General features: G+C 43.6%; 2 protein-coding genes across 3 annotated transcripts in view; both read left to right on the forward strand.

The window, feature by feature from the left end:
* Window positions 1-6,310: 6,310 nt before the first annotated feature.
* LOC121004764 (protein-glutamine gamma-glutamyltransferase E-like) lies at window positions 6,311-29,930 on the forward strand. Its single transcript, XM_040437109.1, has 13 exons — window positions 6,311-6,467; window positions 8,537-8,710; window positions 15,146-15,388; window positions 17,346-17,464; window positions 18,510-18,638; window positions 18,728-18,902; window positions 19,445-19,583; window positions 20,507-20,610; window positions 21,144-21,386; window positions 22,671-23,003; window positions 25,536-25,693; window positions 27,245-27,378; window positions 28,880-29,930. The coding sequence occupies exons 1-13, from the start codon at window positions 6,461-6,463 to the stop codon at window positions 29,028-29,030; spliced, it is 2,109 nt and encodes a 702-aa protein (XP_040293043.1). The 5' UTR covers window positions 6,311-6,460; the 3' UTR covers window positions 29,031-29,930.
* A 24,779-nt stretch (window positions 29,931-54,709) lies between these two features.
* Window positions 54,710-72,089, forward strand: part of LOC121006025 (protein-glutamine gamma-glutamyltransferase 6-like) — an 80,635-nt gene continuing 63,255 nt past the window's right edge. Inside the window, exons 1-2 of one of the 2 annotated variants that reach the window (XM_040438909.1) lie at window positions 54,710-54,868; window positions 55,266-55,352. In XM_040438909.1, coding sequence (XP_040294843.1) covers window positions 54,847-54,868; window positions 55,266-55,352 — 109 coding nt within the window. In that variant the 5' untranslated portion in view covers window positions 54,710-54,846. The remainder of the gene's footprint in view (window positions 54,869-55,265; window positions 55,353-72,089) is intronic. The other variant, XM_040438910.1, reaches the window with a different exon arrangement.

A 72,089-nucleotide genomic window follows, 5' to 3' on the forward strand; every position in this document is an offset into this window, starting at 1 on the left:
TAAAACAAGTTAAAGAAGGTAACACTTTGCATTGTCTGGGCTTGTTAATTCTGTCTGTCACCATTGTGATTTCAAGACTTGTCAAGAATAGACATAACTTTTAGTGCCATACTACATAAAAAGCTTCCTTTATGATAATGAGATTATTATTCAAACCCAGTCCCATCTTTAGTAGTGAGGATATAAAACAAGTATCTCCATGAGATTTAGGGTTGAGCGAAGCGGAACTGTAGAGTTGGGGTTCGTAACGAACTTTAGGATTTTTGGACCCCGGACCTGAACATTTCAGTAAAAGTTCGGGTTCGTTTTCGGTGTTCGGCTATTTTATGGCGCTTTTTGAAAGGCTGCAGAGCAGCCAATCAACAAGCGTTTAACTCTGTGCCCTTAGAAGCCATCACAGCCATGCCTACTAATGGCATGGCTGTGATTGGCCAGTGCAGCATGTGAGCCAGCCTCTATATAAGCTGGAGTCATGTAGCGCTGCACGTCACTCTGCTGTTACTAGTGTAGGGATAGGATGCTGCTGCTGTGAGGGAGAGAATAGTAAAGAATCTATCTGATATCACATCACAACTTGTTGTTAACTCTGCGATCTACAGCGATTTTGTTTTGTGGGTGCAGGGCAACATTTTTTTACCCTGCCCTGAGCCCAGTGACACAGACAAATAACTTTTATCCGTCTGTTAGTTAGGTGGGCGTCAGCGGCCATTTTGTGCAAGTTCAGTCCACTAGCACTGCATATGTGCCAGGGACAATAATTTAACCCTGTTCTTTTAGTTCAGTGGGCAATATATAGCATTTTTTAAGTGCACCTGCACTGCATATGTGCCAGGGGAAGGCAAAATAATATAGGGAATCGGTCTGTGAGTTCAGGGACCCAGGGGGTGACATATTCCAATTTTTTTCTGTAAAGTACAATCCAAGTAAATCCATCTATTAGATTCTGTGGGGACAAATTATATATATTTTTTGCTAAAAAGTACATTTGCGCCCTGCACTGCATTTGTGACCGTCCAATACAAGCGTTAAATACTGCTGTTAAATTCTGGTTTTAAAAAAACACCCATTTTGTGCCGGATACTACATTTGTGGCCTTTGCTGCCTTTGTGACAGTCAAGTACAAGCGTTAAATGCTGCAGTTATATTCTGGTATTAATAAAACACCCATTTTGGGCAAGATACTAGATTTGCGGCCTTTGCTGCATTTGTGACAGTCTAATACAAGCTTTAAATACTGCAGTTATATTCTGGTTTTAAAAAAAACACCCTTTTTCCCTTAGATACTACATTTGGGGCCTTTGCTGCATTTGTGGCAGTCCAATACAAGCGTTAAATACTGCAGTTTTATATTCTGGTATTAAAAAAAACACCCATTTTGTGCAAGACATTACATTTGGGGCCTTTGCTGCATTTCTGAGAGTCCAATACAAGCTTTAAATAACGTTGTTATATTCTGGTTTTAAAAAAACACCCATTTTGAGCAAGATAATACATTTGGGGCCTTTGCTGCATTTCTGACAGTCCGATAAATGCGTTAAATACTGCTGTTATATTCTGGTATTAAAAAAACACCCATTTTGGGCAAGATACTAGATTTGCGGCCTTTGCTGCATTTGTGACAGTCCAATACAACCGTTAGATACTGCTGTTATATTATGGTTTAAAAAAAAACACCCATTTTGTGCAAGATAATATATTGGCGGCCTTTTCTGCATTTGTGACAGTCCAATACAAGCGTTAGTTACTGCTGTTATATTCTGGTATTAAAAAAACACCCATTTTGTGCAAGATAATACATTTGCGGCCTTTGCTGCCTTTGTGACAGTCCAATAGAAGCGTTAGATACTACTGTTATATTCTGGTATTAAAAAAACACCCATTTTGGGCAAGATAATACATTTGCGGCCTTTGCTGCATTTCTGACAGTCCAATACAACCAGTCAATACTGCTGTTACATTGTTGGTTGAAAAATAAAAATTGTGACCGTGCTGTCATTGTATAAAATTCGCCTGTCACACTGTTGTGTGACCTCAAGAAATTTTTCCTCTTTATGACACCGGCACTGCCTTACTGTCAGTGAACTTAATTGTTGACTATTGGCGGTTACATTGTCGCCTGACATAAAACATCTGTTAGTTTGGTTGGTGAATGCAAAGAATGAGGAGAGCGTCAAATAAGGGACATGGCCCCGGTCGTGGTTCTGCTGGTGGAGCTCCTGTTGCATGGAGAGGACGTGGTCGATCTGTGCCAGCTACACGCACAAGTGAAACACCTTCCTCAGGTGCGAGTAGGCGACAGAACCTGCAGCGGTATTTGGTCGGGCCGAATGCGGCTCTACGAATGGTGAGGCCAAAACAAGTACAGGCGATAGTAGATTGGGTGGCTGACAGTGCCTCCAGTTCCTTCACATTGGATTCCCAGTCCCCTGCTGAAAGATCAGAGTTGGCACCTGCAGCCCATGTCCATCAGTCTTTCACCTCACCCCCTTGCAAATCAGCCAAGCAGTCTGAGCCCCAAGTCATGCAGCAGTCTCTTCTGATTTTTGATGACTCTGCTGGTAGGGTTTCCCAGGGCCATCCACATAGCCCTGCCCCAGAAGTGGAAGAGAGTGCACCGATGCCCAACCACTTATGTTTCAAGATGAGTACATGGGAGGACCACCGCAGTACGTCTCGGATGATGACGAAACACAGGTGCCAACTTCTGTGGCTTTCTGCAGTGTGCCAACCGACAAGGAGGGCAGGGGTGAAGACTGGGTGGAAGATAATGTGGAGGACAATGAGCTCCTCGACTCCACATGAAATCAAGGTGATGCGAGTGACCTGTCTAGTTCGGAGGAAGAGGCGGTGGTCGCACAGAGGCACCAGCACAGCAAAAGAGGGAGCAGGGTGCAAAAGCGTCTGTTACATTCTTGGGTGACATTTTACTATTTTTGCCGTCAATAAGCCCCTGCTCTGCATAGGTGACAGGGAGCTAAATTGCAAAAAATCGTCTATTACATTATCAGGTGACATTTTACCATTTTTTGCCGTATACAAACCCCTGCTCTGCATAGGTGACAGGGACCTAATTTTTGTAAAATCCTCTGTTCAATTGGTGGGTGACATGAACCCAGTTTTGCCGTGAATAAACACCTGCTCTGCATAGTTGTCTGGGACTTAAATTTCTAAAATTCGTCTTTAATTGATGCGCGTGCCCTCCTTTCATTCGATTCTTCCGCTTTAATAACTTGTCCCACATTTCCGCTCGATCACATTTCAGCCATTGCCCTCCCTTGGATGTGGTATTCCTTTCTCACGCTACCTCTCCAGCGTGGAACCTTGATTCCCCGCTACCCGTGATCACTATGGTAGGCGCAGAAAAGAACATCAAAAGTTGATAGAGAAGATATCCAATTGGATCGTGGACATCACGGGGACGTGCGATCAGGTAGAAGTTATCTAGAGTCAACAAAGCGGCACCTTTTTCAAATTCAAAATACCCCAGTGACATTCCCTGTAATTTTTTATTAGTCTTTCCAATAACAGGGCCTCTTAAGAGTCCTGTATTGTTATTTATCATCACTACCTCCCCGAGTCGGGAGTGGGTAATTGCCACGCGCCCCCTCCTTTACTTTGATGCTTCTGCTTCAATATATTTTCCCACATTTCCTCTCGATCACATTTAATTTCATCCATTGACCTCCCTTGGATGTGGTATCTCTTTCTCAGGCTCCCTCTCCGGCATGGAACCCTGATTCCCCGTTACCCGTGATCACCATGGTAGGCGCATAAAAGAACATCGAAAGTTGATAGGGAAGATATCCAATTGGACCAAGGCCGTCACGAGAACGTGCGACATGGTTGAGCAGTATGTGTGCACACGCCTACACGTACTGACTGATTGGTCTGCCCCCTTTAACTTTTGGGTCTTCAAATTGGGCACATGGCCTGAGCTTGCCCTTTACGCCTTGGAGGTGCTGGCCTGCCCTGCAGCAAGTGTATTGTCTGAACGTTTGTTTAGCATGGTAGGAGGAGGTTATCAAAGAGAAGCGCAGCCGCCTGTCCACAGCCAATGACTTCTCCCAATGACTCCTTTTTCCACCTACCCTGTTCGCAATGCTTCTGACTCATAGACTTCTTCCCATAACCCCCTCTCTCACACAGATTGCACCCTATGGCCCCCTTCCACAGACTGCTCACCATCTCCCCCTTTCTTACATACTGCTCCCTATGCCCCCACAACACATAATGTTGGTCTTCTCCTAGTCTGTGATTTGCACAAATTTCACCAAAATTGCTATTTAACAGAAGCCCACTGTGTGACCAGGCCTCAAAGAATCTGCCCAGTGTGCATGAGGGATATTAATTCCCTTTCTCTCTCTGATGACAATGTGCAGTGTTCAGCTGGATCAGACGGTCACCATGGGTCTAATACTTTACCTGTGGTGTGTTGGGGAACAGAAGAAGTCAGTTCCCAGTTGATACGCTCTCTATATCACACTCTATCTGTAATAACTAGGGCACACTTGTTAAAGTCTACTATAGTCTGTGGGCCAAGGCGTGCTTACTAAGCATTATTCAAAGCAATACTAATAAATACTATGCACATTCGTTGTACATGAGAGTTACCAAGAACTAAGGCAATGAAACAAGTTAAAGAAGGTAACACTTTGCATTGTCTAGGCTTGTTAATTCTGTCTGTCACCATTGTGATTTCAAGACTTGTCAAGAATAGACATAACTTTTCGTGCCATACTACATAAAAAGCTTCCTTTATGATAATGAGATTATTATTCAGATCCAGTCCCATCTATAGTAGTGAGGATATAAAACAAGTATCTCCATGAGGTTATTTACCAGTTTGTGTCATATATTATTTCAGTTAATGGAATACTCGTCAATCTAATATATTTTTTTGGCTAAATTAGTTGTGTTATTTTTCTATGTGAACCATACTTTATGCACAATTTTAAAACAGCTGTCTCAGTTCCAAAAACGTTCCCACTCCCTAAATGCCTTCTAAGTCCTAATTCTAATACCGTCATGTTTCAGCCTCAGAAAAACTATTTTCTTAAAGTATAGGACCCCTTAATGGTAGTTCACCATTCTTAGATTGGCACAGTTAGTCAGTCATTGTTGCCATGCCTGCAGTTGCATATGCAATGCGACCCAAACTGGGTGCCATAACCTCAACTCTTCAAGCCCTCAATAGCAAAGTATCAATCTAGAGCAAAATAAAGTTAAAGAGGTAATCCTACTATAGATATTTAGATCCTGTCTGATGGATGCAGGGGTCCCACTATGGGACACACGCTTATGTCAAGAATGGAGGTCCCTCCAAACAATTGACCTTGCTGTGCTATTCTCTCTCTGTAACTCTTATTCACCTATTGATAATCCCAGCCAATTCTTCACTCGAATTAATCCTGGATGAGGTGGTCATCAGCTGCCTAGATGGGATTGGAGGACCTCTGTTCTCAAGATTGGTGTAGGTCAACAAGATTGTCTTCAGATGCACCCTTAAAGGGGTCATTCAGGTGTTTTATATTAATGGCCTATCCTCAAGTTGCTCCTATTAAAGTGACTACACTGTTGATGGAGCTGTGCAGTTTTGGTGCTAATTAAAAACAACTGATCTGCTGGGCTGCAGGGGTTTCGGACCCCCGCAAAGCAATTATTAGTGGCCTATCCTGAAGATAGGTCATCTATAAAAAAATCCTGGACAACACTTTTAAGAGTTACAAGTGTAAAAGTTTCACTACAAATCAAATTGCCAGACTAATCTCTGTTTACAGATATAGTCAGAAGATTTCAGCTCAACAGCCTCCAGAATTGCGAATGCAGCTCTAATCTGTATTACAGACTGTCATTTAGGATAAATAATTTCATATATTTTAAAAAGTGCTTAAGGTTTTACATAGATTAATTCTGTAATTTAGTTCAGTCCAAAGGTATTCTTTTCATATGTGACCATGCTCTTTAAGTACTTTAGTCCTCTATATGACTATAGCATTACATTGTGCAAGCAAAGCAGCGAAATAAGCCTTCTGCTGCCATGTACAGTGACATAAAAGCAAATGGGGCTAACAATATCCATTTTGCCATAAATGTACCCATCTACTACCGTAATAGCTTGAATAGTCCTTAATTTATGCCTGAAACTTATAGAACATAGTTATTATTGCAAATTTCTGCATACTTCTAATGGGCATGTCCCCAGACAGGCTCTGCTAATTGTCACTCATACAAGCTCCTGCACACACCCAGAGTCTTGAGCAACCCCAATACATTCTCATCACATGTTGCTAGCATTTAAATGATCAGGGGAAACCTCACCCATATGTTTTGCATATTTAAGTCATTGTCAGAAGGAAATATGAGTTTGGGATATAAAAGGTGGAAAGACATCCAGGACTGATCTTTCCTCAGCACAGCATCAGTAGAGCATTATTTGAGAAGAGCAAGAAATAGGACCAAGATGGCAAGTATGTGTATATCAATTTCCTATATGCTTTAATATAATCCCTTCAGATTAATATCCGATTTTTAATTCAATTATTCAAAAATGTTATTAGTATTATGACAATGTATTGCATTTACAATAAGTATAAGTATACAGTATGCTGAGCAGTGATATTACAAAAGCTAGCACTTTTCCAGCTAGAGTAGCATTATATTCCATGCTATGTAGTCAACTTCATCATTTCTTTGCATTGCCATACACATATTTGTGTATTAATCCGGCCACTGATGGTGGGATAGGTGTTGTTCCATTCATTTTATTCTATTACGTTATAGTCCCTGTCTAATGTAATCATTAGACAGATTACCTACATTTATTGAGATGTATATTTTTTGTCTAAAACGGTTCAAATTAAAACTAATTACAGTATTTTTTGAACTGGTTAATGTTAAAGGGGTAATCTGGTTTAGAAAACTTTTCTTACATCATATTAGGGAATTTCAGTCAACAGATGATGCTCCATCATTAGAGATTGGAAGTGGAAGATGTAGTTAATTCATGCCTTGCAGGGACAGCCAGATGGTTTCAGTGGGTACAGAACCATGCAATGCTTAATTTCCCCTCTGGTGGCACTGCAGAAAAATAGAACACTTTGTGGCATATGCTTGTGCAGATTTTAGTGGGTGTGGCGAGAGAACCCATCCAACAAATTGGCATTGTAAAAAGTGGACAAAACCTTTTCATGAGAACTTCTGGCAGATTAACATCTCCTCAGCCTACCCTACCTCCCTCACAGCATTGTAAAAAATGAACATATCTATCCAATGATTTCTACTCTAGCCCTCGTTACTGGTGGTTCCACTACCCTTGAAAACTGCAAGAGACAGAAATGTCAGGAAAACATCAACAATATACTCCATCGTAGTATAGAAGATCATTATATGACCTCCACAAGGCCATAGAGATCAAAAATGGTCACTGTGAGGTTGGATGCTCAATACTTATTATTAAATTATTAAATTATTTATTAGGAAGCCCTATTTTTCAACCACAGCTTTCCTGCAAAGAAAAACTATAAAAGACTAAAAAAAGATTCTCCAAAAGTGATTGATTGCTCTATTGTCCTTGGTTCGGTTATCGTATGTTTAGTCAGAAGTAAGATTCATAATCATTTTACTACAGTAACTTTTAAGTGGTTTGAGATGTGAAACTTTTGGTGATGGTACAAACAGAAAGGAGAATAATATCTCATTATCTCATTATGTCATTATGGTCACCTTTCTCCACCCAGAATTCAACAATTCTTTTTGTTAGGATAAAGCCCCCCCCCCCCCCCCAAAAAAAATGAATTGTTGAATTTTGGGTGGAGATGCCCTATAAGTCGACACTGTAATATAGACACCTGACAACAAGTTTACTCACTACCCAGCCTATAAAGACCACACCTTGCTTCTTTTTGGCTGCCAAATTTAATACATTAGTTATAATATTACTCAACAAGTCTTAATTATAGGGGTGCAGAAGTCTCACAAGAATTTTTTCCTGGACTGTATAATTTTATTTCATAAATCATGCATTTTGGATAGGTGTGGGTTTGTTAACACACATGTACAGTGAAAAATACCACAACAGTGACGTGTGTTGGTTCAAATCCTCATTTAACAGTACTGGTCATATTGCCAACTGTCTTCCTTATGACATTGGCACACACACTAGTACCTAAAGCTGGCAACAGTTTTAATGTACCAAGAAGTAATCACTAGTCCAATAGTTTTAGGGTTCAAGGTTTTCAAGCTTCACTTCTGTTCCTGTGGAGATCATACACAAATCCATACAGTGCAAACCCTAAGATCTCCATTTGGGAACCAAATCCAAAATAGCTAAGTTTAGCATTTCCATTGTTTCATTATCTTCTGTGTAGGTTGACTTGAGTTCCATGGAAAACTGAGTGACCATAGAAAGCTGTGCGACCAAAATGAATGCTAGTCTAATAATGTACAATAATGTGCTTTAGCAGACATTCAGTCCATAGTTTTTTGGGGACATTGTAATTTTTTTGAGGATTTGTAATATATGCATCTTGTTTTCCAGGCCTACAGCTGATCAACGTTAACTTTCAGCAGAGCATAAATGCTACAGCTCACAGAACCAAGGATTATGATACCACAGAACTGGTTGTCAGGAGAGGCCAGCCCATTTCATTAGTCTTCAACTTCAACAAACCTATTCAGTCTGGAGATAGCCTTACCATCACTGTCGAAATAGGTAAGTACTTCGTAGTACTACGTAGCATCTAATCATGTTTGGACTCTAAAGTCTAAATGGTTCAGTATTATGGAGCAGAAGGCTCTATGTGGGTGCTATGTTCTCCTTTAATAGCTATGAATCCAGTGGAAGAATACCCTCCTTAAAATGATGAATCACGACCCACTTTTCTCACCACATGGATTCCACATGAGTCTATAAGAAAGAAAAACTGTATATACCGGTAAGATCAGACGCAAACACTGATTTCTGACATAATAAAGTTGCTGCCCTCGCCACTTTTCCAAAAGGAAGCATGGCGAGGGCGGGGAGGGGGCATGGTCAACAGCAATGACAAATTTATCTACAGTTTTCTGGCAGAAATGAAGACAGAATTCTATGGCAGCTCCGAGCACAGACTGCCACAGGATGTGCCTAATACCGGTATATGCCAAGGTGTGCACCTCATATATTATTATATTCACCAGTAGCGCAGAAATCAACGGTCTTGATAAATCTCCCCCTATGGGTCCAAGTGGGTCTGTGAACATGGGCCCTAAGGCTACTCTCACACTTGCATTGTTGTTTTCCGGTATAGAGATCCAGCAGAGGATCTCAATATCGGGGGGAAAAAAAATTCTGTTTAGTCCTCATGCTTCTGAATGGAAAGAGATCCGTTCAGGAGCATCAGGATGTCTTCTGTTTGAGAAGCATTCCGTTTTGTGACCGGACACAATACTGCTGCAAGCTGCGGCTTTGTGTCCGGTCATAAAAATGGAAAAATAAGGATCCGGCACTGAAAACAATGTGAGTCAATGGTGACGGATCCGTTTTTTTAAGGAGCCTAAAAAACGGATCCGTCACCTATTGACTTTCAATGTATTTAGTGACAGATACGTTTTGATTTCACAAAAACGCATCTAACGGAACGGATGCATCCTGATGTGCAAAATCAAAACGGACCTGTTTAATGCCGGCATTGAGATCCTCTGCCGGATCTCAATACCGGAATTAACAACGCAAGTGTGAAAGTAGCCTAAGGATAGTCAAAAATACCAAGAGCACAGCATAGTATGTTTATTGATACATCTTATCAGGACCGTTGTGAACAAATGGCCAGGTTTGTAAAAATACAAAGAATTTAAAAGATATGGCAGGAGAATTTTACCTCCTTCATTTGGACTGCTTGTAATATATTACAGCGTCAAGAAAGAGTACATTAATAAAATATGTATGTGGTCTGGAACAATCTGTGTATTTATGTGCCGAATTACATATTAAGGGGCTACTCAGGTTTAAAAAAAAAACGGACCCCTTTGTTTATTGCAATACCACACACAACCAGAGGAAAGGTTTGGTGCTGTTTTTGGAAATAAGCAGACATTTTGTTTTTAAAGCTGTACAAAAAAAAAAAACACTCCAGCCCAGTCTTACAGGGGTCCTCCACTTACATTTGATATTCTAGAAAAATGTACTTGATAACACAACGCTAAGATGGGAAAAGATATTGCCCAAGCTGCTTTTTTTCTTCTCTGCTTTCACCGCCATGCAAATCCAGTTTCCATGTTACAAAGATGTGCAGGAATTTCCCTATCTGAATGGCTGTGTCTATGCATTGCAGTTTTGTTAAAGGGGGTCTCCATTTTTGTGTAAATGGTTTTAAGTAAGCAATTCTCACATGTACAGATTAAGGTCTATAAGCCTCATTTACCAAAACTGTCTCTTTGTTGCCCATAGCAACCAATCAGAGCTCAGCTTTTAATACATAAACTGGTCTGGTAAAATGAAAGCTGCGTGGTGATTGGTTGCTCTGGGCAACATAATGGGAAAAAATTATCATCTCCCTGAGCCACTGTTTGGTGTAAAAAAAAAAAAAAAAGTCGCAAACCATGGGACAGAATTCTAGCTTCAAAAAGTCACAAAATAGGGCTTTTAGGATTTTTTTTGCACTCGCTTGCACAAAAATTTTGCAACTTTTTGCAACTTTACACCGCTCACTCCAGTTTTGCAATGTGGGTGGGAAAGTGGGTGTGGTTAGCTATGGTAATGAGTTTCCATCCAGATTTATCATTGAAACTTTCTTTAAACAGTCGCAAAAACAGTCGCAATTAGGGATGAGCGAACTTCATGTCGGGTTTTCTGGCAATTCCGTTATGGATTTTGTTATCTCGAAACATAACGGAATTCTATGACGGAATGCACCACGGAAACCATTACATTCCATTTTGCATTCTGTCATAATAGTCTATGGGAAGCATAATGGATCCATCCGTTATGATGGAATGCAAAACGGAATGGCTATTAAAGGCTTCCGTTGTGCATGCCGTCATAGAATTCCATTATGGTCCGTAGTAACGGAATCTATAAAACCCGAACGCCGAACCTGACCTTCAAAACATGAAGCTCGCTCATCCTTAGTCGCAATCTTACTCCAGGGGGAGGGTGGAGTAGGAAAACTGGAGGAGCTTCTCAAAAAAGTGTTAGGTCTAAGGACAAGCCAAATTTATCAAACAACCTGTGACATTTGATAAATGTGGCATATAGTATTCCAAACCCAGACTCAAGCAAAATCGACTTCAGATATTCCACTTATGATAAATTCCCGCCCCATGTGTTTGAAACTTTTTAAACGCAAGTAGCTCTTTTACACAGCAGTCACCACTTTCCAGAGAAGGGGCGGAGGGGAAGGCACATTTATCATAGAGAGAAATCTATGGCAGATCGGAGGATTTCATTTAGGCTCAATGGATTACTGGAGGATTGCAGGTGTAAAACACCGGTCCTTCATAAATCTCCCCCAGAGAGTTCTTCTTTTAGGAAGTTTTGATAATACAGCCATTTTTTACATTTTGCTGCCTGCCTTTCACAATGGTGACAGATGCTCCTTAGCGGCAGTATACATATGGATTTCCTAATTTAATGGAATTGGTCCGGATGGTTCATTTTTAAAATATTATCATCTGGATTATGTTACAAAGGAGCTAAGCCATGCGGAGGCGTGAGCTTGAAAACAATGTTAAATCCCAAATACTAGACTGTTCTTTCCAGACGTGTCAAACTAGCATTTTTCCATAAGGTGAGACTGGGCCAAATTCCTCCGACACTTGTGTCACACATTAATGTCACCTGTCAGGGTTGTACTTTCATAGTTTCATGAATTCCACCTCACAAAAAGAAGGCAAATCCATGAGACTCTTCTCCACTTGGTGACCTCCTTTCCATCCCAGTTCCACAGCACATGAAAAGGTAGATACAGGAGGATACATATGGGGTCATTTATCAAAATGGTGTAAAGTAGAACTGGCTTAGCTGACCATAGAAACCAATCAGATTCCACCTTTCATTTTTGACAGCTCCTTTGGAAAATGAAAGGAGTTCTACTTTATACCAGGTTGATAAATGACCCCAATAGAGTTGATTATGCCAGCCTCACGCATTTGCAATTTTAGCACATATTTTGGATGGTGATATTGACAGTCACCTCATGAACTCTATACTTAAAAAATATTTGGAACAGGTTAACAACAATAGTTGGGTGTAGCTTTTGTGCCCTGGCTCTCAGAAGCAGGCATCATATTAGGTGTCCTAGTTTGGTCTTTAGTATGGGGGAACCTCTCTTCTACGTATGCCCCCGAGTCCAAGAGCTTAAAGCTAAATGTCTTCTGAAACTCACACACTAGCGTTTTAGTTTTACGGTATTGAGATCCATCATAGGGGCTCAATACTGGGAAAAAACGCTTCCGTTTTGTCCCCATTCATTGTCAATGAGGACAAAACTGAGCTGAACAGAACGGAGTGCTCCTAAACAGTGATGGCCAGTTCGCCGTGTTCGCCCACGAACACATGCGGGCTGCCATCTTAAATCACAAGTCCAGCGATGCAAAGGTAAGTCCTTACCTGTGCCTGCGCCGCGAGCCGGTCTGAAACAAAAGCGGTCACCGGGAGCAGGCAGTTTCAAGAACAGCCGCCGGGGACCTTCGTCGGGCTGTTCTCGGAACTGCCTGCTCCCGGTGACCGCATTTGTTTCAGACCGGCTCGCTGCACAGGCACAGGTAAGGACTTACCTGTGCATCGCCGGACTTGTGATTTAAGATGGCAGCCCGCATGTGTTCGCGGGCGAACACGGCGAACTGGCCATCACTGCTCCTAAATGCATTCCGTTCTGTTTAGTTGAGTACCTATACCGGGGAGCAAACCGCAACATGTTGTAGTTTGCTTCCTGTCCTGGGATGCGGAGCAAGACGGATCCAACGTGACCCCCAATGCAAGTCAATAGGGATGGATCTGTTTTCTCTGACACCATCTGCCACAATAGAAAACGGATCCGTCCTCTATTGACTTTCAATGGAGTTCATGATAGATCCGTCTTGGGTATGTTCATAACGGATGCAGATGGTTGTATTATCAGTAACGGAAGAGTTTTTGCTGAACCCTGCCGGGTCCAGCAAAAACGCTAGAGTGAAAGTGGCCTAACATGGTTCTTCGATCCAGTTGTAACAACCAGATCTGGAGAACTGGAGGGAACTGGCTAAATCCCATGCCTGCTTCTATCTCCCCAACACTGGAAGATCCTTGTATACTCCATGACCTTGTTTCATCTGATGATAACACTGATGGTTACATGGGAAACAATACTTTGTTTGCCCTGTTCCCAATGATACTTAGTTTTTTTTTTTCAATATGTATTATGTATATGTTTTACCCATAAAAAGTTATATATAGTAACATAATCATAAATAATTTTGAAGTGGTACAACTACATTTCTTCACACTCCATGTATTCTTTGATAAGATCTGCTGGGAGATAATTACCTGTTTTGCAGTAAGGTGTGTATCTAGTAGTTCACAGGCAACTCCTACATCCTAGCCTTAGGCCGAATGCACACGGCCGTGTTCCGCGGCCGAGAGCGGTCCGTGGTATGCCGGGCTGGATTCCTGCCGTGTGCATTCGGCCTTACTCTGATAAAAGATGTATAAGTAAGCAGAAATGCTGTACTGGCTATGCTCACAGTTAAAGAATCACCCTGGGATTTTTTTTTTGTACATATAGGAGGAGATTTATGAAGATTGGCGCTTTCAGATAACCCCCGAGCTGTCGGAGGATGCGCATGCCTCATCATAAATTAAGCCCATCCTCCGGCAGTCCACGTGCCTAAACAAGCTGCAGTAGATTTCTGGCTTCATTTGCACCAGAAAACTAGATTAAATTAACTGAATTTGTCACTGTGTCTACCCACGTCTCCTTCCTGCCATTGCCATGCCCCCTTTCTGAAAAGTGAGGAGGGCACCACAAGATTATTATTATTTTTTTAAGTTGCATGTAAAAACACACGTGTGTTTGTGACTTTTTACTGCCACTTTTCTGGCACAGGGAAATGATAAATCTCTCCCACAGTGCTGACTCACCAGCTATATTCTTGTCTCACTTGCATCCTAACATTTTGAACCCTTTCATAATGGGCACCGGAGTCATGTGATCCCATGCCGACCACCCGTTTAGAGCTAGGCTCTCATGTGTAGAGAACTTTCAGTGAATTACAGGATTATATCATCATCTATCAAATCCAAACTGACAGTTGTCAGAAGCCTCCCCTCTCATCTCCTACATCTATCCTCCTTGTTCCTATGTATGTTCCCCTATCAAGGAGTAGTGCTGAAGACATCATTTCTGCTCCTGTTTATAAGGACTGACAGGTGGAAACCTATCACAAGCAGGAGGCAGGGGAGACAGTGTGAGGCTGCATCACATAGAATACACTGCAGTGCGAGTTTGGGGACGGTAGTTCTATGTCACTGATCTATCATTGCTGCAGTATGATGAGATTCTACCTCATCATTCTCTGCAAAGGTATTGTGGAAAATGTAGGCTGCTTTAGGTGAACCATCTTAAAAACGGTAAGAAGGAGCTAAGATGGCAGACGATCCATAAAACAGGTTCACACAAGAGCCTCTACATTTTTTTTATAATAGCCGGTGCTGGACAATATAGCATTTTTTTAAAGGTATTTTTCGCGAGTACTTCTTTAACATCATGTTTATTTATTCCATGAAAATAGGAATATCAGGAATAACTATATCCATATTTTTTTTTTAGATTATATATGTTCTCATGTGCCATTAACTAACATTGTGGAAGGCCCAGGATCTATTACAGGTGGTACCTACCATGCTGTAGATCAAGGCAGCTGACCAGTGCAGGACCTTTTTGGCTCAGGCTGACATCTGCAATTGTTTTGGCCGCCTAGAAAATTATCTGATGCATTGGACATATATATTTAAAGAATTAGCCCCATCAGAATAGGGTTAGTGTGTTTAGCCATTTGAAACTGATCCCAGTAAAAGACGTCATTTTAAAGATAACAGTGTTTACAGTTTGGTGTATACTCCAGGTATGGTGTATAGAAAAACAGATGTACATCATTTTTTATTCAAACGCTTTGTAACTCTTATTGACAGGTCCCAGGCCATCTGAATCCAACAACACCAGGGCAGTGATGCCAGTTTCCAGTTCTGGTAGTAGAACGAGTTGGAGTGCGGTACGTGGAAACAGCAGTGGCAACTCTCTGCCTGTTACCCTCAACTCTCCAGTAACTGCACCAATTGGTCGTTACCGGGTAACTGTACAGACAACCAGTGGATCGCGCACCTCATCTTCTAATGTGGGAAACTTTGTCTTGCTGTTTAACTGCTGGAATTCAGGTACTGTACATATGGTGATGTTGAAACCAAGTCTTAGACATGTTTATGGGCATCACGAAGAGTGAAAGCTGTGCAAACAGTCTAAGGTCTCATGCACACGAATGCGTGCCGGCCGGGACTGTGCTGCGGACCGCAAACTGCGGTCTGCAATGCACAGGCACCGACCGTCGGGCCACCGCATGCAGATCGCGGACCCCATTCGACTGTCCGCACCACAAAAAAGTAGTGCATGCGCTACTTTTTTGGCGGTGCAGAAGCACGGACATAAAATCCACCGTAGCACTCCTTAGTGCTTCCGTGGGCTTCTGATCGGTGCCTCCGTTCTGCACCGCACCACATCTCCGGGATTGCGGACCCATTGCGGGCGGCAATACGGCTATGGTCGGGCAACGGCCGCGTGCATGAGCCTTAAAAGACATGAAGTCTGCAGGGAGAATAACAAACTTAATAATATATTGGAAATGACAAAATAGAGAGCAAGGAAATGGTTAAAATATTTATTGAAGCCTGCAGATTTATGAAACAGGGACTTTTCTGTTTTACAAAATTGCATCAGTGGACTTTGCGGCAGATAATACATGACGGGGAAGATTTATCAAACTGGTGTAAAGTAGAACTGGCTTAGTTGTCCCTAGCAACCAATCAGATTCCACCGTTCATTGTTCACAGCTCCTTGATCAGAACTGAAATCCTGCAGGTTTTTATATTACATTCTGTAGAGAAGACATTATAAAATCTCACCCACTTGCCTTTCACTGTAATCCACTATGGATGTTATCTGCATAAGGGCTCATGCACACATAAACTTCTAGCAGGAGTAACAGAGGAATAGCACAACATAAAGATGAGCGAATAATTGAAAAGTTCAATTTGGCTGATTCGCCCGAATTTTACAAAAAAATTTGCTTTGTGACGAATTACTTTGTCACGAAGCACATTTTTTGTAAGTAGTGGGTGCAATGATAGGGAGCTGCTATAGCGCCTCCCCCATCATTGTACCCCTCAGATGCCGCGTTCATACACGATCGCGGCATCTGAGTGTAAAAACAGTGCAAAATTAACCCCAAAATTTTTTTTTATCAAACTTACCGCCTTCATTTGCTCACGACGGGCCAGCCGTAGCCATCTTGCTTGAAGATCTGGAGCGAAATCTCGTGCAGCGCGAGATTACGTTATCACGCCGGGATTTTGGCCGAGATCATAAATCAATCCTGACAGGACTCAGAGTTAAGCCTCATTCACACGTCCGTGTCCGTGCTCAAATCTGTGAAAAGGTGGTCAGTGATGCTTCCGTGAAGATGTCCGTGATGGATCTGTGTTGGGTCCATGTGTCCGTTTTTTGTTGCCCGTGTGTCATACGTGTTTCACTTGACACTGCACAGCTGAAAAATTGTTTTCATAGCATCTCCTCCTAATAATCAGTGAAACACTGATGAAACCCGGTTGGCATCCGTGTTGCATCCGTGATTTTCACAGACCCCTAGACTATAATGGGTGTGATGGATCCGTGAACATGGACAAAATAAAACATACATCCGTGCTAAAAACATGGACCCACCGACTGTGGTAAAAAAAATGTGTGAAAACACACATTAAAATGAATGGGTATGTGTGCTGTCCGTGGAGAACATGTATGACGTGTGACTACGGCTTTAGTAAGAGTCCGGCTGACCCTGGCCACACACGGTTATTGACAACCTGGTGCGTACATACCGTGGTAAATCTGTTGTCATGGGGGTCAAAGGTCAAAATCTTTAGAACCAGGCCAGTTTGTTCAACAGGAGTGGAAGCTCACAAGCCACGTGGTAGCATATGTGAATAACAAATGATGGTCTATGGCCAATTCTCCTGGCTTTACTTTGAAATATCCTGGACATCATAAAACAACCTGTCCATCTTTAATTCCCAACATATTCTCTGATTTGGGGATCACGTTTTCTTTTTCTCTCCTTCTTAGGTGATGAAGTTTACTTGACCAGTGAGGCAGAAAGGGCAGAGTATGTGCTCAACGATGTTGGGTTTTACTGGTATGGAAATGCGGATAGCTTTTCCAGCAGAAGATGGATCTATGGCCAGGTAACTACAACATTACTGAATTGTTTTATTGCCACTTCAAATCTACTGCGAAGAGAGGACAACAGAAGGCTTGGTTTACTGTCATCCAAGCTCATGAAGATACCAAACTATAGACTGTTATAGGGGGCAACAGGCAATATGAGTGTCAGGATGCTACTTTCATTAGCAGAGCTGAGATTATCATTTGCCTCGACTAGTTATTATGAGATTAAGGACTATTTGTGGTTTTCAATCAAACTGCAAGTAATTCCAAAGTCATAGGCAGGGGTGGACTGGCCATAGACCCTACAGGGTATTTTCCCAGTGGGTTAATACCGCTGGCCGTATACATACTATTGGAGGAACTATAGGGGTCATTACTAGACGAAGTCCAGGCAACATGCAGAAGGTAGGGCTGGCTTGGTGTTGTGGCCCACATCTCACCTAAGCCCCCTGCCCCATGTCAATATTACAGACAATTGGACAGAAGGTGACATCTATTGATGGCCACCACAGAGGGACAACTTCGGGGGAGGTATTTTGTGCTGCACTGTGGTATTTGGTTCCTTGGGTTGGTATTCTGTGCTGCACTATGGTATTACTGACCCTGCCAAATTGTATTGGCTTCATCTACTTGTGTTGCCCAGACTTCTGTCAATTTGGACCCACCTACAACAATGGGACCACTTTTATTTGTATTTTTTCTAGGGCCACTATAAGTCCTCAATCTGCCCTTGGTAGAATTTTCTAGATCAAGGGCAAAAATTTAGGTCTCTGCAATAACCCTTTATTTAAATAGACACAGCGGCTTAGACTAGCTGGAACCATCCTCCATCCTGGCACCTAGCACTGTCGGCACATGCTCTGCACCACCAGCTACCTCCTTGCTACCTAGTCCTTTTTTCAATTAATATATTTAAAAAAATAAAGCAGTCTCTGAGAGTTTTTTTTTTAAATATTCAGCTCTGTTACATCTGTACTCTTGCACTTCTTTTCTTTTCATCTTCTGATTAATTATTTGCATTATTTTCTGAAGGTAATATTTTTATTGTTTTCGTTCCAACAGTTTGAAGAAGATATCTTGAACATCTGCCTTACCCTGTTGGACAGAAGCTCGGTCTACGCCTCAGATTCAGCTGCAGATGTCTCTCGCCGAAATGACCCTCTCCATGTGGGAAGAGTGATGAGTGCCATGGTAAGATGTGGAGTTTTACATTAGGATGAAGCCGCTCAATGATATTTCTAAATCAATCTAAAATCCAATTATTATTATTATTTTAAAAGGTGAACGCCAATGATGGGGACAATGGGATAATTGTGGGGAACTGGAGCGGGAACTACAGCGGAGGAGTGAGCCCTACACAGTGGAATGGAAGTGTTGCTGTCCTCCGCCAATGGATTCGGAGTGGGCCGGTCAAGTTTGGACAATGCTGGGTGTACGCAGGAGTACTCTGCACAGGTGTGTACCAGTATTAACAGTTTTTAGTTACAAGGTTTTTAGGGCAACCACAATTGTTGCTGTTTTAACCTCTCCGGGCCTATTTTGTGATTGTCCATATTGTCTCCTTTGGTTGCTTGATTCATTTTTCCATTGCATTATACACTACTTAAATTACAGGGCAGATATGAAATGGCTGGGACAGGAGCTGATGCGCATGCGTTCCTATGCGCGCTCCCACAGTCCCTCCTACCAGAGAGGCCAGTTCTTTTTCCTATAGTGTGCAAGCACAACCACCGCTGATGGATTGCAGGGTGGTCATAACCTCTGAAAACGAGCAGTGTAGAATGTGATGGAAAAATTTATCAAGCCAACAAAGGAGGCAATATGGGCAATCACATTACATTAGTAAGTGCCTGTCTATACGACTAATGCAATTTGCTGAAGGGAGACAACCCCTTTAATGGATCAATACAAATATTGCTATACTGTATGTTCCTTAGTATAAGAACCTCTAAACCAGGCAGATGACTTAATGAAATGATTTCTTGCTCTCCATCCAGTACTCCGATGTTTCGGGATTCCAGCTCGTCTGATCATTAATTTTGATTCTGCCCATGACGTTGATATGGATCTTATTGTTGATAACTATTATGATGCTAATGGAAAAAAGGACAATACAAGGACCAATGATAGTGTATGGTAAGTATAGAATACTGCATAATAGACAGATAAGTCTAGTCCACAAGGAGTGCTGTACAGGCATCCTAGGTTTAGCAACAAGGCTTGATCCCACGAAGAATTGGCCCTTAGAAGTTCATTAGAATAGTGGCTGCTGCTATGTCCCACCCTGATCCTTTACATTGCAGCTCAATTTATTCAGAATGGCTGCTGTTTAAAAGCATGAACCTATCATAAGTTCTTCAGGAAGAGAGGGCATAAAATGTTGATTATCACCATAGCAAGGATACATTCATTGTGAACTAAACGCAACTGAACCACCAGTGAGACAAAAAATATCATACAGGTGTAGCCAATGTTATCTTGACCGGCCTAATGCCCTAACGCAACAAAATCACGTTACAGTAATACCACAAATTGTGTTAACGTGACCATCCTGGCGTGTCTGAAGTCAAAATAACGTGCATATAATATACCGAAGCAAAGTAGCCTGGAAAACCACATTAATCATGTCCTAAGAGGACAGAAAAGCAGACAAATCTAAAGCAAACCCCTAGCTTTTGCAAGGGGTAAGACTTCCTAAAATTATCATTACTTATACAGTTTGCTACTTACAGCTAGGTCATATCTTAATGGTGATCAGGTCAAATTATGATAAAAACAGGTAAGGCTAGTTTCACACTAGTTTTCTTGCATAGCCGGAAACTGCCGGAGCACCGCCAGGCCCCATTGACTATACTGTTTTCGGCATTAGAGCGGAGATTCAGCCGGACAAATAGTACTGCAAGCAGCGTTTTAGTCCAACCGAATCCGGGCACTAATGCCAGAAAGGTAGCATCCAGCTATGCCGGAACAGCCTGCCATAAGATTTTAGCACTAGTGTGAAACTAGACTGAAAGTTGCAAGAGAGTGAAAAAACTTTGCCTTTTTCTATATCTTTTCAGGAATTTTCATGCATGGGATGAGATGTGGTGTGTTAGAAAGGATCTTGGAAATTTCTATAATGGATGGCAGATTCTAGATTCAACTCCTCAAGAACCAAGTGGAGGTATGGACCTCAGAGCACAAAAATATATATTAGGTATTGGATAGCTGGAATGCATGGCCACGTTGATTCAGTAGGGTGCAAGTTGCTCTGTGCAGCTGCTCTCCACCCTGGCTCATAGAAATGGGTCCAATCGAAGCCCCCTCATCATGTCTGTAATAGGGTTTAGGGAAAGGGATTGGGATAAAGATTTAAGACCCGCTGTGTTCTCAAGCTGTATAATCGGTTATGTCTGAAGGTTCACAGTGTATGCTCAATTTTAACATAATTAAAAAATGTGCATGTGGAATATAAAATGTTGATTACAATTATAAATGTGCAGCATTACTAATGATGAACTGCCGAATTGCGAATACAGCTCTGAAGTATAAAACAAGCAGTAAAAGAGAAGTGAATCAATATAGTTAGAAAGTCACTTAACTTCTAATGTAGATTATGATTGTGTCCAAAGATTGACATACCCTTCAAGTGGTTGATGAGATACTTACAACTTGGATCTGTATGTGAAATTACATATTTCCATTATTATCCACCAGGTGTGTACCGCTTGGGACCATGCGCTCAGAAAGCTGTAAAGGAAGGAGATGTGGACCTCAAGTTTGACACCCCATTTGTGTTTGGAGAGGTGAACGCTGACACAAACCACTGGGTGATAAATAGCGATGGATCAAGAAGGCTGATCTATTCAGAGCCTCAAGCAGTAGGACGGAACACCAGCACCAAGGCTGTTGGTTCTTTCTCACGTGTAGATGTCACTCAAGAATACAAATACGCTGAAGGTGACTATATCGGACTCCTTGTTTTCCGTTATTTGTAGTGGTAATCTGTCATGATGATACTTAGGGCATACAACCAAGTGTTAATTAGCTGCTGAAACATCACCTTAGATAACATATATGCTGTGCACCATGGAGAAAACTGCTGCTCCTCGAGATGGACAGCACCATATACCACAACGCAACCATGGGCTGCCCAGATTACAAAACATAGTAGACACACTTTACTGAATCCAAGCTTTGTTTGGTTCACATACATTTTTTGTAATAATCAGTTTGGTAATCAGGACCATACAGGGAAATTTCTCCATAGGACGAAACCCAGGGGGCCACCCAAGGCCTCCTCATGGCCACCAGACAGGTACATAATGATCTGATGCTCTCAGCATTAATTCATGTCGGAGCATCAGGCACTTATGCACCTGGCCAACGGCCGCAGGACGATGCTACAGTTTCATACTGTGACATGATTTGGTCCCGCTGGGGCAGTATTTTGTTCTGCACTACAGTATCATTGGCTCAGCCTACGTTTTCTCTGTCTACCTTCTGTCAGTTTGGATACAACATAAGGCCACTTTTACGATTTTTTTCCAGTGCCACTTTAAGTCCACAGTCCGCCCCTGTTGGTAATGTACCTATTTATATTGACTCCAAATGATGGAGATCTGGAAATATATAGTAATGCTCAAGCAATCCCATACTAATGGCTCTTGCACGCGTCTGTAAGTTTTGCGGTACGCAAATCGCGAATCCTCAAAACACGGATCCCGGCCGAGTGCATGCTGTCATTTTTTTAACCTCCTGCAAAAATGTCCTATCCTTGTCCACAAGAATAATACATGTTCGATTTCTTTGTGGGGCCGCGGATTTGCGACTGACTATTGTCACAGGATGCCAGATCGACAATTCTTGCCCTTCATTAATATCAGCTGAATCCATTCCTATTGTACAGGCAGGGAGTTCGACTACTCTAAGACCTGAGGTGGAGGGAGGGCCGATCCTCAACCGTTTTCCTCCATAGTATTACTAACTGAGGCTGTCGGAAGAAAGTGCAGTTACTTTTTAAGGTTTTGTAAACTTATGTCAACCAGTAACTGGTCCTTGAGTTAGAGGATTGTTTGACCCCAACTATGGAATAATATTCAAAAGTGGACAAACTCTATTATGATTTATCCCTAAAACATATACATAAGTCCAGAATAAATACAGTAGAATAGCAATATAATAAGATACCAAATAAATGTAATAATCATCATCACAATTTATGTTTGTTCTACTCTCCTACAGGCACTCCTAAGGAAAGAGAGATATTTCTTAAGGCTAAGAATAAACTGCGATCTGCAGCCGGTTTTTCAGGGGCCAGTGCCCGTATGGCATCAATGTCACTCCGTGATGCACAACCAGAAGCGGCAGCAGTTAAACCTGAATTTTCGGGCATTTTTAAGAACAAAGAAACACAGGTCGGTGAGGATCTGATCATGCAACTTATTCTGAAAAGCACATCCACTAACACCAGGACTGTGAAGGCCAATATGACGGCTTCCTCCATAGTATACGACAGTACGGTAGTCAAGCAGATCAGAACTGAATCACAGTCTGTAACATTGAAACCAATGGGAGGTGCGTATTTTTATGTTTTTTTTGTATCATGTGGGTGTTTGCTTCACTGCTGCATGTGGAGAAATTGTAAGGGAGCCTCCATAGCTTAAAACAATCCAACCAGAAGGCCCGGCCTAAATAAGTTGGGATATGGATGACCAAAGCAGTAGCATGGCAGCTGAGAAGATTCCTTTTGCAGTGGAAGTAAGAAGGGATCCTGCCAGAATTGGAAGGATCCTAACTCTGCACTGAGCCAGAACAGAACGTAGAATACATGGACTGACCATAAAATGACTGTATATCCAGAAAATCATCAACCATTTTTTGTTTTAAAAAAAACCAACATATATAATATTGACATATAGGGTGTTAATAGGTGTCAAAAATATTTTGATAGAAGTATCCCTTTTAAAATAGCTATCAACAGGCTTTCAGAAATTTTGGCATGAAAACGATTCCTGGGATAACCTCTTAAAGGGCATCTGTCAGCAGATATGTGGCTGACCTGTTACATATGTGCTTGCAATACTGAGAAAAATTAAGTTTTAATATACGCAAATGAGCCTCTAGGAGCAATGGGGGTGTTGCAGTTACACCTAGAGGCTCTGCTCTCTCTGCAACCGCCGTGCCCTCTGCAGTTTCATTGACAGGGCCAGGTGTGATCATGCTTACACTGCCTGGCCCTATCAACTAACGTGCAGAGGGAGCAGCAGTTGCAGAGATAGCAGAGCCTCTAGGTGTAATGGCAACGCCCCAAATTAACGTAGGTGAACAGGCCCACAATCTCAAAAGTAAGTGAGAGGAGTAAAAATGCATAGTCACACATTTTTTGTCCAATTAATAATATTACAGGCTATAGCTACTAGAGAGGGGTCGTTGATCCAGGGAGTTATTCTGATTGCCTGATTGGAGTCGGGAAGGAATTTTTTATTGGAAAATTGGCTTCTACCTCACAGTTTTTTTTTGCCTTCCTCTGGATCAACTTGCAGGATGACAGGCCGAACTGGATGGACAGATGTCTTTTTCAGCCTTATAAACTATGTTACTATGTTACTATTAAAGGGGTTATCCAGGCTTTTTAGAAAAACAGCCTTTTCTTTTAACCTGTGGAAGAAAGATAGTTTGGGTATTAGTTACCAGTCCCTCACTCTGCAGAGGCCACCATTCCCGCTGCACCCAAACAGCATGCAGGCTCTTCCGCCCAACTGCATTTACTATTAGTACTTTATTTAGACTGTAGTATTATTATTGTTGTTGTTATTATTATTTAATATTATTATCGTTATTGCTGCTATTATTATTATGAATATTATTGCTATTTTTATTAATATTATTATAAATCACATCTATCACACAGTTTGTGACTCTGGTATAAATTTGGCACATCATTTGCCTACCTGGCCTCGTTTTAAGATGTCCTAATTGAAATAGAGTCTGTTATTAGTTACTTCCCTATAAAACAAAGTCTCCAACAGGCATTGCTCACCTGATTCTAATCCTGCCATTGTTTTCACCATTTTCCAGAAAATCAAATTTTTACAAATGTGCCAACAAAGCCTTGAGTGAAACAAGGGCAACGCCATTGCTCTTGTGGCACACAAAATCTTGCCTGGCTTTGTATTCTTGCACGTGCGCTAATCACAATTTGTTGCATGCACAGTACTGCCCAGCGCTTTCCCAGGAAGCAAAACAGACTACTGCACATGCACCCAGGGCCGTCTTTAATATTGATTGGACCCTGGGCAAGAATTTACTTGGTCTATGTGCAGATATCTGATTGGAGCTGACTTCTTATTTTCTCTTTTGCACATAAATGGTTAAACTATGGTTAGACTTAGTCCCTGCTGGCTGCTCCGCCGCGGCGCCACTCACCAGGCTGCGGTGAGTCGCACCCCCTTTACCACGTGACGGCGACGAAGTGCTTGCTTGTTCTGAAGACTTGTGAGTGAGAACTCTAGCGCCGGCGGGCCGCGGGTGACACCCCATCAGACTGGTGTCACCCGGTGCGGCCCGCACCCACCGCACCCAACTCGCAACGCAAGTCCTTTACTAATGAGTGAGCCACACACCGCTCGCTCGCATAGCATAGACTAGTGAATGGAAGTCAGGAAACGGAGCTCCCTTGGGCCCCCAGGAGCAACTGGGCCTGGGGCAGCTGCCCCTTTTGCCCTGCGGCAAAGATGGCCCTGCATGCACCAAGATGACATTGAACAGCACATACAAGGAAATAGAGATCCAGACGAGATTTTGACACAAATGCTTGGCTCTGTCAATCTGCTATCAGAGGGAGGAGCGGAGCTTGTGTGCAAGGAGACAATAGTGCTACCTTTGTTACCCTCATGGCCTCAATTACATATTTATGAAAAGAATTCTCTAAAATGGACCCATGGATCATGAACGCAAGGGAAGTATTAGGATCGGGCAAGCAATGCTTGTTGTGGACTGTGCTTTGTTTCAGAGGAAGGTCACTGATGACTCCCATTAAGATGGTCACAATCAATCTCCCCCATTGTCCATCTTATTATATTATGTTCATGTTTTTTTCTTTTTCAGAGCAAACTATCCCTTTTACAATAACATACCCTCAGTACAAAAATGCCATAACTTCAGGCAACATGATCCAGGTTGCGGCTGTGTGTGAAGATGAAATGGGAGGAAGACTGCTGGTCAATAAAGTAGTTATACTGGAAAACCCACCTCTGCTGATCAGGGTACGATCAGATATACCATCAGACATCTGCTATACGTCCTCATATGCTCTCATTACAATGAGTCTACTGTACTTGTATTCTACGTGTAAAACCTGGTTCCTCCCTATGGACTTACTTTGCCAAAGGCATGGATGCTGCTGTAAATCCAGTATAGTAGAACCACAGGGGGTCCAGCAGTTATATGCAGAATATGGAAGATGCAATCAGAACAGTAGAAAAAATCCAGCAGATTTTAGAATGAAGAAATAAAGAAATTGGATTTTATCCTGAGCCTGCTGCTGGATTTTTTTCTACTGTTCTGATTGATTCCAGGTTCGTGATCCGTGCATGGTGAAGGAGGACGGTGGGTGAGCTGAAATCCCTTTTTTTCATATACGGAACATGCAATGTATACAGGAATATACTTAAAGGCTATGCACACCTTTGGGAGCATTTTTATCATTGCATTGTACTCATTTTGAGCTAAAGATAATTTTTTTAATTGGTCTTCATTAAAATAATTTAGCTCCTTTCTCGGAACAGCCTTCAGATTCTCTAGCAGAAGGCTCTGTATTTTTACAGTGTTCCGTCAGACAGCTCAGCTGATGGCCCTGTGCATAGGCTTAGTGTATATGCCAGGATTTTACCTGGCCTAAATGCTAAACATTAACCATTACTGAGATGTAAACAGGGTCTAAAAAGGCAAAAAAAAAGTCAAATAGGCACTACATTTGTGATTTATTCTGTTTAGTGGCCACTTGCTGCCCAATTCCTACTCATTGCTGTTTATTGCCATGTTTAATGATGCCGCCTTGGTGCCCATTTGCCATTTATTGTCACTTTAACACCCTTCTGTCAGAGTAGACCACTAGATACGTGATGAGTGGCAATTGGACAGAAATGACTGGTGGCCAGTGCCCTGTGTGACAGCAGAAGGCCCTCCATAGCTATGTCCCTAAAAGGGTTGTCCAGATTTTTACAATGATGGCCTCCCCTCAGGATAGGCCATCACTATCTGATCAGCGAGAGTCTAACACCCCATACACCCACCAATCATGAGCACTTCTATTGACTTCATGTGGATCGGCAATGCGGTACCTACAGAGTGGATCTTTGTAGCCCCAGCGCCAACTTACAGCTCCACTGCTACAACAGAACAGCTGATTGGTGGAGGTGCAAGGTGTCAGACCCCCACCAATAAGATAGTGATGGCCTTCTGAGGATAAGCCATCCCTTGTAAAAAGCTTTACAGCAAGCTGTTCTACCAGCTCCTAGTTCTTCTGAATTGACCATAAATATGCACACTCATGCATGTATTTTTCTAAGTGGTGGAGGGTAATAAGCATCTCTAACGGAGCAAAGGATTGGCATTTTGAAATCCAGCATTTCCAATCCTTCTTTCTCCCAACCTCATCAGGGAGAGTCCATAAACCGCCATACGTATTGGCTGGCGTCCCGATCCTGCCAAACTCAGTGACATTGATGTGTATGGCAAGCTTTATGGCGTCCTTTACCTGTTGCCTGATCCTTCTCGTACCTCACTGTATTCATGTGTCATTTTTATTTTCCTAGGTCAACGAACAAGCTAGATTGGATAAAAAAACAACTGTGGACGTAATATTCACTAATCCCTCTAAAGAGAATGTCGAAGACAGCATGGTCACAATTGAGGGACCTGGCCTAATAAAGGGAGCCACTGTTGCTAAGTAAGTGTGTAGTCTTTGGGGAGTTGTTTTTTTTTAGCAAAGTTCGGGTACAGTGTGCAAATCTAAAATTACAATAGGAGTAATAATGACAAGATTGCTATATAAACTTCATTCACACACTGATGCACTTCAAAGCACCTAGCCAAACATATATAGGAATAGTCTTACATTTTCCTAAAGGGGTTGTCCAATTTGGAGGTCACGAACCAGGGAACCCACTGCTACAGTAAGTGAGGATTGTCCCTGAATGACCACTGCAGGGAATGAAGTCTTACTCAGTGCCCATGTGTGTAATGGATGGATGCACCAGATCCATCAGTGCAGGAGCCCTCTTTTATAGAGAGATTGTCCTATGATCCCTTTAATATAGCCTTAAAGGGATATGGTTTCAATATATTAAAAAGGGCTGTTGTGAACCCGATTGAATTCATTGGGTCTGTAAACCCGTTCACAGGCCCGTTAAAGTAGAAAAAAACGGATGCAACACGTACAACACGGACCACAAAATACATACGGTTGTGTGAATGTACCCTAACATACAGTCTAATATAGAACAGGCTTGTTAGGAGGAGCAGGACAGTCATATATGAAGAAGTTCAATAAGTAACTAACTGAGGCTGCTATCACTATTATAGGGGCACTAGGAATAGTGTTGAGCACGAATATTCGAATAGCGAATTTTTATCGCTTTGAGAATTCGCAAATATTTAGAATATAGTGCTATATATTCGTTATATAGAATATTCGGCATTTTTTTCCATCTGAACACATGATTCCGCTCTGCTTCTTGCTTGTGGGCCAATGAGAAGGAAGCAATGTCAAGCTCACAACAATACTTAGTGCACCAATCAGTAATCTGTAGTCAGACCTGCTAAAATGTGAAGTTGCACGTAGTGCGAAAAAATATTCTAATCACTGCCGACTAGCGCAGTCGCGAATATATTGGAGCACTCTATCTGCATATAAAGCTATTGTAATGTTCTGCCGTGCCAACCATTTTCTCCAGTCTCAGGAAACATATACCAGCTTGAAAAAGGTAGCCAAAGTGACCCACGCCTGTATTTCGCGTTACGAATTCGCATTACGCGATTCTTACATTGGCGATTTTTCGCATTCAATAAAATAATCTTGAATTCTCAAAATTCGCAAATATATGACGAATATTTTACAATCGCGAATTTGAATATAGCCCCTGATGCTCATCAGTAACTGGGAATCTGAAGAATTGGCTGTAACAGGGCGCCCAACGTTCACATGCCATTTATGGTACATTTGTCCCCAGATGTGTCAGAGGTACCATTTGGTCCACCTCAGACTCCAGCTCCTGAGTGTGCTTCCACCTCCTATAGTTACATCCGCAATTGAGCATTTTGGCCACTCCCAGTATACCAGTATACCGAACCTAAGCAACCCCAGGTTGTGCTCACGATCCTTTGTAAAATGGATTTTGTAAAAAAGTGTTGGAAATGGAAACATAAATGATGTACTTTCTCTTATACAGTGTGCCACTTCTAAAGCAAAATCAAAGAGTCACCATTGAATGTGAAATCCAACCCACCAGAATCGGAGAGAAGAGCATTTTGATAGATTTTTCGTCCAAGAAATTCCCCAGCGTTAAAGGTTTTCAGTCTGTTCCTGTGGCGTCATGTTAAAAAAATATATTTTTGAATAGACAATGAATACACTATATGTATTAGACAGTCTACATTATAAATGCTACAGGTAGTCTCCGATTTGTATATATGTGGGACTCATTAGGGTGAGATTTAAGGGGTTATCCAAAAATAACATAGGTGATCAATGTCAGATTATCTGAGGTGCATCTGCTGGGGTCCCGGTGATTCTGTGAACAGAGTTACCTGTTTGTATGGAGCAGTAGTGTGCATATTGGTCTACACCGCATTCACTTCTATTGGACTAATATAGACTCTTTCAGTCCCATAGAAGTGAATGGAGTGGTAGACCGATAAGTGCCGGATCTCTTCCTTCAGAGAGGGGACTCATGGAACCGAGCACTGGGGATCCCGGTGGTTGGATTGGCCCACCAGAATACCAGTCGATCTTCTGGTGGGACCAATCTATGAAGCCATAGTGGGCCCTAAAGGTCCAAGCGATAAATCCCATTTGGAGTTGCCTTTGGAGCCAATCACTTTCCATTAGGGTCTATCTCTGAGACTCAAAACCTATTTGACTTTATTGATCGTATAGAGTCTTGACCCAGAGAATAATTTCCTCTGGTGGGCCCAGGAAACCCCAGTCCAACACTGCTCCAGTGATCCAATATTTTTCACCTATGCTTTTCATAGCCCTTTTAATAAATGTCATAAATCAAATCTAATCAATAAACCCAGTTTCGATATATCTGACAGCTTCAGCTCTGCTACACCTGTAGTTATCATAGTCACATTCATTGAATGCTTCATTTGCTCCGCACACAACTTTGCAGGATTTCAGATTTTGTTCATCTAATAAAAAGTCTTCCAAACTAAAGTAATCAAAACTCTGTGTAATAGAAAATGATACATGCAAATAAACAGAACATGATGAATGGGGTTTCTGATTTTTTTTTGCTAAATTAGAAAATGATGACATGCCGTACTCGAGATGTGACCGTAACAGGTAAAAAATAGCGACGTCCTCATTCCGATTTCACTATGACCAAGTAAACTTAGATTGTTGGGGAGCCACAGAATCATTGGTACGAGAGGGGCAGGGAGTCTGAAAGGTGATTATGTGACAATTTGTTATGTTTGACCATATACTGAATATGTTGTTCTGAATGTAGAGACTTCATGAAGTGTAAGAGTATATAAGTGTATATTGGTACCAGAACTTCCAGATATGCAGATACACGCAGAGCTTTCCAGCCCATAGCTAACAAGCAGAAGAAGATGAAGGGATGAACTTTAATGATTGCCTATATTATAATCAGACTATAGATTATATGCACTGCCTTGTTTCAGCCTGGACTATGATTGATCGCATGGGTCTAATTGCTTTCCTCCTCTTGATCAGCTGTTATCATTGGTGGATTGGTCACTGCGATATTACCGCTTTGAACATAATACCAAAGAATCCATTGAAATCAGTCGGTTCCTCAATGGACTCCAGAGCCTTGAGACTTGATCTCAGGGGTGGACATTATCGCCTGTGCAGGACCCAGAAGAGGCACCGTGGGATTTTAAAACAAGTAAACAAGTATTATGCTTGTCTGAACCCTTCCTCCTGATCACCACCTGGGTCTCATAGACTACACAGACGCTCCAACATCCCAGCAATCATCCCAGGACCTCTGTGATTGTCTGATATCAGATGAGGAAGTAGTCCTGCGTCCTTCAATACAGGTAGTTAACCCCTTCACAATAATTTAATTGAACACTGGTGATAATGTTGTCCATTCCTTCATTGCCCATAGAACCAGATAGGATATTGTTATTAACCTTAATGCTGGGTTCACACCTGAGCGTATTCGATAAGCGCTGTTTACAGGCGTTTTTATCGGGCGTTTTTGAGGCGTATTTTGGAAACGCGCGTCGTACGCTCGTTCTTGCTATTGACAACAGAGGCGTACAATGAAAAATAGAGGTGTTACGCGCGACAATACGCCCCAAAGAAGCTCCTGTACTTCTTGGGGCGTAGGGTGTTTTACAGAACGTTCGTACGCGCTGTAAAACGCTCAGGTGAGAACCATGCCCATAGGGAAACATTGGTTTTTGCCTGTTGAGCGTTTTACAGCGCGTAGGAACGCGCTGTAAAACGCTCATGTGTGAACCTAGCCTTAAAGTGCCCTAGACCACCAGAGAGGTTATTAGACTAGGCTACTAAAGATGCTATCATGAACTCAATCACTGCCTTTTAGATATTGTCATTAACGTCTTTATTGCCCTAGACCAGGGATGGCCAACCTGCGGCTCTCCAGATGTTCTAAAAATACAACTCCCACCATGCCCTGCTGTAGGCTGATAGCTGTAGGCAGTGTGGGCATGCTGGGAGTTGTAGTTTTGTAAAAGCTGGAGAGCCTCAGGTTGGCCATTCCTGCCCTAGGCCACCAGAGATGTTATCATTAACCTTAACTATACTAGCTCACCAGAGATGTTACTATTAACCTCTAAATATGAGAATATGAGAAGTTGTAAGTTACAGCTTGCATAAGGAGGCCCACGCTCAATTGTCTGAGCCTACCTCTGGGAGTTCTCCACGGGACCCATGCGCTGGATTTTTGGTGCAGATCCCCAGACAACACATTGAGCTGTATCCACATTCTCAACATGCAGATATACAGAAGCTAAATACAGTATGATATAACAGGGAGCCATCTGCATTTTGCTCCAACATGCATTCAAATAGGCCACATGCTGGGTTAGGCTTGTGGCCTATAAGGTGCTAAGGCCAGATGCACTCCCTACTTTACACCAGTCAATGGTTGTGCTTGGGTGCTTAAAGAGGACCTTTCATGGGTCTGAACATTGTAAGATTACTATCTGGACATGTAGAGCGACGCCCAGGGATCTCACTGCACTTACTATTATCCCTGCCATATACTACATCAGGGGCAAGTTGAGCCTGTCACCAAGTGCATTTAACCATCAATAGTGTGGTTATTTTTTGGCCATATACTACATCAGGGGCAAGTTGAGCCTGTCACCCAGCGCCTAAAAAATAGGCCTCACATTTATATTCATCCAAATCTGTACTGTTTTAGCTGGTCAAGTTATTTTTAGTGACCGTCAAAGCACAGTTTTTGTTCTGGGTTGAAAAACAATTCCCAAATTTGCAATTCTCAAAATTAGTGGTTTCTGCTGTATCAGGCCTACTTTAAATCTATCCCTAAGGGTCCATTCACACGTCCGTTTTTTCTTTCCTGATCTGTTCCGTTTTATGCGGAACAGATCTGGACCAGTTCTGTACCCATTCATTTTCAATGGGTCCTGGAAATAATCGGACAGCACAATGTGTGCAGTCCGATTTCCGTTGTTCCGTTCCGCATGTCCGAAAAAATATAAAACTTGTCCTATTCTTTTCTGCAAAAATCGGATCCTGAAACAATACAAAGTCAATGGATCAGCAAAAAACGGAAGACATTCGTATGTCATTACGTATGTCATCCTTTTTATGCGGATTCCGTTCCTGGAAATTAAATGGCACCTGAGGTAACACATAACTAGACTTTTATTCACTTTTTTTTCCAATTTTTTTTCAAAGAAATCCAAACAACTTTATTTGCTTATTGAAATTTATACATGTTTCTGTTTTTTGCGGATCCGCAAAAAACGGATGACATACGGAAACATTTTCAGGAACAACGAATCCGCAAAAAACGGACCGAAAATCGGGATATAGAGAAATACTGACGTGTGAATGTAGCCTAAAAGGGTATATTAGATTCAAGGTGCTGATAGGGTAATTCTCAAGAACTTCACACACACGCTACAGTGCAGATCCAAGTCTAATTCTGTCCGTAAACGTATACCTGTCACCCAGCGCCTAAATAATAGGCCTCAAATTTATATTCAGCTAAATCTGTCATTACTGGTGTGCCTGTATTAGTGTAATACGGTACCTAAATAGATAGCCAGATAGTGTTAGGTGTCTGTAAAAAAAGGCCTGAATTTTATTTCAATACATTGGCCCGAATAATATTTTTCTTATTGTGGTGAACGGTAACAATGAGGAAAACATCTAGTAAGGGACGCGGACGCGGACATGGTCGTGGTGGTGTTAGTGGACCCTCTGGTGCTGGGAGAGGACGTGGCCGTTCTGCCACAGCCACACGTCCTAGTGAACCAACTACCTCAGGTCCCAGTAGCCAGCAGAATTTACAGCGATATTTGGTGGGGCCCAATGCCGTTCTAAGGATGGTAAGGCCTGAGCAGGTACAGGCATTAGTCAATTGGGTGGCCGACAGTGGATCCAGCACGTTCACATTATCTCCCACCCAGTCTTCTGCAGAATGGGCACAGATGGCGCATGAAAACCAAGCCCATCAGTCTGTCACATCACCCCCATGCATATCAGGGAAACTGTCTGAGCCTCAAGTTATGCAGCAGTCTCTTATGCTGTTTGAAGACTCTGCTGACAGGGTTTCCCAAGGGCATCCACCTAGCCCTTCCCCAGGGGTGGAAGAGATAGAATGCACTAACGCACAACCACTTATGTTTCCTGATGATGAGGACATGGGAATACCACCTCAGCACGTCTCTGATGATGACGAAACACAGGTTCCAACTGCTGCGCCTTTCTGCAGTGTGCAGACTGAACAGGAGGTCAGGGATCAAGACTGGGTGGAAGACGATTCAGGGGACGATGAGGTCCTAGACCCCACATGGAATGAAGGTCGTGCCACTGACTTTCACAGTTCGGAGGAAGAGGCAGTGGTGAGACCGAGCCAACAGCGTAGCAAAAGACAAAGAGGGAGCAGTGGGCAAAAGCAGAACACCCGCCGCCAAGAGACTCCGCCTGCTACTGACCGCCGCCATCTGGGACCGAGCACCCCAAAGGCAGCTTGAAGGAGTTCCCTGGCATGGCACTTCTTCAAACAATGTGCTGACGACAAGACCTGAGTGGTTTGCACGCTGTGCCATCAGAGCCTGAAGCGAGGCATTAACGTTCTGAACCTTAGCACAACCTGCATGACCAGGCACCTGCATGCAAAGCATGAACTGCAGTGGAGTAAACACCTTAAAAACAAGGAAGTCACTCAGGCTCCCCCTGCTACCTCTTCTGCTGCTGCCGCCTCGGCCTCTTCTGCTGCTGCCGCCTCGGCCTCTTCTGCTGCTGCCGCCGCCTCGGCCTCTTCCTCCGCCTCTGGAGGAATGTTGGCATCTGCCGCCCAGCAAACATGGGATGTACCACCAACACCACCACCTGCGTCACCAAGCATCTCAACCATGTCACACGGCAGCGTTCAACTCTCCATTTCACAAACATTTGAGAGAAAGCATAAATTCCCACCTAGCCACCCTCGATCCCTGGCCTTGAATGCCAGCATTTCTAAACTACTGGCCTATGAAATGCTGTCATTTAGGCTGGTGGACACAGACAGCTTCAAACAGCTCATGTCGCTTGCTGTCCCACAGTATGTTGTTCCCAGCCGGCACTACTTCTCCAAGAGAGCCGTGCCTTCCCTGCACAACCAAGTATCCGATAAAATCAAGTGTGCACTGCGCAACGCCATCTGTGGCAAGGTCCACCTAACCACAGATACGTGGACCAGTAAGCACGGCCAGGGACGCTATATCTCCCTAACTGCACACTGGGTAAATGTAGTGGCGGCTGGGCCCCAGGCGGAGAGCTGTTTGGCGCACGTCCTTCCGCCGCCAAGGATCGCAGGGCAACATTCTTTGCCTCCTGTCTCCTCCTCCTCCTACTCAGCTTCCTCCTCCTCTTCTTCCACCTGCTCATCCAGTCAGCCACACACCTTCACCACCAACTTCAGCACAGCCCTGGGTAAACGTCAGCAGGCCGTTCTGAAACTCATATGTTTGGGGGACAGGCCCCACACCGCACAGGAGTTGTGGCGGGGTATAGAACAACAGACCGACGAGTGGTTGCTGCCGGTGAGCCTCAAGCCCGGCCTGGTGGTGTGCGATAATGGGCGAAATCTCGTTGCAGCTCTGGGACTAGCCGATTTGACGCACATCCCTTGCCTGGCGCATGTGCTGAATTTGGTGGTGCAGAAGTTCATTCGCAACTACCCCGACATGTCAGAGCTGCTGCATAAAGTGCGGGCCGTCTGTTCGCGCTTCCGGCGTTCACATCCTGCCGCTGCTCGCCTGTCTGCGCTACAGCGTAACTTCGGCCTTCCCGCTCACCGCCTCATATGATACGTACCCACCAGGTGGAACTCCACCTTGCACATGCTGGACAGACTGTGCGAGCAGCAGCAGGCCATAGTGGAGTTTCAGCTGCAGCACGCACGGGTCAGTCGCACTGCGGAACAGCACCACTTCACCACCAATGACTGGGCCTCCATGCGAGACCTGTGTGCCCTGTTACGCTGTTTCGAGTACTCCACCAACATGGCCAGTGGCGATGACGCCGTTATCAGCGTTACAATACCACTTCTATGTCTCCTTGAGAAAACACTTAGGGCGATGATGGAAGAGGAGGTGGCCCAGGAAGAGGAGGAAGAGGGGTCATTTTTAGCACTTTCAGGCCAGTCTCTTCGAAGTGACTCAGAGGGAGGTTTTTTGCAACAGCAGAGGCCAGGTACAAATGTGGCCAGACAGGGCCCACTACTGGAGGACGAGGAGGACGAGGATGAGGAGGAGGAGGATGAGGATGAAGCAGGTTCAGAGCGGGCTGGCACCCAACGCAGCTCGGGCCCATCACTGGTGCGTGGCTGGGGGGAAACGCAGGACGATGACGATACGCCTCCCACAGAGGACAGCTTGTCCTTACCTCTGGGCAGCCTGGCACACATGAGCGACTACATGCTGCAGTGCCTGCGCAACGACAGCAGAGTTGCCCACATTTTAACATGTGCGGACTACTGGGTTGCCACCCTGCTGGATCCACAGTACAAAGACAATGTGCCCACCTTACTTCATGCACTGGAGCGTGATAGTAAGATGCGCGAGTACAAGCGCACGTTGGTAGACGCGCTACTGAGAGCATTCCCAAATGTCACAGGGGAACAAGTGGAAGCCCAAGGCAGAGGAGGAGCAAGAGGTCGCCAACGCAGCTGTGTCACGGCCAGCTCCTCTGAGGGCAGGGTTAGCATGGCAGAGATGTGGAAAAGTTTTGTCACCACGCCACAGCTAACTGCACCACCACCTGATACGGAACGTGTTAGCAGGAGGCAACATTTCAATAACATGGTGGAACAGTACCTGTGCACACCCCTCCACGTACTGACTGATGGTTCGGCCCCATTCAACTTCTGGGTCTCCAAATTGTCCACGTGGCCAGAGCTAGCCTTTTATGCCTTGGAGGTGCTGGCCTGCCCGGCGGCCAGCGTTTTGTCTGAACGTGTATTTAGCACGGCAGGGGGCGTCATTACAGACAAACGCAGCCGCCTGTCTACAGCCAATGTGGACAAGCTGACGTTCATAAAAATGAACCAGGCATGGATCCCACAGGACCTGTCCATCCCTTGTGCAGATTAGACATTAACTACCTCCCCTTAACCATATATTATTGTACTCCAGGGCACTTCCTCATTCAATCCTATTTTTATTTTCATTTTACCATTATATTGCGGGGCAACCCAAAGTTGAATGAACCTCTCCTCTGTCTGGGTGCCGGGGCCTAAAAATATCTGACAGTGGCCTGTTCCAGTGGTGGGTGACATGAAGCCTGATTCTATGCTATGACATGAAGACTGATTCTCTGCTGACATGAAGCCAGATTCTCTGCTATGGGACCTCTCTCCTCTGCCTGGGTGCCTGGGCCTAAATATGTGACAGTGGCCTGTTCCAGTGGTGGGTGACATGAAGCCTGATTCTCTGCTATGACATGAAGACTGATTCTCTGCTGACATGAAGCCTGAATCTCTGTTATGGGACCTCTCTCCTCTGTCTGGGTGCCGGGGCCTAAAAATATCTGACAGTGGCCTGTTCCAGTGGTGGGTGACATGAAGCCTGATTCTCTGCTATGACATGAAGACTGATTCTCTGCTGACATGAAGCCAGATTCTCTGCTATGGGACCTCTCTCCAATTGATATTGGTTAATTTTTATTTATTTTATTTTTATTTTTATTCATTTCCCTATCCACATTTGTTTGCAGGGGATTTAACTACATTTTGCTGCCTTTTGCAGCTCTCTAGCCCTTTCCTGGGCTGTTTTACAGCCTTTTTAGTGCCGAAAAGTTCGGGTCCCCATTGACTTCAATGGGGTTCGGGTTCGGGACGAAGTTCGGGTCGGGTTCGGATCCCGAACCCGAACATTTCCGGGAAGTTCGGCCGAACTTCTCGAACCCGAACATCCAGGTGTTCGCTCAACTCTACTGGTAAGAGTCTAGTATAACTCACATAGTATTTTTACTTCAGGTAACTTAATTGCCTTTGTAGGATTTTACTGTTTTATATAATCATATTTTTGTTACATAATCTTCTTTACTACATTCTTCTGCACATTCCTCAGCAAGTTGTTTTAATCCAAAAGATACATTGTGATACATTCTGTACTTCTTATTCAGTTGACAATTACTTTACTCCAAGTAAGCACAGTCTCAGGCCTCCTGCACACAAACTTTTTTTTTTTTTTTCGTTTACGGGCCGTTTTTTGCGTTCCGCATACGGTCCTTATATGGAACCATTCATTTCAATGGTTCCGCAAAAAAAACGGAATGTACTCTGTATGCATTCCGTTTCCGTATTTCCGTTCCGTTGAAAGATTCCGCAAATCACATGCTGTGGCTCCATTTAAGTCAATGGGTCCGCAAAAAAAAACGGAAGACATACGGAATTTACTCCGTATGTCTTCCGTATCCGTTCCATTTTTGCGGAACCATCTATTGAAAATGTTATGCCCAGCCCAATTTCTTCTATGTAATTACTGTATATGCCATATAGAAAAACAGAACGGAAAAACTGAACGGAAACGAAAACACAACGGAAACAAAAACGGGACAACGGATCCGTAAAAAACTTACTGAAAAACACTGAAAAAGCCAAACGGTCGTGTGCAGGAGGCCTCAGGGTGAGCACAGGCACCGAGGACACCCATGTTTCTGCTAAATCCGTATGCAAATGTATTCACATAAGTTGAAAAATAACACAACAGCACAGTATTTCATTAAAACCCTGAAATATACTTATCAAACGAGGATATGGATGGTAAGAGTCCATGAAAGGTAACATAGGGACAAAAACTATCTCACCTTAAAAACCCATCCATATCCTTGTTTGATAAGTATAAATCGTCATGCAATCAGATGGGTCCAGGGAGGTCTATGACAATAATTTATCCACTTATTGACAAATAAAGTGACAGCGGTGATTTCTAGTTTCAGGGTTTAATTATGTTATGTGTCAATATGTATGCCAAAATAACAATGCAGACGTAACAGGGATTACATTGAATTTAGACAATGGGAAATTAGTTCATACTCACAATCCTCATGTGGGTATTAAGACATCCCCTTTTATTTTTGCATTATGTACCGCATGCTTTACATAGTACTAGTTGAGAACTTTCAGTCCCTTACACTCAAACCTCCTCACTCTGCCGCAACAATTTGGGAGACTCTACCACTTGCTCACTAGAGATGTCCCGAACTATTCGCCAGCGAACAGTTCCCAGCGAACATCGCTTGTTTGCGTTCGCCGCGGCGGGCGAATATATGCAATGTTCGGTCCGCCCCCTATACGTCATCATTGAGCAAACTTTGACCCTGTACCTCACAGTCAGCAGACACATTCCAGCCAATCAGCATACCCTCCCTCCCAGACCCTCCCACCTCCTATCAAAAAGCAAGGACAGCATCCATCTTAGATTCATTCTGAAGCTGCAGTGTTAGTTAGAGCAGGGAGAGTGCTGCTGAAATAATAAGGAAATCGTTAGCTAGGCCAGTGTTCTGTGTCCACTCCAGTTCTCAAACACTCATCTGCTGTAAGGACAGCGTCCTGACAGCACCCCAAAAAGCCCTTTTTAGGGCTGGTACATCAGTCTGCTTTTTTTTTTTTATATATACAGTACAGACCAAAAGTTTGGACGCACCTTCTCATTCAAAGAGTTTTCTTTATTATTATGACTATGAAGGCATCAAAACTATGAATTAACACATGTGGAATTATATACATAACAAACAAGTGTGAAAGAACTGAAAATATGTCATATTCTAGGTTCTTCAAAGTAGCCACCTTTTGCTTTGATTACTGCTTTGCACACTCTTTGCATTCTCTTGATGAGCTTCAAGAGGTAGTCCCCTGAAATGGTCTTTCAACAGTCTTGAAGGAGTTCCCAGAGATGCTTAGCACTTGTTGGCCCTTTTGCCTTCACTCTGCGGTCCAGCTCACCCCAAACCATCTCGATTGGGTTCAGGTCCGGTGACTGTGGAGGCCAGGTCATCTGGCGCAGCACCCCATCACTCTCCTTCATGGTCAAATAGCCCTTACTTTCAAAGTTTTCCCAATTTTTCGACTGACTGACTGACCTTCATTTCTTATAGTAATGATGGCCACTCGTTTTTCTTTACTTAGCTGCTTTTTTCTTGCCATAGTACAAATTCTAACAGTCTATTCAGTAGGACTATCAGCTGTGTATCCACCTGACTTCTCCTCAATGCAACTGATGGTCCCAACCCCATTTATAAGGCAAGAAATCCCACTTATTAAACCTGACAGGGCACACCTGTGAAGTGAAAACCATTTCAGCGGACTACCTCTTGAAGCTCATCAAGAGAATGCCAGGAGTGTGCAAAGCAGTAATCAAAGCAAAAGGTGGCTACTTTGAAGAACCTAGAATATGACATATTTTCAGTTGTTTCACACTTGTTTGTTATGTATATAATTCCATATGTGTTAATTCGCAGTTTTGATGCCTTCAGTGTGAATCTACAATTTTCATAGTCATGAAAATAAAGAAAACTCTTTGAATGAGAAGGTGTGTCCAAACTTTTGGTCTGTACTGTATATATATATATATATATATATATATATATATATATATATTGCAGTTGCCTGCCCGTGTGTGAGAGGCCACAGGCCCACAGACTGTACTGTGCCCACTGCCCACCACTCATATCGGGTGGCACAGTACCTTGGATGCATAGTACCACTAATCTAAAAAAAATGACAGGCAGAGGCAGGCCACCCCGCAGGGGCCGCCGTGGTCGTGGTGCTGTGATTTCCTTTTGCCCTAGAATAATGCCCAGTGTTCAGAGGCCAGGTACCTGTCACAACCAGACAGCTGAGAAGCTCTGACAGAAACCGTTCAAAACCTCCTCCTTGAGTTTTCCTTGTTTTGCTTTCAGTTCCTCATCTCGTTAGCCTATCTCAGCTGTCATGCAGTTGGACTGATTGCTTCCCTTTAAATTCCTCCCCATAATGCAGTAGTGTGCGGCTTATACAACTTCCTGGATTGTGTGTGCATGCTGTTCCTAGTTCCCAGTCGTCTGCAAGATAAGTGCTGTATATGTATCTGTGATTTTCGGTCTGCTGGATCCAGGTGACCCTGACTTCGCATAGGCTGAGCAGTCAGGAAGAGTCTGCCAGGTCCATGCAGGGCTCTCCCTTTTGTTCCTTAGTTGTGGATCCAGTGAGTCATTGATTATAGTGCATTGTCTTGTTTCCTGTACACCATCCGTGACATTATAAGCTGCCAAAACCGTCTCAAGCATGGATCCGGTTTCACTTTTGGCTGAACGCTTACAGGGTCTTTTATTGGAGGTAGCTGATCTCCGTAAGACTTTTTCTCAGTTTCAAGTGACCGGTTCAGCTTGCGTTCATGGAATTTGTTCTGAGCCTAAGATCTCGCTCCCGGATACGTTCTCCGGGGGTAGTGAGAATTTTGTGCGTTTTAGAGAGGCTTGCAAACTCCATTTTCGCCTTCTTCCCCATTCCTCTGGTGATGAGGAACGGAGGGTGGGGATCATTATATCGCTGCTCAGGGGTAACGCTCAGTCTTGGGCCTTTTCGCTGCCGGAGGGGGCACGGCCCCTCCGTTCAGTGGATGAATTCTTTTTAGCCCTGGGTCAGATATATGATGATCCGGATCGTATTGCTCTGGCCGAGTCTAGACTACGTCTGTTATGCCAGGGTAAACAATCCGCAGAGAAATACTGCTCAGAATTTTGGAGATGGGCAGCTGATACTGGTTGGAATGATGCTGCACTCCGAAGTCAATTTTGCCATGGTCTTTCAGAGGGATTGAAAGATGCATTTTCCTTTCATGAGAGGCCTATCTCCTTGGACTCTGCTATGTCTCAGGCCGTTCGTATTGACAGGCGTCTTAGAGAGAGAGGAGAGATCTCTCCTTCCTGTCATTCTCAGTCCCGGGACAGTGCAGCGGTCTCATTCTGTGCGCAGGGGTCTCAGTCGCTGTCAGCCCCTTCTGAGCAGGAGCCCCTGCAGCTGGGGTTGATTGCCTCTGACAATAGAAGATTCAGCTCGCATGGGAGGGTTTGTTTTTGTTGTGGAGGTATAAATCATTTGGCAAATGTTTGTCCCTCTAAGAGATACAGGCAGTTTTCTGGGAGTAATAAAGAAACAAAAAGGAAAAAATCTTTTAAAAATGTTCTGTCTGTTACTATTGGCAGGGTTGAGGCGAAAATTGAAGGTTTTCTGTTTGCTTGTAGTTCCCGTTTTGTCCTGCCTGCTAGGGTGGCGCTAGAGAGCAAGAGCATTTTTTGTGAGATTTTTGTGGATAGTGGAGCAGCTGTCAATCTCATTGATAATCAATTTGCAATAACTCATGGTTTCCAGGTATGCACTTTGGGAAAGGATATTCCTGTTTTTGCTATTGATTCCGCTCCACTTTCTTAGAAATCATTAAAGGGCATAGTTCACAATATCTGTTTAATTGTGAGTGATGCTCATGTTGAGGATGTGTCATGTTTCGTCCTTAGCGGTTTGCCTACTCCTCTAGTGTTGGGGCTACCCTGGCTCACTAAACATAACCCCACCATTGATTGGCAAGCGAGGCAAATAAATGGTTGGAGTGACTTTTGCAGAGAGAATTGCCTCACGACATCTGTTTCTGAGGTTTCTACTAAGACTGTACCACCTTTCCTCTCTGAATTTTCGGATGTCTTCTCTGAGAGTGGAGTTCAGGATTTGCCCCCGCACAGGGAGTACGATTGCCCTATTAATCTCATCCCAGGTGCCAAGCTGCCTAAATCTCGTTTATACAATCTTTCCCAACCTGAGAGGGTCGCTATGCGTACTTATATCTCTGAGAGTCTGAGAAAAGGACACATACGACCCTCGAAGTCACCTGTTGCCGCTGGTTTTTTCTTTGTTAAGAAAAAAGATGGTTCTTTAAGACCTTGTCTGGATTTCAGGGAGCTGAACAGTATCACTATTCGTGACCCTTATCCGCTTCCTCTGATCCCGGACCTGTTTAACCAGGTTGTTGGGGCTAAAGTCTTTTCCAAATTAGATCTAAGAGGGGCATACAACTTGGTCAGGGTCAGAGAAGGAGACGAATGGAAGACGGCCTTTAATACCCCTGAGGGCCATTTTGAGATTTTGGTTATGCCTTTTGGTTTGATGAATGCCCCAGCCGTTTTTTTTAGCATTTCGTGAACAGCATTTTTTATCATTTAATGGGAAAATTTGTATTAGTATATTTGGATGACATTTTGATTTTTTCTCCTGATTTCAAAACTCATAAGGAACACCTACGTCAGGTCTTGCTCATCCTGCGGGAGAATAAATTATACGCGAAACTGGAAAAATGTGTGTTTGCGGTTCCAGAAATTCAATTTCTGGGGTTTCTTCTCTCCGCTTCTGGTTTTCGCATGGACCCCGAGAAGGTCCGCGCTGTGCTTGAGTGGGAGCTTCCTGAGAATCAGAAGGCGCTGATGCGTTTTTTGGGCTTTGCCAATTATTACAGGAAGTTTATTTTGAATTATTCCTCTGTTGTTAAACCACTCACTGATATGACCAGAAAGGGGGTAGATTTTTCTTCCTGGTCGGTAGAGGCGCGTAAGGCCTTTTCTAATATCAAGGAGAGTTTTGCTTCCGCTCCCATCCTGATACAACCTGATATTTCTTTACCCTTCATAGTTGAGGTTGATGCTTCTGAGGTAGGGGTGGGTGCAGTCTTGTCTCAGGGTTCCTCTCCTGCCAAATGGCAACCGTGTGCCTTTTTCTCGAAGAAACTCTCCTCCGCAGAGAGAAATTATGATGTGGGAGATAGGGAATTGTTGGCCATCAAGTTGGCTTTTGAGGAATGGCGCCATTGGCTAGAGGGAGCCAGACACCCTATTACCGTGTTTACTGACCATAAGAATCTGGCCTACTTGGAGTCAGCCAAGCGTCTGAACCCGAGACAGGCCAGATGGTCTTTGTTCTTTTCAAGGTTTAATTTTGTTGTCACGTTCCGCCCAGGGGTTAAGAATGTGAAGGCAGATGCCCTGTCACGTTGTTTTCCGGGAGGTGGGAATTTTGAAGACCCGGGTCCCATTTTGGCTGAAGGTGTGGTGGTCTCTGCTCTTTTTCCTGAATTGGAGGCAGAGGTGCAGGCAGCCCAGTCAGAGGCTCCTGATCTTTGTCCTCCTGGGAGGTTGTTTGTGCCTCTCGCTTTGAGACACAAGATTTTTAAGGAACACCACGATACGGTCCTTGCTGGGCACCCGGGGGCAAGAGCCACACTGGATCTCATCGCTCAGATATTCTGGTGGCCTGCGCTTCGTAAGTCGGTTGAGGGTTTTGTGGCAGGCTGCGAGACTTGCGCTCGTGCCAAAGTCCCTCATTCACGGCCATCAGGTCCTCTCCTCCCGTCACCCATTCCTTCCCGTCCTTGGACACATCTGTCCATGGACTTCATAACGGACCTGCCTCGTTCCTCGGGGAAGACTGTGATTCTGGTGGTGGTGGACCGTTTTAGCAAAATGGTGCATTTCATCCCTTTTCCTGGTTTGCCCAATGCTAAGACGCTGGCGCAGGCCTTTATTGACCACATTGTCAAATTGCATGGTATTCCTTCAGACATAGTCTCTGATAGGGGCACGCAGTTTGTTTCCAGATTCTGGAAGGCTTTCTGTTCTCGCTTGGGGGTTCGGTTGTCATTCTCTTCTGCTTTCCACCCGCAGACGAATGGCCAGACAGAGCGCGTCAATCAGAATCTGGAGACATATCTGCGCTGTTTTGTGGCGGAGAATCAGGAGGATTGGTGTTCTTTTTTGTCCCTTGCTGAGTTTGCTTTAAATAACCGTCGTCAGGAGTCCTCTGATAAGTCACCATTTTTTGGTGCATATGGGTATCATCCGCAGTTTGGGACTTTCTCGGGAGAGGGGTCTTCTGGTTTACCTGATGAGGACAGATTCTCCTCGTCTTTGTCATCTATTTGGCAAAAGATTCAGGATAATCTAAAGAGCATGAGTGAGAGATATAAGCATGTGGCAGATAAGAGACGTGTGCCTGGTCCGGACCTGAATGTTGGTGATCTGGTGTGGTTGTCTACCAAGAATATCAAATTGAAGGTTCCCTCCTGGAAGTTGGGTCCTAGGTTTATTGGGCCTTACAAGATCCTGTCTGTCATCAATCCTGTGGCCTACTGTCTTGATCTTCCTCAGACTTGGAAGATCCATAATGTTTTTCATAAGTCCTTATTGAAACCTTATGTTCAACCCATTGTACCCTCGCCTTTGCCTCCTCCTCCGATTATGGTTGATGGGAATCTTGAATTTCAGGTCTCTAGGATTGTGGATTCTCGTCTTGTCCGCGGTTCTCTCCAGTACCTCGTTCATTGGGAGGGTTATGGTCCTGAGGAGAGGATGTGGGTCCCAGTGACGGACATTAAGGCCACTCGTCTCATCAGGGCTTTCCATAGGTCCCATCCTGAGAAGGTGGGCTCTGAATGTCCGGAGTCCACTCGTAGAGGGAGGGGTACTGTCACAACCAGACAGCTGAGAAGCTCTGACAGAAACCGTTCAGAACCTCCTCCTTGAGTTTTCTTTGTTTTGCTTTCAGTTCCTCATCTCGTTAGCCTATCTCAGCTGTCATGCAGTTGGACTGATTGCTTCCCTTTAAATTCCTCCCCATAATGCAGTAGTGTGCGGCTTATACAACTTCCTGGATTGTGTGTGCATGCTGTTCCTAGTTCCCAGTCGTCTGCAAGATAAGTGCTGTATATGTATCTGTGACCCTGACTCCCTCCGTGTCTGTGTAGGGAGCCGGTGGTCGTGTCCCCTCACTATTGTAGGGTCTTCAGGTGTTAGATAGTCGAGGTACGTGGATATGCGACCATTCACCTTTGGGGTGTTCGCATAGGCTGAGCAGTCAGGGAGAGTCTGCCAGGTCCATGCAGGGCTCTCCCTTTTGTTCCTTAGTTGTGGATCCAGTGAGTCATTGATTATATTGCATTGTCTTGTTTCCTGTACACCATCCGTGACAGTACCCTGAACTCGAAAAGTTCTGAGGACATAGTTGACTGGCTTACACAGGACACCCAATCTTCTACAGCTTCCGCTCGGAACCTTGACGCACCATCCTCCTCCAACTCAGCTTCGGGCACCTCTCAAGTTACTACTCGCCCGCCCGCCGCCACCACCAACACTAGCACCACAGCCGCTTCACTTGATCTGTCAGAGGAGTTATTTACACATCAGTTGGAAGAAATGAGTGATGCGCAACCATTATTGCCAGAGGATGTAGATAACAGGGATATGTCTCAGTCAGGCAGCATTACACATATGGACGTACGGTGTGATGATGATGATGTTGTACCCGCAGCTGCTTCCTTTGCTGAGTTGTCAGATACAAGTGAAGCGGTTGATGATGACGGTGGGACTGACAGTGGGGGATGCACTTGACTAAAAAAGGCCTGATGAGATGCCTTGGTCCACACGCTGCTGTATTTAATCTCTGCATGCCGGATGACTTGCGTGACTTCTCCGCCACCAACTAGGGTTCAAGCCGCAATGTTTTAGTGCACTTTCTGCCTGGAAAACATCAATTTTCCAGCGGCTGCAACAATACCTAATTTTTCAGGCATGTGTACATGCCTAATTTTTCTGGCCTCTGGTGCTGCACTGCGGCTGCAAAAACAAAACAAAAAAAAAGCCACATACATGTGTCAATTCCCCTTCGTGATCGTTACCTTGTTGTGGTGAAGGGGCTTGCGTATCACAATGAAGCAATCACCTCTATGAGTGTGTTGGCAATGGCAATGTTGGCACACCCCAGATGATAAGCTCGTTGCTTCATTGTGAACAGACCAAGCGATCGGCTGGATAATTTTGCATAGAAAAAACATTAATTTTCTTTGTGATCATCTAAGGTGATCATTAAAGCCTACTAGGCCAACAATGGGCCCTCACTGCAGAATCATTGTTTTCTGGGTCACTTAACTGTCACTGAACTACCTCAGCACGACCATAGGCTTTGAAAAACCGCCATCGCCTGCAATCTTCCAAACGTGCGCATGAGCACAGTCATCACTACACCAAGATTGACGCATAGAGGAATAAAATTTATGTCATAAGTTTGTCAACTATTGACAACTCTTTGCGGTTGTCTAAAATCTTTTCGTCCTCTGATAGGGGACGTAACAGGGATTAAACTGATAGGAATAGTACTACTTAACACTCCACTCATATAGGGTGGCACAGTACATTGCACGGCGCACGCGCAGTGCCCCAAATTGGAAGTAAGAGGACCGACCAACCATCTTTTTCCATCTCCCGGTTCCTAAAATCTATTCCATAAACCGGCCCCTGATAGGGGACAAAACAGAGATTAAACTGGTAAGAACAGATTTTTTTTAATTTAAAAAAAAGAGGACTGCCTCTGCGGAGCTGGGTATTTTTTGGCCGTGTTACTGAACGCTCATGCACAATGGCTGTAGGCTCATGCGTCCTTTTGCGGAGGTGACAAACCTGGTCAGTCAAACCCAAGGCAACATCATCGACCTCATCCCATATGCGTTTTTTCTGGAGCGTGCCCTGCGAAGAGTGCTGGATCAGGCCGTAGATGAGCATGAAGAGGAAGAGTTGTGGTCACCATCACCACCAGAAGCAGCCTTGTCGTCGTCGATTGCTGGACCTGCGGCAACGCAGAGAGAGGAGTCTGAAGAAGAGGAGTCAGAGGAGGAAGGTGGCTTTGAGGAGGTGGAAGACCAACCACAGCAGGCGTCCCAGGGGGCTTGTTGTCACCTTTCGGGGACCCTTGGTGTTGTAAGTGGCTGGGTGGAGGAAGAGACCTTCAATGACGTCAGTGAGGACAAGGAACGGGACATGGCTAGCTTGGTATCCAACCTTGTGCAAATGGGGAGTTTGCGGTTGTTTGCGGTGCGTTAAACGGGGAGTTTGGTCTGTCCGAGTTTGGTCTGTCACTGTGAAGCGGGCGTAACCCTTACACTACCTGATCGATACAACATCATACCTGATCGTATACACACACTGGATGTTTTAAAGCACGTTATTCCAAACAATTTTGGAATGTTAGGTGATTTATGCCCTTTATGGATTAAAACCCGACTCTGCGTCAGCTACGTAATTTTCCATGGGAGTTTTGTCATGGATCCCCCTCCGGCATGCCACAGTCCAGGTGTTAGTCCCCTTGAAACAACTTTTCCATCACTATTGTGGCCAGAAAGAGTCCCTGTGGGTTTTAAAATTCGCCTGCCTATTGAAGTCTATGGCGGTTCGCCCGTTCGCGAACATTTGCGGAAATTCGCGTTTGCCGTTCGCGAACGGAAAAATTTATGTTCGCGACATCTCTATTGCTCACTACAGATTGCATCAAAATTCTGGATACAAGTAATGTAAGGGTATGAACACATGGTGTGTCACCTTTGCAAAGCGGCTGCGCTGCAGTCGAGTAACACACGACTGAACAGGCCGCAGCTGGCTTCTGTTAAGCTAATGATGACTGCACTGCTTAGTTGGTCTGCATTGTTAAAGGCACCCACAATATAGAATGGCCATTAACAATGCAGACCGACAAAACAGTGTGGTCCTAATTAGTTTAATTAGAGTCCGCTGAGACCTGTATTGGTATTACTGGACTGTAGCGTGGCCATGTTGCTGCCGCTACACGACCACACCATGTGGTCATACCCTTAAAGGAGTATTCCAGTTTCATGAAATTGATGATCTATCCTCAGGATAGGTATTCAATTTCAGATCAGTGGGGATCCAACTCTTGGCACTCACATCGATCAGCTGATCAGAGTTGGACCTAAACCTAATCTAATATTAATGACTTAGCCTGATTATGTGTCATCAATATCTCTAAAATAAAAGAAAATAAATGTTTTAAAACCTAGTCATATTAATGCTGCATGTTACTATTTTTTGAAAATAAATAATTATTAAAAAGTTTTATTTCACATCATATAACATACAGGTCCTTTTCAAATAATTAGCATATTGTGATAAAGTTCATTATTTTCTGTAATGTACTGATAAACATTAGACTTTCATATATTTTAGACTCATTACACACAACTGAAGTAGTTCAAGCCTTTTCTTGTTTTAATATTGATGATTTTGGCATACAGCTCATGAAAACCCAAAATTCCTATCTCAAAAAATTAGCATATTTCATCCGACCAATAAAAGAAAAGTGTTTTTAATACAAAAAAAGTCAACCTTCAAATAATTAAGTTCAGTTATGCACTCAATACTTGGTCGGGAATCCTTTTGCAGAAATGACTGCTTCAATGCGGCGTGGCATGGAGGCAATCAGCCTGTGGCACTGCTGAGGTGTTATGGAGGCCCAGGATGCTTCAATAGCGGCCTTAAGCTCATCCAGAGTGTTGGGTCTTGCGTCTCTCAACTTTCTCTTCCCAATATCCCACAGATTCTCTATGGGGTTCAAGTCAGGAGAGTTGGCAGGCCAATTGAGCACAGTAATACCATGGTCAGTAAACCATTTCCCAGTGGTTTTGGCACTGTGAGCAGGTGCCAGGTCGTGCTGAAAAATGAAATCTTCATCTCCATAAAGCTTTTCAGCAGATGGAAGCATGAAGTGCTCCAAAATCTCCTGATAGCTAGCTGCATTGTCCCTGCCCTTGATAAAACACAGTGGACCAACACCAGCAGCTGACATGGCACCCCAGACCATCACTGACTGTGGGTACTTGACACTGGACTTCAGGCATTCTGGCATTTCCCTCTCCCCAGTCTTCCTCCAGACTCTGGCACCTTGATTTCCGAATGACATGCAAAATTTGCTTTCATCCGAAAAAAGTACTTTGGACCACTGAGCAACAGTCCAGTGCTGCTTCTCTGTAGCCCAGGTCAGGCGCTTCTGCCGCTGTTTCTGGTTCAAAAGTGGCTTGACCTGGGGAATGCGGCACCTGTAGCCCATTTCCTGCACACGCCTGTACACGGTGGCTCTGGATGTTTCTACTCTAGACTCAGTCCACTGCTTCTGCAGGTCCCCCAAGGTCTGGAATCGGTCCTTCTCCACAATCTTCCTCAGGGTCCGGTCACCTCTTCTCGTTGTGCAGCGTTTTCTGCCACACTTTTTCCTTACCACAGACTTCCCACTGAGGTGCCTTGATACAGCACTCTGGGAACAGCCTATTCGTTCAGAAATTTCTTTCTGTGTCTTACCCTCTTGCTTGAGGGTGTCAATGATGGCCTTCTGGACAGCACGCAGTCAGGTCGGCAGTCTTACCCATGATTGCGGTTTTGAGTAATGAACCAGGCTGGGAGTTTTTAAAAGCCTCAGGAATCTTTTGCAGGTGTTTAGAGTTAATTAGTTGATTCAGATGATTAGGTTAATAGCTCGTTTAGAGAACCTTTTCATGATATGCTAAACAGATCAGATCTGAACAGATCTGACTTGAGCCTACTCCTGACATCATTTTCAAAGTAGTCCCCTGGTTTTCACTCTTCCACCCCTGCAAAGGGATCTGAAGATCACAGCAGATCATATCGGTGCATGAGGGGCTCCGATATGTTCCTGACTGGAAGATATTGGCAAAGTTCTCAGCTTTTAACATCGGCCTGAGGAATTAGCTAGTATTGTCAGTTGTGTATCATTTTAGTGCATTTTTTGCAGTGAATTGTGTATGTATATTTTCTTTATCTGCACAATGTATTATTTTGTCTAAGATGTTCTTGTGGTGCATGTGGTCCGCCCCGGCATCCTCCATTGTACGCATTTTTTGCTGGGGATTGCCGTTGTCTGCGGACCGCATGCGGAGGAATTGCTCCACCGGTTATAGACACGCTACAGTGTATGGGTTTAGGAGCATTTTCACCCGTTTAGGCCACTTTTTTCAGTGAGTTTTTGTCCTCATGTGTACACTGGCCCTTTAAGATGAGAGCATGCACCAGCCAGAGCAGAAGGAAGAAGGGGAGATGACTTAAGAAGCATGGAACATGGTGCAGCAGGAGGGTGAATACTCCAGGCGCTGTGCCTGGTAGGGGATGAGACATGTCAGTAGACATTGGCCACTGGCATTACACATGCTAGTGCAATTTTCGGCATGTAAGAGATCTGAACAAACATCACCTAAGTCCCTCAGTGCTACCTATTCAGTCTCAGCCCTTTAGCCACTGAACCCATGCGGAGAGTAGAGGGAAAGGGGACTTTCATGGTTGCCAAGCCTGGTGAACTGTTTCTGTAACACCCATAGGCTTTAATGGAGAGAGCTGCACATACACCTTGCCCTTATCAGTCAAACTCCACTTGGATGCAGTAGTCAAATCACCATGAAAGTGAGAATCCCCTGTTCTTACAATAGTTAGGGGTCAGCAGGGCCGCCATGAGGGGGGGTACAGCCGATACCCCAGTAAGGGGCCCGGACAGTTCCAATAAAAAAAATTTAAATTTTTTAAAATTATTTTTTCCCCCCATTTTTTCAGTGACTTGAACTTCATTGCGTCGCTAGAGGGGGCAATTGATTATTCCTTGCCCGCCCCCGTCCCGCTGATTTCCGTTTACCTGGTAATTTATACCTGGCTGCATTCCCCTTTAAAAGGCTCTGACTCTCTGAGCCGCTGCGCAGAGGAATGCAGCTGCGCAAGTGACGTCAGACGCTGGCTGCTGCCCGCTGCCTCACGCAGCCTTCAGATTAGCACGCTGCCGCCGTCTGCCTGCCGCTGCCAGACAGTCAATTCTGGTTTGCAGGCTTGCAGCCAGGCGCGGCGGCGGGAACTTCTGTTCTGGGACTGGAAAGAATTGTGGAAGCCTGCCCAGCTGCCCTCGCCCCACTTAGCCCAGCCATTAAAGGAGTCAGTGCCAGCTCCATGCTCCAGCCTCCACTCTATCACATGATGGACCACTTGGACGAACCCCAATGATTCATTAAGGTCCATTAGGTTACTTGTTTCCATAAGCGGCTGGGTGGGCTGGCAAGGGAGGGGTTAATAACAATAAGTGATGGTGGATCATGGCCCTGTGGGATAATCCAGAAAACAGCTTTGCATTTTACCCCCGAGCAAATACCACACAACATACATGCCGCATACTGAGCTGAGCTATTTCAAAGTCTCCAAATTATTTATTTTCATATTGATCCATATGTTGTCTACTTGGCTAGGCAAAGCTGTTTTCTGGATTATCCCACAGGGCCATGATCCTCGCTCCATCACTTATTGTTATTAACCCCTCCCTTGCCAGCCCACCCAGCCCCATTTAGCTGTGGGTTCTGCTTTGAAAAAAATGTTCAGGCCATGAAGGGGTTAATTAAGTGTTGGAGGGGGTGGGGGGTGTTATTATTGTGAATATTGTGTTTGGGATCCATTTAACAAGTTTGACCAGTTGGGTTTGAGAGTGGTTGAGTGTCATCCACAGATCCCCCATAAAAGTGTCATCCACAGATCCCCCATAAAAGTGTCATCCGCAGATCCCCCATAAAAGTGTCATCCACAGATCCCCCATAAACGTTTCATCCACAGATCCCCCATAAAAGTGTCATCCACAGATCCCCCATAACAGTGTGTCATCCACAGATCCCCCCCCATAACAGTGTGTCATCCACAGATCCCCCCCATAACAGTGCCATCCACAGATCCCCCCCATAACAGTGACTGGATCAGACCTGCTGATAAACACACCTAGGCCACCACCAGTCAAGGTAAAAACTTACAGTTGTCAATAATGTAATGTAGTGTAGGGGGCCATGTAATGTTTTGAGGCCAAAATGGCACAGATGACCACCAAGAATATCTAAAATTAGCTGGTCAAGTAAAATGTTGACTGAAACAATCATTAAATAGGTGGCCGACAAAAGGGGCGGGTTAAAGGGTGTGGTCAATGGGCTGAGTCAAGGGGGGCGGCAAAATTAGCTTTCGCCTAGGGGGGGGCCCAGGCCTTGAGCTGTGTAAGGGGCCCCAAAATTTCTGATGGCAGCCCTGTGGGTTAGAGAGGAAATATACACAACTATTAGGGTACTTTCACACTTGCGGCCAGGGGCGTACATACAGGGGTCGCAGTTGCAACCGGGCCCGGCACTCCAGGGGGCCCGGCCGCCTGTGGACTCCTGGCCCCACCCTGCAGTAGTGCTGTGCCTGCCTGTATAACCCGGGGCGGCTGGCCCGGGGCCCGCCTGCCAGTGTTGTGTTTCTGCGCTGCAGTGCCAGGCCAGGCCAGCCCTACCCTCCTTGAGTGAGAGTCTCCTCCCCCTGATTATCCTCCCCGTGCGGGTGCGGCGGTGCAGCCTGCCTCGTCATTTCCTGTTGGGCGGTCGTACCGGACATGACGTTTCGCTAGGCTGCGCAGGAGCACAACAACGCCGAGACACAGCAGGGAGAAGGCGCCGGAAAAGCTTTCGGGAGAGCGCGAAGAAGCCAGTGCCGGTCCGGAAGTGAAGATAAGATTTGTTAAAAAAAAAAAAAGTTCTTCATAATTGCTCACCACATTTATGGTGAGTGAGTTCAGAGCAGACTCAGAGTAGGGTCTGATGGGGGCTTTATAACTAACTCTGCTATATTTCTGTAGCCTGCAACCTCTGACTGCCCAGTTGGGCTGAAGCTACTACACCCAGCATGTTCTGGCAGTAATAGTAAATGGATATTGGTGCAATTCTGAGCTACTAGTCTATATAATACATAATGACTAGTAGCTCAGAATTGCACCAATATCTATTTACTATTACTGCCAGAACATGCTGGGTGTAGTAGTTTCAGCCCAACTGGGCAGTCAGAGGTTGCAGGCTACAGAAATATAGCAGAGTTAGGCTACTTTCACACCTGCGTTAGTCGCGGATCCGTCTGGTATCTGCACAGACGGATCCGCACCTATAATGCAAATGCTTGTATCCGTTCAGAACGGATCCGTTTGGCTGCAAGCAGCGGTTTGGTGTCGGCCTCCAGAGCGGAATGGAGGCTGAACAGAGGCAAACTGATTCATTCTGAGCGGATCCTTATCCATTCAGAATGCATTGGGGCTAAACTGATCCATTTTGGGCCGCTTGTGAGAGCCCTGAAACAGATCTCACAAGCAGACCCAGAAACGCCAGTATGAAAGTAGCCTAAAGCCAATGCATTCTGAATGGATAAGGATCCGTTCAGAATGCATCAGTTTGCCTCTGTTCAGCCTCCATTCCGCTCTGGAGGCGGACACCAAACCGCTGCTTGCAGCCAAACTGACCCGTTCTGAACGGATACAAGCATTTGCATTATAGGTTCCGTATCCGTCTGTGCAGATTCGTTTTGGTGTCCGCCTGGCGATGCAGAGCCAAACGGATCCGTTTTCACTGGGTACGGATCCGTTTTCACTGACACAATATGGTGCAATTGAAAGCAGATCTGCCTCCCATTGACTTTTAGTGTAAGTCAAAACGGATCCGTTTGCATTATCTTTTTTTTGGTTTGTGGTAATGCAAACGGATCCGTTCAGAACGGATACAAGCGTTTGCATTATAGGTGCGGATCCGTCTGTGCAGATACAAGACAGATCCGCACCTAACGCAGGTGTGAAAGTAGCCTAACTCTGCTGCTGGTGGAGGGAGGTTGGGGGGGGCGACGGGGAGGGGGGCCCCATGGTTCCGTTTTGCACCGGGGCCCCATGGATTGTGTGTACGCCACTGCTTGCAGCAGAGTGATCCGGCAAGCAGTTCCGTCGCCGGAACTGCCTGCTGGATCCGGCAATCTGCATGCAAACGGACAGCATTTGTAGACGGATCCGGATGCGGATCCGTCTTACAAATGCATTGCAAGAACGGGTCCGTCTGTCCGTTTGTCATACAGACAAATGGATCTGTTTCTATTTTTTTCACATTTTTACCACATGCGCAGACCGGAAGGACGCATCCGGCATTCCAGTATTTTTAATGCATTAATACATTCCCATGGGAAAAAATGTCGGATCCGGCATTCAGGCAAGTGTTCCGTTTTTTGGGCTGGAGATAAAACCGTAGCATGCTGCGGTATTATCTCCGTCCTGATCAGTCAAAAAGACATCAGGATGCATCCTGAACGGATTACTCTCCATTCAGAATGCATTAGGATAAAACTGATCAGTTCTTTTCCGGTATTGAGCCCCTAGGACGGAACTCTATGCCGGAAAAGAATAACGCTAGTGTGAAAGTACCCTTAGTGCTTTGTGACATGTCTGTAAGGTACAGTGTCATAATTGTCTCTAGTAGGAGATCCCTTTCAAGTGGAGCTGGTAGTCCGACCGCATTTGTTACTTAGATGAACACAAACAAGATAATTAATGACTTTCTCTGAGTAATCATAATTGACATAAAGTCAGCGAAGCCGTACGCTGTACACACCCAACCTTGTGAAACCCTAAAACAAGCGTATTGCACTTAAAATCTATATGGTGAGCCATACCCAGCTCATCTACATATTTAGGGGACGATGCTGGAGGGAGCTTGATATTTAGGATATAAAACTGATAAACCAAAGCAAGAGCCAGTCGTTTGATCATCTCACCATCTGAACAGAATCATGGGAGGAAGATCATCATCAGGTAAGCTATCTATTTTCATAGCTTACTTATTTACTTAAGCCTTCTGCAGAGACAATCCTGTAAATCCTGTTAAGGAGCTACATCCTAATGCATCTTGGGTTAAGTAAAGGAATATAAGTGATCAGATAGCACTTTGGAAAGCTAAGCTAGTAGAAGCTGTACTGATCGAATACATCTTTAGTTATATAGTTACATAGTTGGTAAGGATTGAAAAAAGACACACAGGTCCTGAAATGAAGTCAGGTTGAAATCCTATTGTGTTGATCTAGAGGAAGGCAAAAAACCTCTTCAAGGTGGTTACCAATTACCCTGTATAAGGGGAAACATTCTTTATATATACTTCTGGACAATACTTTGCACATTTTTTTATATTTATAGAGATTTTCTGGTTTTATAGACGCGTCGCACAGAAATACTGGTGAGGCTTCAAGAAATGGGACCCCAACTGGTCTGGCTGTCAATCCGAGCAGAGATACTTCTGGAGGTGTGTACAGCAGCAACCATGGGCCAGGAATAGTATTGCGCCTCATTTTCAAAGAGTTAATTCAATGACAGCAGATGATAGCCACAAGACAGCTCATCCATGCTTTTTTAGAAAATAACTTATCAGTAGTGTTGAGCGCGAATATTCGAATAGCAAATATTAATCGCGAATATCGCAACTTCGCTAATTCGCGAATATTACGAAAATAGTGCTATATATTCACTATATCGAATATTCGTCATTTTTTAACATCTGAAAACATAATTCCTCCCTGCTTCTTTCTTGTGGGTCAATGAGTCATTGGCCCACAAGCAACTTAAGCAGGAAGGAATCATGTTTTCATATGGAAAAAAAATTACGAATATTGTAAAAAACTAATATTCCCTGAGATCATGAAGACTCAGATCCGATGGTATAGTCTAACCCACAGGCGTTCCCATGGTGACGGGGACGCTTGTCGGGGAGGAGTATGCGAACGACCATACAGATTGGAAAAAAAAAAGACGAATATTCGAAATAACGAATATAGTGCTATATTTTTTTTTTATAGTGTACATTTTTTCCAAATCTGAACTTCAGAAGAGACAAAAAAAATTAGACTATAAAAAAAAAGAATTTAGCACTATATTAGCTAAATTGCAGTCTATATGTGTATTTTACGAATATTCGTTATATTGCTATAACTTTGTTTTTTAGAATATTCATAATATTCTAAAAGAAGAATATATAGCAATATAGCGAATATTCGTAAAATACACATATAGACTGTAATTTAGCTAATATAGTGCTATAATCTTTTTTTTTATAGTCAAATTTTTTTTCTCTTCTGAAGTTCAGATTTAGAAAAAATTTACACTATTAAAAAAAATATATATAGCACTATATTAGCTAAATTGCAGTCTATATGTGTATTTCACGAATATTCGCTATATTGCTATATCTTTGTGTTTTAGAATATGACGAATATGACGAATATTCAAAAAAACTAATATATATCAATATAGTGAATATATTCGTTATTTAGAATATTCGTCTTTTTTTTCCCAATCTGTACGGTCGTTCACATACTCCTCCCCGACAAGCGTCCCCATCACCATGGGAACGCCTGTGGGTTAGAATATACCAGGCATCCTCAAACTGCGGCCCTCCAGCTGTTGCGAAACTACAACTCCCAGCATGCCAGAACAGCCTACAGCTATTAATCTACAGCAGGGCATTGTGGGAGTTTTACAACAGCTGGAGGGCCGCAGTTTGAGGATGCCTGGAATATACAATTGGATCTGAGTGTTCACAATCTCAGGGAAAACTCAGATCCGATGGTATTTTCTAACCCACAGGCGTTCCCATGGTGACAGGGACGCTTGTCAGGGAGGAGTATGCAAACAACTGTACAGATTGGAAAAAAAAAATTGAATATTCTAAATAGCCAACCAATAGGAAAGTTGCCTTATACAGTTAAAAGAAAATCGCAATACGCGAATAATTAAATCGCATATTATTCGCGATAAATAGAATAATGCCGAATATTCGATTTTGACAAATATAAGACGAATATTCAATCGAATATTTGAGAAATATCGCGAAATCGAATATGGCACCTCCCGCTCATTACTACTTATCAGCATGCCAGTAGTAGCCAGAAGGAAGCACAATTGTCTTAAATGCTGCAGTGGCGCTCGTGAACTGCAGGTCCCCTCTATGCATGGAGGTGGACCACACAACACCTACAGGGCCCGTGTTGGAACAGGGGCCAAGTGCTGAGGTGTTTTCATTGCTTCTTGACATAGTCAAATTGATTTCCTGCAGCCACCACTAGGGGGAGTTCACTGCATAAAGATTTATACATCTCCTATTGAGCTCTAGAGTAGCTCTATCAATTTATACAATATATACTGAGCTCCCCCTAGTGGTGGCTGCAGTTATCCAGAGATTTATAATTTATGGCATTTTTATAGCATAAATACACTGAAAAATATAACATTTAGCATAAACCCCATACGATTTCTGACATGAGTTTTGACAATATCTATCACAATGATGGTGGTTTAACACATAATATTTTTTTTAAAAAGCCACATATTATGTTTTAGTTTTTTCAAAAAAAGCTGTGGACGAATGTTAGCTTAAAGTCAACAGGGAGATATAAAATGCACTACAAATAGGAGTTTTGCTTCACTTTGGTGCATATTTTAGGTCAGTGGCATATCCAATAAGCCTGGAGCATCCCATGGGGTAGTAATAAAAATGGCACTGAATAGCGCTGTATTATAGTACTATTCATTATACATACTGTGCATTATGCAGCTTAGAGCAGACTAGCAGGGAGTTCACAATTCTATTTGATATATACTCCAATACTGTTTTTTCCATTGTCTTTTACTTGGAGTTGTTGGTAATGGAGTGATTTGGCCGTCTGAGTCTAAACTGTCTCTACCTTAGGAGGAGGCAAGCCATAATTGATGCTTAAACAGTGAACTCACTAAAAAAGCTGTTAAGCAGGTCTACAAATGATTCAGCTTAGGCTTTTTCCATACTGTCAGTGCAAGCTTGTGACAAACCTAAAGCATTAGTAGTGCCAATAAAAGCAAGTCAAGACAACAACATCATGGACTTTGCTGTTGAGAAGACACAATTCCAAGAGAGACCTTCATGACCTAGGTTTCAAAGAGAAATGTTTTAAATATCTTTCAACACGTTAGGAATGACAACTAAGGTGTTAGTATAAAAGTAGTGATCTATGTAGAATTAGGAGATATCCGTAGAACCGCCCCCACACAATTTTTAAACTAAGGGTCTATTTGCATGGGTAGATTTGTTTTGCCCAAAATGAGCACCAATCGATGATGTAGCATTTAAATGGAGCAATCATCTTGACTTTTGTTGAAATCTGGGGTAGTGGCGGTGATTGCTATTCCCAATTAAAGAGGTTTCCAGTGCTTGCTTATCCTCAGGTTTGGCCATCACTATGTGATCAGCGGGGATCTGACTCCACATAGCCCCAATGATCAGCTATTTTGCTGTAGCTCCAGTGTTGACACAAAAAAACACAATATGCAAAAGTGGAAAATTGCACGCTCCTTAATGGGTTAACAAGTTTTAGTTATCTCAAAGCCAAGGAGACAGAAGGATACACGCAGTGCCAAGTAATTGCAACATAGACAGTTTACCTGGACCCTAAGGGCTCTGGGATGGCAATAGATGCCACAGCTTTAGGGCTCATTCAGACGGCCGTATGCTGTCCGCAAAAATACTGAATGCTATCCGTTTTTTTGCGGATCCGCAAAAAAAATGAAACATGTCCTATACTTGTCCGTGAAAATCAGGACATGGCCCCATTGAAGTCTATGGGTCCGCAAAAATACTGAATGCTATCCGTTTTTTTGCAGATCCGTTTTTTTGCGGATCCGCAAAAAAACGGATAGCATTCAGTATTTTTGCGGACAGCATACGGCCGTCTGAATGAGCCCTTAATGTGATGTTGAATCTCCTGGATTACATAATCATTAATTCTAGGAGTGTACACAACAGTAATAATCTATTCCTAATATATAATTTATTCTTCCTTTCCTTCCTATAAATCCAGACATGTCAAGGACACACCTAAAGAAACCGTACTGGCAATATTCTGCTTAATAAGCAATCTTAATCTGTACATTCAGCAGGTGAATTGAAAGCTATCAGAAAGAAGTAAATATCATTGTCTAATATCCTGGTGTGTGGCATACACCAGGGAGCATAACCCATTATCCTTAGTTATAACACAACCCCAATTCCCAAAAAGTTGGGACATTGTATAATATGTAAATAGAAACTGATTTGCAAATCTCACAATAGATCATAGAACACATATCGGATGTTGAAAGTGACACATTGTACCACTTCAACTCATTTAGAACTTGATGGCAGCAATGCATTTAAAAAAAAGTTAGGGCAGGGGAAACAAAAGGCTGGAAAACTGGTACTAATAAAAAAAAAAAAAACAGCTGAGGAGCCATTTGCTACTACTAAATACCCAAAGGTGGCCATAGGCTGTGAAAGATTGAGATGTGCACACGCTGGCCCTATAGGAACCAGAAGGAACATGTGCATACACCCTACAGGTGTAACGCCCTCAGTGGCATTACCACACCTACGCCCTGTTTATATCTGGGTGTGCAATCTCAATGTCATTTTAGACATTTATTCCAGGTCCCATATATTGTGCATTTCTTTATGTTCAAATGTAATGTGCCTGCTTCACCAGCTGGTGGCAGCAAATATGGCAGAGCAGTATGTAGAATAGAATGGAACCTTCTAGTCCATTCTAAACCCACCCCCCGTGGAGGAGTGGGCGAGTCCCATGTCCTGCAGGAAGGGTGGGGACCAGTTAGTTCCAGTTAGTTAATTCTAGCTGACCCCTGCTAAGGAAGCAGGTGTGCAGTGCTGCGTCCCTCCTGGACGTGTGTTGCCCACACCAGCCAGAACACCTTCAGTTCTGCTGGAGCAGAGAGAACACATCTAGAAGTCTCATTAGCCAGAAAGAAGTTGTCCTGTGCCTTGCCATAGAGTCAGACAAAGAGACAAGTTGCAGCAGAAAGCAAAAGGAAAAGTTCCTATTTAATCCTGTCAGCATAGCAGGGCCGAGAGGGTTTGCCTGCCATTTTCATGCTAAAGCTTGCTGGAAACCAAGACCAAGTCTGTAAACCATTTGAAGAAACAATTATGCAAAGTAAAGCTGCAGTTGAACTTCGTACAAAGTCTGGACTCAATTTCTTTCATCATCCTCTCCACCACCTATTCACCCTATTTGCTCTGCTTCATCCTGCAACGCCTGGGGTTCCCGGATATCCAGGTAGGAGCAAAGCCACAACACCTAAAGGGAAATTACAGAAAACCCTTACACCACTCTGGCATTCCCACACCTGGGTTCCACCATCACCTTCTCCATAGAGGGACTTAGTCCCTCGTTGCTGAAATGCAACTGGCGTCACGAAAAATTACATTTATCACATCTTAAAAGGTCCCTAGCTGCATGTGCGGATGTTGCACAGGCAATGAGAGGCAGACCTCAGACTACATGAGCAGTGGAACAGCATTATTTTGATGGCTGTGCCTGCCTGGTAGGAACAAAACATGAACCGTGGGGGAAGGAGGAAGAGAGGGCATGGACCAACTGCAGGATAGGTCATCAATATCAGATCAATGTGGGTCTGAATGCCATCATCCCCACTGATCAACTGTTTGAAAGTGATGCAGCGCTCCTCACAGCACACCCTGCACAACACCATGCGTTATATAGTGGCTGTGCTTGGTATTGCAGCCAAGGTTCGTTCACTTGAATGGGACTGAGCTGCATATAGGCCATGTGATGATGAATGTGATGTCACTGGCCTAGGAAGAGGCTGCAGTTCTCATCAGAGCATTGAGGCCACTTCAAACAGTTAGCCGCCAGGGGTGTCGGGAGTCAGACTCCCATCAATCTGATATTAAAGACAACCTATCCTGAGGACAGGTCATCTGTATTTTATGCCTGGAAACCTCCTTGCAGGTGTTGTGTAGTTAGGAGAACTCATATTCAGATATCCTACTAGGCCTTGTTGAGTCATGTATTCATAACCTCCATAGGAGTGGCTACAAAGAGTGTCTCTCCCTCTTGGGAGGACCAAGCTAGATTGTGCGTTACATGCACAGCTTCTGGTTTTAGTGGGAACCATGTAATATGTTATTTTCCACGTGGAGGCACTGCAGAGGAATAGAACATGTTGAACACACCAGCATCTGAGCAGTGCAGACCAGGGAGCAGCACGCTCCTGCACCTAGAACAGCATTCCCTGGCTGAGACCAGGGAAGCTGTAATATCCCAGTGATTGGGATATCCCTTGGATTCTCAAGCAGGCTCTGATACCCATTACTGGTATATACCAATGCAGGCCAGCAGGTGGCATCACTGTATTGTTGGGTGACTTTAAAAAAAAAGTTTTTAAAAAATAAATTAAAAAAAATATATATATATAAAAGTTTAAATCACTCCCTTTCTCCCCAAAAAAGAAACAATAAAAAACATTATAGGCATCGCCGAACCTGAAATTGCCCGTACTATTAAAATATAACAATATGTATCCCATACGGCGAAAGGCGTAACAGAAAAGAAATTGAAAATTGACAATTTAACATTTTTTTGTCACTTCACCTCCCCCCAAAAAAATTCAAAAAAGTGATCAAAAAGTCACACACACTTTAAAATAGAATCACTGAAGTACAGATCGTCCCGCAAAAAGTCCTCATACAGCTCTATACACATAAATATAACTATAGGGGTCAGAATATGGTGATGAAAATATAAATTTTTTTCAGTATTAAAAACCAAGAAAAACTATACAAGTGTGGTATTGTTGTAATCGTATGTACAACAAGCTGGGCACTCACTAATACTTGGAACCAAACAATATAATTTAATGTATAATAGACAAATGACAACAATAAAAACTCCATACAATAAGATCCGGAATTCCCATATGGACCAGTTACAGTCTATAAATGGGATGTAAAATCGCTAAAAAATAGTCCTGAGCAAGAATCTAAAATCCAACTGTTCTTATAGTTTGAAGACAAAATCGCATAGCACGTGTGCGGCGTCCCGCTACACAGGCCCAATATTGATCCATTTGAATTCATTGTGTCCAAAATCAGTTCGAACCGCAGCGATCTTACAGGGGTATTATATTCTAATGCCGTTTATATGCCGTTCGTCCTGAGACACTAGTGCTGTTATAGTAATGCTTGCACTTACGTGTCCGTGATCTCACCCTTCGTCTATACCGCGCTAACTCGCATCACACGCTGACCTGCAGACATGTATCGATGTCGGTTTACCTAGTGACTGATGACGTTCTCACGTGGGCGGGCGGGCGGGTGGTTCGATCTCTTGCGGCTTGTAACTGATGGTAACCCTGTATTATTTCCTTAGTAAACCGACATCGATACACGTCTGCAGATCAGCGTGTGATGCGAATTAGCGCGGTACAGACGAAGGGTGAGATCACGGACACGTAAGTGCAAGCATTACTATTACAGCACTAGTGTCTCAGGACGAACGGCATATAAACGGCATTAGAACATAATACCCCTGTAAGATCGCTGCGGTTCGAACTGATTTTGGACACAATGAATTCAAATGGATCAATATTGGGCCTGTGTAGCGGGACGCCGCACACGTGCTATGCGATTTTGTCTTCAAACTATAAGAACAGTTGGATTTTAGATTCTTGCTCAGGACTATTTTTTATCGATTTTACATCCGATTTATAGACTGTAACTGGTCCATATGGGAATTCCGGATCTTATTGTATGGAGTTTTTATTGTTGTCATTTGTCTATTGTACATACAATTATATTGTTTGGTTCCAAGTATTAGTGAGTGCCCAGCTTGTTGTATATATTATTGTCTTTTCAGTATAGATGGTGCGCCTATATAGCTGTGAGCACCACTGTTCCATGGTCTGACACTTTGGTGAAGCCTTATTGTATCCTTTACTCATTGTTGTAATCGTATTAACTTGAAGAATGAAAGTAACAGGTCAATTTTACTGCATAGGGAATGCTGTAAAAAAAATACAAAAAACTTTTTTCCCAATTCTACCCCATATGGAATTTTTTCAAGCTCCTCACTACAGTGGCTCTGGGAAGGCGTAGAGTGAAAAATGAAAACGCAAAAATGGACAACTGCCATGTCGGGGGTCCCAGCAAAGATCAACTATTTTTCTGGGGTCAAAGGGGTTGTCCAAAGTAGAGCTTTGTTACTCAAGGAGACATCATTGGGACAGTTACGGTAAATATTTACAGGCGTTTCAGATCCGTAATTGCATAGAAGTCATGCTTTGTGGTTATTTGTTATGGTATTGCTATATTTTTTCATTTACAGAACCACTGTGTTGATGTTAGTGATCGACCTATAATTATTTTGTCCTTGACTCTTTAAAATAGAGCACAGTTACTCCATGATAGGAAGGGTCATGAAGCAATCTAAAAGAAAAACTGGCTTAGTTGCCCATAGCAGCCAATCACAGCACAGCTTTCATTTTGTATTCTGCTCTTGAAAAATCTAAACTGCGCTGTGATTGGTCACTATGAAAAACATGGAAAGTTTTCATAACTACCCCCCCTCCCCCTGTATGTAGATAAGTAGGGTCAGTTTTCCATCCACCGTTTGTTCTCATCTAATCCTAATTTTAACAAAAAGGGCAGAATTCTCACAAGTGAGGCCAGGTGAGGTGATCACCTCAGGCAGCGCCAGCTAAGGACAAGAGGGGGGCAGCAGAAGGGCCATGGGCAATGAGCGCTTTTATTGTGGCAAAGGGGTTGTGTTAAGAAATTGGCATTGGCATCGTTTCAGTTTTTGCCTCGGGCAGCAGAAAGGCTGGTGACCGCATATTATATACTGTAGTAGCAGTCATACTTGACAACTCTTACGGAATATATGGGACTCCAAGAAGAGTTAGCAAATCTCCTGGGTGCTGGGAATGTCTTCTGTCATCTCCCAGAGATTAGCCAGTATTAGCCAGTATTCAGACCCCCCCCCCCCCCCCCCCCGGTAGGCAAATACAGAGTCGGGGGCGGCACCACAGAACATAAAGGGGCATGACCTGAATTTAAAGGAGGTGTGGCTTGGGAAAAAGAAAAAGCAGGAAATTGTTCGGAGGCTCTGCACATCCGAATATCCTATGGATCTATGACAGAAAGTTGGCAAGTATGAATTATATAGCCACAACCTATCTGGGCATGCCAGGCATTTATAGTTTTGTAATACATGAAATGCCAAATGTCAGTTACCATGGTTATATAGAAAGTTCTGAAGCTCTTGTACTGCATATGGTTTATGTAATCTTGTTATTTTTAGTATGTATTTCATTCTTCATAATTAAGGCTGCCATTTTGACAATATTGATGGCACTGCTGTCAGGAGCCCAGAGAAATAAGTGGCCTAAACTCACCTGTGTACTTCCACCTACCTGCAGTCCCACTGCATAGGATATACTTGTAAAATCATATTCCTTTATATTAGGTTATGAATGATGTGCGAAAGCTTATGATGTTGTCATGAACCAGCGGGTGTGAACCCACTGTGCCACGTGTCCTGCCTCCTCTAAGGGCATTGTCTAAGGGAACCCCTGGATTCTTCACAGTATCCCTGACGGTGGGGATAGACTTCCCGAGGGGAACACCAGGTCGCTGCCTCTTGAGGAGGATAGGCACACAAGGCAGCTGGTCCAGGCAGACCAGAAGGTACCAGGGAAAGGTACCAAAAGTACAGGCGTAGTCAGGCAGGTGGAGTTGTTACCAGTAGCAAAAGTGCAGGACCAAAGGATGAGGCAGAGGCGTAGTGAGACAGGCAATAGGTCAGGGCAGGCGGCACAGGTACAATCAGGCAATCTGGTTCGGCGACAGGAGAGTCAAGGCAAGCAGGCAGGGATCAGATGGGTAGCAGAATCAAGGAACACAAGTTAATATTAGGAACCTTAGCAGAGCACAAGGACCTTGACACTGAGGCATCTGGGAAGGGGCTGAGCTGCTTATATATGTGCAGGAGGGCTAGGATTGGTTAGCGAGGTCACATGACCTAACCCATAAAGCCCAGGAAGTGACTCGCACTGGCCCTTAAGGAAGTGCTGCAAGAAACAAGCAGTTAGCATGCTGTGGCCAGGGCTGAGAGGAAACTGTGGAGCGGATCCCAGAATAACAGCACCTACACAGACAGAGCCCAGGACTGCAGCAGTGAATGGCCATAGATCACCACTGAGCACGGTGCCCGGGACCGCGGTGGTAAGCAGGGGAACAGCGGCGCACAGCTGCTGCTGTTACAGATGTGCATGGTGTCCTTCACTGGAGTAACATCGGGCCCCATAGCAAAAGACAATGGGCCTTCACCACCTAGTGTGAGAAAATTAAAACAGCAGCATAAATGGCTATAATTAAAAGTATGTATAATAGCACCATATATCAGAAAACCCATATTATGGCAAAAAGCCACCATATTATTATTCCCCACAAAAGGTAAAAAAAAAAAAAAACATAGCAAATGATATGGCTGCTATGGATATAGTTTCGTCCATGCTTCCATTTAGTTTACATGCGGCAACTGTAACTGTAGACCCCCCAATTAGTAATCTTCTCTACTTCCCTATGGACTATAAATATACAATGCATTTGGAAATTCTGCAGACCCTTCCTCTTTTTTCACATTTTCCTATGTTGCAGCCTTGTGCTAAAATAAAATAAAAATTACGTTTTTCCGGATCAGTCTCCACTCAATACACCTTAATGAGTGAAAACAGAATTTTAGAAGTTTTTGCAAATTTATTAAAAAGGAAAAATGAAAATTTCACATGAACATAAATATTCAGACCCTTTGCTATGACACTTGAAATTTAGCTCTGAATGCCTGCCATTTCTGTTGATCATCTTTGAGATGTTTCTGAACGTTGATTGGAGTCCATCTGTGGTAAACCCAGTTGATTGGACATTATTTGGAAAGACACAGTCTAGTCTATATAAGGTCAATACATATCAGAGCAAAACCAACCTATGAGGAGGAAAGAACTGCCTGTAGAGCTCAGAGACATGATTATTTGGAAACCGATATGGAGAAGGGTAAAAAGAAAAATTCTACTGCACTGAAAGTTCCCAGGAGCACAGTGGCCTCCATAATTTTCAAAATTAAGAGGTCAATGTTGAGAAAAAGCTAAGTAAAGCAAAGAGCTCTGGACCTCAAACTGGGCCACAGTTTTACCTTTCAACAAGACAATGGGGGAGATTTATCAAAACTTGTGTAAAGGAAAACTGGCTTAGTTGCCCATTGCAACCAATCAGATTCCACCTTTCATGTTTCAGAGCTTCTTTGGAAAACGAAGCTGGAATCTAATTGGTTGTTAGGGGTAACTAAGCCAGTTTTTATAACTCGCCCCCAATAACCCTAAGCACACAACCAAGACAACACAGGAGTGCCTAAGGGACAACTCTGTGATTGTCTTTGAGTGATTGTAGAGCTCAGAGGCATGATTATTATATGGAAACACAGATCTGGAGAAGGGTATAAAAATTTTGCTGAACTGAAAGTTCCCAAGAGCACAGTGGCCTCCATTATTTTTAAACTGAAAAGGTTTGGAACAACCAGGACCCTTCCTAGAGCTGGCTGTCCCACCAAACTAAGTTATCAGGGAAGAAGGACCTTGGTAAGAGAGGTGAACAAGATCCAATGGTCACCTTGCTGCAGGGGCATTGCTAGGGTCTCAAAAGATCTGGGGCCCAAGCAGCAATGCAAATGGGCCAATTCTTTAAGTTGAACAACCGCATATTATTCCCTCCCCCGCCCCCGTAAACACTAGCACTGAAGACATTCTACTGTACTTGCTATATAGCAGCACATACCTCTCACATCCAGTTCCTCCCAGGTGACGTTTCCTCTGTCATCATCTTCTCCATTCAGTCTGTACAACTTCTCTGACACACGGATATCTTAGCTTCCTTACTTTTCTGCACCCCCAAATACTATCCTGAAGAAAAATGAGTGCCATATAGATAATCTTCCCCACAGTAATAGTGCTCCTCATAGTCCCACCAATAGTAATTCCTTTCCAGAATGCTCTCCTTAGTAATACTGCCCCCTACTGGACCCAACAGTGATAATGCTCCACATGAGTGCCCTCATTAGTAATACTGCCCTCTAAAGTGACCCCGACCGTGATAACGCTCCCCAAGAGTGCCTCCATTAGTAGAAGAGCCCTCCAGTATTAATAATGCCCTTACAGAGCCCCCAGTAGAAATAAGGCCCCCTATTGTCCCCCCCAGTGGTAATAAAGCTCTCTACAGACCTTCAGTAGTAATAAGGCCCTCCATGTTGCTCTTAGTAGAAATAATGTGGATCTATAAGTCCCTCCTATAGAGCCCCCAGTAGTAATAAGAACGCCTAATGTCCCCTGGATTTAAAATTCCCCCACAGTGCCCCCAGTATTTATATCGCCCGCTACTGTTATAATGCTCGCCCTGAAGCGCTCCAAGTATTTATAATGCTGCCTGCAGTGCCTCCATTTTAGTGTCCATTTAGTGTCCTCAGAAATTATAATTCCCATATAAATACCATCACACCATCTCTCCAGCCCCCTCCAATATACAGTCCCATGTACTGTAAATAACATCCCTTTCTATCTACAGCCCCCTCCAAAATACAGTCCCATGTAAATAACATCACACCATCTCTCCTGCCCCTTCCAAAATACAGTCCCATGTAAATAACCTCCCCTCCTCAATATTCAGTCCCATATAAATAACATCACCCCCTCCCCAGCCACCTCCAACATGCAGTCCCATGTAAATAACATTACCCCTTAACATTCAATCCCATGTAGATAATATCACTCCCTCCCACAGCTGCCTTCAACATGCAGTACCATATAAATAACATTATCCCTTAACATACAGTCCCATGTAAATAATATCACTCCCTCCCACAGTTTCCTTCAACATGCAGTTCCATATAAATAACATTACCCCTTAACATAGAAATGTAATTAACCTTTCTTCACCTCACTGTCCCATGTAAATAACATCCCTCTCTTCAGCCCTAACATACAGTCCTAGTTAAATAACTACAACTCCCAACATTGCTCTGCCTCTCACACTGAGTAATCTTCACTTACCTCTCCTCATGTAGCAGACCTCACCTCAGCCTCTTCCCAGGGCTTTATCTTCACTGCTGAGCCATCCTCTCCTGCACTGGTCACATGATGGTGACATCATCCCTTTTCAGCTACTGCATTTAAAACTGATCACATGACCTGTGATGTCATCACAGGTCCTTCAGCTCTTGCAGTGCATTAGATTCATTTGTATTGCTGTCCTGAGGATGGCAATTCAGTTATATCTAACAGGCAGGCAGTACATTCGGGGCCTGGCCCAGGCCCCAAATGTTTTGACCTAGCAACACCCCTGCCTGGCTGAGCTCCAAAGATGCTGTGTGCAGAAGGGAGAAGCTTCCAGAAGATCAACCATCACTGCAGCGCTCTACCAATCTGGGCTTTTTGGCAGAGTGGCCAGGCAGATGTTTGGTTAGGGTGCCAGGCAGGAGGGTGGATGCAGGCCCAGTGTAGTACGGAGACAATAATCAGACTTGTGGGTTGCAATAAATAAAGTCTCTTTAATGAGTAGATGATGAGTGTTGTAGTACAAGTAGCAGTTCAGAAGTATCTTACAGAGCAGCAAGTTCGACAATGGCAGCATATGGGAAACACAATGATGGAGGAAATAGTACTACCAATCTCCCTTTCTCTATATATATATATATATATATATATATATATATATATACTATTTGCAGTAACAATTTCCAAATAACCATGGGCACGCAACTAGGTCCATAACTCCTACTGCAATTCCTGAACTGAGGGGTGCAGATTAAGACACAAATGGACAGCTCATATCAATGTGTGGCAGGTGCTGGAGCAATGTATGCCTCCCAGAGCAGTAAGGTCCCTTGCTATAAAGAGTCTGCACCTTGCTGTTGTTATTTCGCAAGGTTTTGCAGATTCTAGACCTCAAGATGTCTGTTCTCCTTCTCAGAATTACTTTAGAATTAGAGCTGTTCTTTTATAAATTGAAGTCTCTGAGATCTCTGGGACCTTGTCTGCAAAGCTTCTATCACAAACGTCTGCCTTGTAGCTCTCCTAAGACTAGACTCCTCTAACTAAATAAAACGGGGTGAGCCTGGGTTTATTGCCCTTACACCTCGAATAATAAACAACACTTACAATGGGGCTTATATAATAAAAAATCACAACATTGCGCTAAATAACAGTAGGTTAAGTGCTGTAGCAATAAATAACCTTTTGCACTACTCCACTGGGGTACTACACAGTTGTGCCAACCTTGTGGTATCATACCCAAGAAGAAGACTGGAGCTGTAATCGCTGCCAAAAGTGCTTCAATTAAGTACTACTGTATGTACAGAGTCTGAATACTTATGCCAATGCAAGATTTGAGTTTTCCCTTTTTAATGAATTAGCAAAAAATTCTAACATTCTGTTTTCACTTTCTCATTATGGAGCATGGAGTGCAGTATGGGGAAAAACTAGATTTTTTTTTTATTTTAGCACAAGGCCGCAACATAAAATGTGAAAAAAAGTTAAAGGGTTTGAAACCTATCCTAATGTATTCTACAGTTGCAAGAAAAAGTATGTGAACCCTTTGGAATGATATGGATTTCTGCACAAATTGGTCATAAAATGTGATCCGATCTTCATCTAAGTCACAACAATAGACAATCACAGTCTGCTTAAACTAATAACACACAAAGAATTAAATGTTACCATGTTTTTATTGAACATACCATGTAAACATTCACAGTGCAGGTGGAAAAAGTATGTGAACCCCTAGAATAATGACATCTCCAAGAGCTAATTGGAGTGAGGTGTCAGCCAACTGGAGTCCAATCAATGAGATGAGATTGGAGGTGTTGGTTACAGCTGCCCTGACCTATAAAAATACACACGCCAGTTCTGGGTTTGCTTATCACAATAAGCATTGCCTGATGTGAATGATGCCTCACACAAAAGAGCTCTCAGAAGACCGACGATTAAGAATTGTTGACTTGCATAAAGAATCCTAGAGTGTCAGCTAAAGACTTACAAAAGTCTCTGGCATATGCTAACATCCTTGTTAGCGAATCTACGATACGTAAAACACTAAACAAGAATGGATATCATGGGAGGATACCACGGAGGAAGCCACTGCTGTCCAAAAAAACCCATTGCTGCACGTTTACAGTTTGCACAAGAGCACCTGGATGTTCCACAGCAGTACTGGCAAAATATTCTGTGGACAGATGAAACCAAAGTTGAGTTGTTTGGAAGAAACATGCAACACTATGTGTGAAGAAAAAGAGGCACAGCACACCAACATCAAAACCTCATCCCATCATGGTTTGGGGCTGTTTTGCTGTGTCAGGGCCTGGACAGATTGCTATCATCGAAGGAAAAACGAATTCCCAAGTTTATCAAGACATTTTGCAGGAGAACTTAAGGCCATCTGTCCACCAGCTGAAGCTCAACAGAAGATGGGTGTTGCAACAAGACAACGACCCAAAGCATAGAAGTAAATCAACAACAGAATGGCTTAAACAGAAGAAAATACGCCTTCTGGAGTGGCCCAGTCAGAGTCCTGACCTCAACCTGATTGAGATTCTGTGGCATGACCTCAAGAAAGCAATTCACACCAGACATCCCAAGAATATTGCTGAACTGAAACAGTTCTGTAAAGAGGAATGGTCAAGAATTACTCCTTACCGTTGTGCACGTCTGATCTGCAACAACAGGAAACGTTTGTTTGAAGTTATTGCTGCCAAAGGAGGTTCAACCAGTTATTAAATCCAAGGGTTCACATAGTTTTTCCACCTGCACTGTGAATGTTTACATGGTGTGTTCAAAAAAACATGGTAACATTTAATTCTTTGTATTATTAGTTTAACCCCTTAGGGACGCATGACGCACCGGTACGGCATGTTTCCCGAGTCCTTAAAGGGAACCTGTCACCAGTTTTATGGTGTCCTAACTAAGGGCAACATAAATAAGTGACTGATTCTCTTTGCAAAATGCTGGGTCACTTTCTTTAATTGACCCAGTCAATCTGCCAACATCTTGTATTGAAAAGCTCCAGCTGATAATGATGAGTCATGAATATTGAGCTCCTGACTCTCCCTGCCTACCTGCTGCTGATTGACAGTTATTTTCCATATGAATCAGCAGCAGGTGGGCAGGGGAGTGGCTATAGCTCTGAATTAAATATACGCTGGACTCAAATCAGCTCATTAGCATGCGGCATGTGGCATCTTTGTGTGTATATTATGAGGTAACCATCTGTCACACCAGTAAGTGAATACATCTAAGGCACTTTTTAGTAGTTAATGATTGTATATAATTAGTTAGATTATAATCAAATATCCACATGACAGGTTCCCTTTAAGGATCCATGACGTACCCATGTGTTGTTCCGATCGGAACACAGTGCCTGCTCAAATCATTGAGCAGGCACCACGGCTAAATGCGCGGGGGGGTCCCGTGACCCCCCCGTGTCGGCGATCGCCGCAAACCGCAGGTTAATTCAGACCTGCGGTTTGTGGCTTTTACCTGGTGCGGCGGTGGTGCCATCGGGTCCCCATGGGGCTGTGGGGGGGACCCGATGGCATGGAAGGCAGCGGGATGCCTTCCTGAGGCATCTGCGCTGCCTTCCGGTGAAGAGCCTGTGAGATCCAGCCCCTGGATCTCACAGGCCCTGGAAGCTGTATAAGTAATACACATAGTATAACTCATACAGCCAATGCATTCCAATTCAGAAGTATTGGAATGCATTGTAAAGGAATATACCCCCAAAAGTTCAAGTCCCAAAGTGGTACAAAAAATAAAGTGAAAAAAAAGTTGAAAAAATAAAGTTTTCCCCCAAAAAATTAAGTTTCAAGTAAAAATAAACAAAAACGTCATTTTCCACAAATAAAGTTAAAACAAATTGGTAAAAAATAGGGGTGAAAAAAAGTATACATATTAGGTATCGCCGCGTCCGTATCGACCGGCTCTATAAACATATCACATGACCTAACCCCTCAGATGAACACCGTAAAAAATAAAAATTTAAAACTGTGCTCAATAAACCATTTTTTTGTCACCTTACATCACAAAAAGTACAACAGCAAGCGATCAAAAAGGCGTTTGCCCACCA

The sequence above is a fragment of the Bufo bufo genome, chromosome 6 (genome assembly GCF_905171765.1).
Source record: "Bufo bufo chromosome 6, aBufBuf1.1, whole genome shotgun sequence".
Classification (NCBI taxonomy): Eukaryota; Metazoa; Chordata; class Amphibia; order Anura; family Bufonidae; genus Bufo; species Bufo bufo.

Bases quoted from the DNA above. Each gene is read 5' to 3' on its own strand.
- LOC121004764 (XM_040437109.1), top strand. The intron at 18,903-19,444 runs GTGTGTACCAGT...CTCTCCATCCAG, and splicing joins CGCAGGAGTACTCTGCACAG to TACTCCGATGTTTCGGGATT. The intron at 27,379-28,879 runs GTAAGTGTGTAG...TCTCTTATACAG, and splicing joins AAGGGAGCCACTGTTGCTAA to TGTGCCACTTCTAAAGCAAA.